The 72,089-nt window shown below is 39.4% G+C and overlaps 1 protein-coding gene across 2 annotated transcripts; it reads right to left on the bottom strand.

The window, feature by feature from the left end:
- Positions 1-40,112: 40,112 nt before the first annotated feature.
- PMP22 (peripheral myelin protein 22) lies at positions 40,113-71,860 on the bottom strand. Of its 2 annotated transcripts, none has more exons than XM_070739737.1 (5): positions 71,559-71,860; positions 68,727-68,827; positions 67,428-67,521; positions 46,187-46,327; positions 40,113-41,860 (listed from the first exon to the last, which is right to left on the bottom strand). In XM_070739737.1, exons 2-5 carry the CDS (start codon positions 68,802-68,804, stop codon positions 41,694-41,696), a joined length of 480 nt encoding a protein of 159 aa, XP_070595838.1. In that variant the 5' UTR covers positions 68,805-68,827; positions 71,559-71,860; the 3' UTR covers positions 40,113-41,693. The 2 variants fall into 2 exon arrangements, with proteins under 2 accessions (XP_070595838.1, XP_070595839.1); XM_070739738.1 differs by lacking the exon at positions 71,559-71,860 and adding an exon at positions 70,282-70,386.
- Between the last annotated feature and the right edge of the window lie 229 nt (positions 71,861-72,089).

Below are 72,089 nucleotides of genomic sequence, written 5' to 3'. Positions count from 1 at the left end.
TGCTTGCATGGGAATTCTCCGCCAGAAGTCCCCGCCCCCTTTTGCTTGCACCTGAGGCAAGGAATACCAGAGCTGCCCCACTTTTCCCTCCAGCCCTCAACTCCCTCTGCTCCCCACAGCCACCCCATCCTACTGCCAAAATCCCCCCGTGCCTGCCGCTTCCTTCGCCCCATATCGCTGCTAAAATCACCCCTCCAAAAGCTTCCTATCTTGCCCTAAATTCCCCCAAATATCACCACTCCAAAAGCTTCCTATCTTGCCCCAAATTCCCCCAAAAATTGTCATTCCAAAAGCTTCTTTCTTGCTCCAAATTCCCCCAAACATTGCCATTCCAAAAGCTTCCTATCTTGCCCCAACCCCCCCAAAAAAATCACCATTCCAAAAGCTTCCTATCTTGCTCCAAATTTCCCCCAAAATCGCCATTCCAAAAGCTTCCTATCTTGCCCCAAATTCCTCCAAAAATCACCCCTCCAAAAGCTTCCTAAGCCACCCCAAATCACTTCCAAAGTGTTCCACACTCACATCTCCTTTCAAAATGCCTCGTTTCTCCTTGCTGCCTTTCTTCACTCCATTTGCCTACATTAGGACCTTGATTTGGGTGGCATAGGAAGTGGCTGGAGGGGCGATTTTTGGGCAAATTTGGGGCAAGATAGGAAGCTTTTGGAATGGTGATTTTTGGGGGAATTTGGGGCAATATAGGAAGCTTTTGGAGGGGTGATTTTTGGGGGAATTTGGGGCAAGATAGGAAGCTTTTGGAATGGTGATTTTGGGGGGAATTTGGGGCAAGATAGGAAGCTTTTGGAAGGGCGATTTTTGGGGGAATTGGGGCAAGATAGGAAGCTTTTGGAATGGTGATTTTTGGGGGAATTTGTGGCAAGATAGGAAGCTTTTGGAATGGCAATTTTTGAGGGAATTTGGGGTGGCGTTAGCCTTCGTTAGGACCTCCATTCCTCGCTTCTCCTCACTGTCCGTCTCCACCCTGTTAGCCTTCACTTTGTCCACCTGCCGCTTTTTCTTTAAGCCTTAAAATTTGGATTTTCCTAATGGGTTTGCATGCACTATTTGCTTTTACATTGATTCCTATGGGAAACAATGTTTCGTCTTACAAACTTTTTACCTTACAAATCTCATCCCAGAACCAATTAAGTTCATAAGACAAGGTATCACTGTATTATGTTAAACATACTAAAATACAGTACTATATTTGTATGACAAATAAAATAAAATAAAATAAATACATTTCCCCAAACCAAGCACCAAATGTATGGAGGATATAAGCTATTAGTCCAGAAGGTCAGAGGTACTCACTCAAGTCCACACAATACTTTCAGGCTTGAGTGTCAGAAAGTTCACAGGAATCAAAAACCAAAACGAAACTACGATGCATCAATATCTCTTTCCAAAGCTCAAATGATAAACTCCCACATAGATCACTCCAACCCTCCCTTTTTATCAAGGTTGCAGCAGTGTCATTAAGTCTTATCAGCTGTGTCCTATAGTTTGTTTCTACGCTTGCACAGCTGCTTTTGCCTTCCCAACATTCTCTGTACCCGAGCATTCGGTATAGGGTTACCTTTTAATTCTTCCCCTTCTGATTCTGAGGAACCTCTGGCTGGAGAACTGGCTGAATCCATTCCCCTCTCTGTCTCTGCTGTCCTTTCTTGCTCCCTGTCTCTCCCTGTCTCTGCTTCGGGTTCATTGTCTGACTCATCCTGCAGACAGATTGGTCTTCTTCAAACAGACGGCTCCCACTGCTCTTCGTCAAAATCAACAGCCACAGGAGCTGGCGTGAAGCCAACCACGACATACTGAAAGCACTATGTTTGGTGCATCTTGAAAGAACATATAAATGTATAAATCTCTAGCATATGTGTGGATATATACCAGCCTATAGAAGAGAAATATTGTACAAAATGGTCTCTCAATAGTGATTTACTAGACTCTTGGAAATCCAGATTATATTCTAACCTAGCCACAGAACTTGGTGGTGGCATTGAGTGAAACTCAATCTCTCAACTAAAATCTTACTTTGAAGTGCAGATAAGGGGAAGAAAAGATTCCTGCAGTCCAGCAGTATTCCTAAATCAAAACATCTCAAACAATGACACATTTTGCATTCAGACAAGTGTTCTACAGCCTGTAATCAGAGTATGCATGATGGAATATTGTGGTAAAGATGCCCGCAGGATATACAGTGGATTTTGTTTTGTTTTGTTTTGTTTTCATTTTGTTTTGTTTTTTAAAAAAACCCACTCTTCACAGACATACGGAGTGTGTAGCTCATTGTAGAGTCAATGGCAGCTTGTCTGACTTGAACTATTTTCTATCACAAAGACATCAGTTAAAACCTAAGATGGGGCTATTCAGTAGGCTGACAGAAGCAAGCCTCTTTTGGTTAGCTATTAAGCTATTAAGGAAATGTAATTTCCTGAGGATTTCCTCTTTCCCCTACTTGGAAAAGTAGGAACATTTTGTCGAATTTGCACAGCATTTTTTCCCCAGTGAAAATGTACCCAATCTAAGTAGATTTCAATGCTACAGATGGGCCCAGTCCAATGCATACATTAAACTTCTTAGAAAGATTGTTCAGCATGTGATATTTTTATGTGTTGCTGACCAATCTCCAGGACTTTTAAATATCTAAATAATTAAAGAAAAAGTACAAGATGTCAATAAGAATTATGTTAGAGTAAAACAATTAAGCATTCATGCATGCATGCATGCATGCATGCATGTATGTATATATGTATGTATGTATGTGTGTGTGTGTGTGCCTATAACATATTTTTGCTGATAATGAAAAGGAAGGGAGACTAGTATAGATCTATTTCAATCTTATTTGCTCTCATCAGCCAGCCATGTGTGTGTGTGTGTGTGTGTGTGTGTGTGTGTGTGTGTGTGTGTAACATATTTTATTCAGCAGACAGACAGACATATATATATATAATCTGTTGTAAAATTAAGCTTTTATTTAGACAAGTGCTTCTGATTAGTTGAGAGGCAAATCAAATGATATGGATTCATGCAATTCTTAAAGGTACAACTGCACAGTTTAAATTTTTTCCTAGATTCCTAAAATGCATTTTTCCAATTCCCTTGTATACAGGCATGAGTTTGTATAGTTAAGAATAATACACCATGCTAATTTTTTATTTAGAATTATACAGAACCCTACTACATACTTCCCAGTATCTTTCCAAATATAATTTAAAGTGTTATTTTTGACAAATATGATTAGCACATAGCTTACTGGAGTTAAAATATTCCACTTAAAAACCCATCCAGAATTTAAGAATTCTGGTTAAACATTTTATACCAATCACCGAAATAGTTGTATATGAAAGAGAACGGTCTTGATGGCTGCTTCTACATTCTAGAACTCCCTGACAAGAATTCATCATATTCTTCTGTTAGTTCATGTTGGGTTCATAAACAGATTATGTCTGAAGATTCAAAACATCCAGTATTATTTGGTTCCAATCTGTTATCAATAGCTGAAAAATCTGAGCTGAAATCTCACTAACAGAGAATTCATTGGTGCTATTTCTATGCACAGATATTACCTTGGAACAGAACATTTCAGATAAAATAATTCATCCTTTCGCTTCAGTGGGTTAACAGGGTTGCAGATATTATCTGTTTAAGAGTCTATTTTTGGTTTAATGACTACAGGAGTCTCCTCCTCAGGTATTAGCTTGCTTTCTATTACACATGGCCTCAGGAGGTACACAATAATAAGATAACACAAATGTCATTCTTTGGGAAAGTGTTCCTATTAAAGATCAAGACCTTTCTTTGAAGAAATTTAAGATATGTAATTCAAAGCCTCCCTCTAGTGGTAAGAAGGGGGAAAGGGAGTTTTATTCTTATTTACACAATTCATATGGTCTAAACTAGTCTCACATAAGCTCCTTATAGACCAGCCCAGTGAAGGGCTACCAAAGTTTTTACTACCACACCGTGGGCGTGGTTTATGCAGGATGCTCTGCATTTTCTTTCAACATCTTTCAATACAAATTGGGTGCTCTGGGTGGAGCTCCTTTTTTCGCTACTTCACTGTCCCCCCCACCCTCGTCCAGGCAGTAGCCCACCTCTAACCCAGCCTATTTCTCTCCCTAGCCTCTTTACCAGTTTCACTCTGCATGTCCCTTCTGCTCTGGTTTATTTTCTCATGTTTGCTAGATATCCTTTTCTCTCTCCATTCACAGCAGAGCTGCTGCTTCCTTTAGCCCCCCCCCCCTTCCAGGCTCCTCCCTCCTAGGGCTCGAAGTATCTTAAAGGAACAGGCTGCAGCAGCTTTGCTGTGAGTGGAGGAAGGAGAGTTTGGATTCTCTCTGCTGCAGCATTTAACTTGGTTTGCTCTGTGTGTATGAGCCCAAGAAAGGGGTGAGAAGCAGCCACATTGAATGCTGTGGCAGAGAAAAACCGAACTTATCTCCCTCCCTTCACAATGGAACTGCTCAGAAGGCAGCCAAAAATGGGTGATGGTGGCTAGAGGCTTCTTGGCAAGAAAGGCGGCTGAGCCTCGCTATGTCCTCCTCCAAGGCACAATGGTCAATGAGTATGGCAGAAGGTAAGCGGTCGGTAAGTGGGCAGTGGCTCTGTGGCAAGGCAGGAACCAGGAAATTTCATTTTCCTTGATCTGGCCGGAAGGGGCAACCAAGTGGCCGGAAGGGGTGAGCAGCAACTTTGTGGGCCTGGACAGAGCCAACTGGTGTGATTTTACCCATTCATTGAACTGATTCAAATCATCCCTACCGGCTCATCTAAGCTGGTCCGAACCTGTTGAATTTCATCCTGGGGTGCGATAAAAGAATTTTAAAAAATGGCCTCCTGTCTATTCTTTTCCTTGCCTTCACAACTCCAGAGAAAATACATTGTAAGACCCACATTAAGTGATAATGGAAATATGGAAGAGGCCCAAGAATAAATATGGTCAGGTTGTTAACATAATTTAAACCAGTGCCTTGTTTCTGAATCAAAATTCAAAAGGCAAGAGTTCATTGTAAGAGAGCTCAGTTTGAAGGGAGAAGAATGATCCCACATTTGCCCATTTTGTTGATTGAGGTTTTATAAACTCCATAAGATTAATTTTAAAACAATTGATTGAAAGAATTCATCAACAATTTAATTTAAAAATAGCAGCATTATCCACAAAGGATTGAACAATGGGAAGGAAAAGAAGCAGGATATATTTTAGCCCAATTTTTCAAAGGTAACACTTAGATATGTGATTCCTATTAGCCAGTGGAAAGTTCACAAGGAGAGAAGCACTGCAGGAATAAGGTGACCAGATGTCCCGTTTTTGGTGGGAAAGTCCTGGTTTTGGGCAATTTGCCCCACCTCCCGTGGCATTTTTTAAAAACGGGACATCTGGTCACCTTACTTTAAAGCCGCTGAGGTCGAGGAAACAGATGGCATGAGGGATTTTTCCCTTTCTCTCCCCCCCACTCCACAAAGAAGATGCCTCTCACCCACCCAGCCCTCCTGCTCCCCACCTCAAAGAAGATACCCCTCAGGAGACTAGTGTACCGGCGGTGCAGCTGCCCCAAGACCTGCCTGCACGCCTCAGCGTCGCTGCCGCCGCCATTCTACAAAACCTGCAGGAGGTGAGGGGCAGCAGGGGAGACATGACGGGGGTGGGGGTTTGTAGGGAGTAGGAGGGAGGAGGTTGCCCCTCCCCCACCAGCCTTGGCTGACCCCCCCATTCCTACTTCCATCTTCCACGCAGTTAGAGGCGGCGTTGGTGAAGGGGTAGGGTGGGGGGCAAGAGGTGAGGGGGAGCAAGGGTAGGGGTACAAAGGGTGGCCAGGTTTGAGAGGTGGCCAGGTTTGAGAGGTTGCCACCCTCCCTCCTGGCCTCAGCTGACCCACCCGCTTCCCTCTTCCCTGCAGCAAATGGCGGCATCAGTGAAGGACAAGCTGACACTCTGCATGGGCGACTCGGGGGCACCGGGCATACTGCTCTCGGTCTGGGCAGTGGGTGTGGTGGGCTTGGATGAGTAGAACTAGATGCGCAGCACGTGCTTCACCAAGTTCCTGGCCAGTGAGCTGGGCCTGGGCACCGACAGGATCCTGATCCGCTTCCACCCATGCACTGCATGTCCAGTCATCCTCCTCCTGCAATGGTGTCCCACTGCACGTCCGTCATCATCCTCCCCCCTCCCAATGGTGTCCTGCTTTAGCTAAATTATAATCTGGTCACTTTATGCTGAAATTATGTATTTTCTGCATGAAAGAAATATTTTACAGCAGTTTGAATGGTATTTCTGATCCAACCTGCCACTGCCCTGTGGAAAACACCTCATCTGCTAGCTGAAGTCCCAAATAAGTATGCCACCCACAAACACTCAAACATGGTCTGTTTTAGTCAGCAAAGCAACTTCTCATAATAACACAAACAGAACAAGACAGACAGAATTCACTCCGTTCAAAACTCCCAGTTGTTAATGTTAGGAATAGCAATCCTTAGTGATATTTCATTGTAGGTCCATATAAGGTAAAAGTTGAAATGTATTACCATATAAGGTAATGTAGAATGTAGAATGTGAACTGCAATGTGATTGGCCAGAGCATTATAATATGCAGATCAACCTTACCATTTGGTTGTTGGTCTTGTTGGTCGTTGGTGGTCATTTTCAGTGGGCTGGTGGCTGGCTAGAGCAGTTTGAGCATGAGTTAGATATTGAATAGAACTGAGATAGTGATACAAAGAAACCTGGATAGGTTTAGTATCTGCTAGAAACCTGGATTGGTTTTGCATCTACTTGGAACCTGCATTGGTTGAATACTACCTGTAAGTAAGCTGAATATAGCTGATATAAAGGTTCTGTAAATAGAAGACTGAAGATATTTTTCACTGAAGAGTAAACTACTGACTTATACAAATGTGTCTTCATTCATTTATCTGGTCCATTAAATTGTCACAGTAATATACCTTCTGGCTATTTTACCGAAAGGTTTTAATAAAGAAGAAATATACTTAATTATACACATAGTAATAGCTACGAGAATTGCCTATGCACAAAATTGGAAATTGAATAGAATACCAACTGAAAGGGAAATTTTAAAGAAAATTATGGATTGTGCAGAGTTGAATAGATTGACTTTAAAACTTAAAGATAAACAAGATTCTGATTATTACAGAATTTGGGGAAAATTTTATCAATGCATGGAGAATTAAAACTTATTGATGCTTTGATGTTTTAATAATAAGATACTGTTGACAAAACTGAGACAAGAAAATTGAGTTTTAAATATTATAACCCAGATGAAGAAGATGATTAATGGTGGTAGCACTAAGTATTGATATAACACACACACAAAAGAAATATTATTGGAATAATTTAGTGTAAACATATTCAAATTTAAAAAGTTACTTAGCTTTTTTTAGTTGTGATATTCAAATTTACTTTATATATAATTTACTTTATTATTATATGATATACATTCTTATTGGAATAACTATTTTATTAGACATATAGAATTATGGTTTATTAGTTCTTTTTGCTGCAATATGAAGAATTATTTTATATATAATTTACTTGGTTTAAAAGATTATAAGAAAATTGTTTTTAGGAATAATGAGCTCAACAGATTTCTAAGATTCAAATAAGAAGTGAATTTGATGACCAGCGATTAATGTAAAGATTATTATAATGTTTTAATATTAGATAGAGAAAAGCTATACTTTAGGAGGTTTTTGAATATATAAGATATGATATGTTTTTACAGTTACTTTGTGAAAGAAAGAGATATAAGAGCCTCCACTGAATGATTACAAAGTAAAAAGAAAAAAATTGTATATGTTTGACAATAAACCAGATTTTGTGTTGGAAACTATGTATTCTTTTTTAACTTTGTGTTGGAGAAAAAATATTTTTTTTAAAAAAAACCCTCTTCTTAAATAGACTAGGAGAGGAGAGTGTCCAATTAGCCTGCAGCTCTACTCTCGAGTAGACCTTCCTGCCTTTCACAGCCCTGTGTACTCTACTCTTGAGTAGGCATCCACCAGAGTAAACCTTTCTGCCTGTCGGCAGTCCTGTATACCCTTCAATTCAAGAAAGGAGTAGCCTCTCCTTTTTCAGCACTGCCAAGAGGTACCGCAGGCTTCCAAAGGCTCTGGCTGCATAGGCTGCTAGGTGGGCCACAACAGGATTGTGTGCTGAATGGTTTATTTGTGGACATAAAATGTTTGATATAGTTTCGGGGGGTGGGGGGGAATAAGATGGGCACTCCAACTTTTTTAAAAAAGAGTCATGCTTGAATCTTGACGAGTAGATGGGTTTTCTGAAGCATGTTAGTTTTGGATGGTCTTCTGTGTAAATACTAGCATCCTGCTGAGTATTTTGTGGATCAGCCAAGATCGGCCAAGTGTTGCCATTTGCTATGCTGTATTTTAAATACATCTTTGTAATTGCACATTTTGTACAAGTACATGAATAACTCAGGGCAATAACTTTTATTATTTTATAAAGAGTAAGTGCTCCTTAGATAGCCAGAATACATGCTTCTTGTTATAATTTCAGATTCTGAACTACCATAAGGCAATAAAAGTTAATCTTTGTATTTTATCTTTATATCCCTAGTCTTTATTCTTAATAAACCATTTTTCCTGTCTGGCCTGTTTTTTCTACTGAAACTGAACTAATTTGTTCTTCACATAAAAGGGGATAACTTTGCTTTTTAATTAAGGTTCTATATGGCTCCCAGACAGGTTCCTTTCAGTCAAAGGAAGCGATGGAGAAGTGAGTCTCAAGGCGGATGCTTTCTCTATGAGATATAAGCGAATCCAATGTGCTTTAATATAATATGTATAACTAGAACTTCTCATTGAGGAAGAAAGAGCTGGGCTTCTTCTTAGTGGCCATTTTAGTTCAAATATACAGTACTTACTTAAAAATTATTGTGGTGTCATAATTCTATAATGTATATAGTCCCAACCTTCTCCAACCATTTGGAAGCAACTGCCTCCAAATATCCACATTATCTCCACCCTACCAGTCTTCCAGAAAGCCATTAAGACCTGGCTTTTCCGGTAGGCTGATTGTAAGAAGAAAATATATTACATAATCTGCATGGGCATAGACATTTTAATTTAAGATTCAAGCATGACTCATTTTTTTAAAAACAAAAAAAAGTTGGAGTGCCCATCTTATTCCTCCCCAAAACTATATCAAACATTTTATATCCACAAATAAACCATTCAGCATACAAATATAATAAACTATAAACTAATAAACTATACTTTTAAAAAAATCAGATGGATTAAAATTGTAGGCGCCTTTCCTAGACTTATCTAGGAAAGGACATAAATATCATAAACTAACTTAATGATAAGAACCTATGGAGTTCATAGTAAATTCTAGAAGTTAGAACTATACACTCCCCCCCCCCCAATAAGCCATCAACTCAATTTTTAAGTTTTGGTACCTACCTTTATTATTGTGTAAGTAACTCAAATACTTATAAACCAAAATCAGCAAAGTTTGGTAGCAATAGGGGTTGTGGATTTTATTGCTAAGTACTTGTATTTCAATACATTGTTAAGATGACTGGCTTGGTGCAGTGTAACACTTGTTTGGCTGTTGTCTTCCGTAGTACCTTGTGGAACTTGGGGTACTGCCCTCTTTGCATTAGGACATCTAGGTTAGATGGCGAGATCTCTAGATTGCAGTCCTTAGTTTGTAGCTTGCAGTCAGAAGTGGAAAGATTGTCCCAGCCACGTGCTATAATGCAGCCATGTGTCCAGCCTCCACTTCCACAGCGCCACCCGAGGAGGAGGGCTGTGTGGACAACTGTCGGTTCAGGAAGATTGCGTGCAGTTGAGCAAAAACATAGTAATTTTGGTCTCTCTTTATCGAATTCCTATACTGTTCTTGCGGATTTAAATAGTAAGGATGTTGGAGATATTAGCAAGGCCCCTCAGGCAGAGAATGAGGGGATATTCAAAGGGGAAGTTGTTGTAAATGTCACCAAACCATCAAGTGCAGTTAGTAGAAATATAAAGAGGACACATTTTCTTGTGGGTGATTCGACTGTTAGAGGTGTTGATTTGGGACAGAGTAAGGACGTGGTGAAGGTGCTGAGGTGTCTCCCAGGGGCCACTGCCAGCAGGGACAGGAGGAGGATTACAAACATTGTCAAGGCTGTGAGTAAAGGTAATAACATTGATGTGGTGGTGCATTTTGGCACAAATGATTTGTCCCAGAGAAATGTCAATGTAGTAAAAAGAGATTTTCAATGTCTAAGTGTGGAGCTGGGTAAAATAGCAGATTCAGTGACTTTCTCAGAGGTGTTACCGGTTTGTGGCCAAGAGGATAAAACAACGTGTATCATAGAGTTTAATGTGTGGTTAAAGCAGTGGTGTAAAGTTGAAGGTTTTGGCTATGTAAGTCATGATGTCAGTAGGTGGTCTAATAGGGAGTTGTTTAAGAGGGATGGTTTGCATCCATCATACAGAGGTACCCAGGTACTCGGTGAGGAATTCAGAACTTTTTTGGACAGGCATTTAAACTAGGTAAAGGGGACAGAGATGTAACTGATGTGGGTGATTTCTGTCCCCGACCAATGAGGATAAAGCAGTTTTTGGAAGCTTATGAAAAGGGAGCTGCAAATAAAATAGATGTAGTTGTTGATGATAAGGGGCAAACTAATAATGAAAATAATGTTCTTCGTGTAATGTGCACGAATGCTCGAAGCTTGAGCAACAAGCTCTGTGAATTAATGGCCATAATATCTAGAGATAATTTGGACCTGGTTGCCATAACTGAGACATGGTTTAAGGATTCTAATGAATGGGAAATATCCATACCAGGATATACACTGTATAGGAAGGATAGAATAGAGAGAAGGGGAGGTGGAGTAGCCATTTATGTTAAAGAAACTCTAAAAACAACACTAATTCAAAATACATGTCAAGATCTAGAGACCCTCTGGATTTGCATGCAAAATAAAGACGGTTCTGTCATTAGAATTGGGGTGATCTATAGGCCTCCAGGGCAATCTGAGGAATATGACAACAAGATGGTGGATGAAATTACCCAAATGGCAGTAAAGGGAGATATTGTGGTTATGGGTGATTTCAACATGCCTGATGTTGACTGGAATATCCCCAGTGCCCTTACATGCAAAAGTAAGAATATAGTAGAGGCCTTTACAGGAGCAGCTCTGGCACAGCTGGTGAAGACACCAACTAGAGGGGAGAATATTCTAGATTTAGTTTTTACGAATGGGAATTGGGTTTCAGATGTCAAGGTGGGAGAAAATTTAGGTTGCAGTGACCATCTATGTTTGTGGTTTGATGTAAAAACTCATTGTGAGCAATCCTATAATGCAACCAAAGTATTGGATTTCAGAAAAACAAATTTTAATGCAATGGGAGAATATTTAGATAATGAATTAAAGGGGAGGGATAAAATGGCAGGAGCGAGCACCCAGTGGACTGTATTTAAAAAGGCCATCTTAAAAGCCACTGGACTGTATGTAAGACAAATAACTAAAGGTAAAAGGAAGAAGAAACCGCTATGGTTTAGCAATGATGTAAGGACTATAGTCAATGAAAAAAAGGTTGCCTATAGGAGGTATAAAGAGTCTGGAAGTATAGCTGATAGGGAGGTGTATAAAATGAGACAGAAGGAGGCGAAACAGATAATATATGCTGCTAAAGCCTCAAAAGAGGAAGAAATTGCCAAATCTCTAAAGAAGGGGGATAAAACCTTCTTCAGATATATTAGTGATAAGAAGAAGAAAAACTGCGGCATCACGAAGCTTAGTACCAGGAAAAATACATGCATTAATGGGAATAAGGAGATCGCTGACCATTTCAATAGCTACTTCTGTTCAGTTTTCTCAAAAGACACCTTACAAAATAATACTATAGAGGGATATAGCATTGCCTCCAACTGTACGGATTCAGCTCCAGTGATCTTAGAAGCCGATGTCTTAGAAGAACTTGAACGATTAAAGATAAATAAGGCAATGGGTCCAGATGGCATCCACCCCAGAGTTCTTAAAGAACTCAGATCTGTCATTGCTACCCCCCTGACTGATTTGTTTAACCAATCCTTGTTAACAGGAGATGTTCCTGAGGATTGGAGAATGGCAAGTGTTGTGCCTATCCACAAGAAGGGCAGTAGAGAAGAAGCTGGTAACTACAGGCCAGTTAGCTTGACATCAGTTGTCGTTAAAATGATGGAGACTCTACTGAAAAAGAGGATAAATCAGCACCTAAAAAACAATAAATTATTGGACCCAAATCAGCATGGCTTTACTGAAGGCAAATCATGTCAGACTAATCTCATTGATTTCTTTGACTATGTCACAAAGGTGTTGGATGAAGGTGGTGCCGTGGATATTGCCTACCTGGACTTCAGCAAAGCCTTTGATACGGTTCCACATAAAGAGCTGATAGATAAATTAGTGAAGATTGGACTTAATCCCTGGATAGTTCAATGGATTTGCAGCTGGCTGAAGCATAGACACCAGAGGGTTGTTGTGAATGGCGAGTATTCTGAGCAGAGTCAGGTTACAAGCGGTGTGCCACAAGGGTCTGTTCTGAGTCCTATTCTTTTTAATATGTTTGTGAGTGACATAGGGGAAGGTCTGGTAGGGAAGGTTTGCCTATTTGCCGATGACTCTAAAGTGTGCAATAGGGTTGATATTCCTGGAGGCGTCGGAAATATGGTAAATGATTTAGCTTTACTAGATAAATGGTCAAAGCAATGGAAACTGCAGTTTAATGTTTCCAAATGTAAAATAATGCACTTGGGGAAAAGGAATCCTCAATCTGACTATTGTATTGGCAGTTCTGTGTTAGCAAATACTTCAAAAGAAAAGGATTTAGGCGTAGTGATTTCTGACAGTCTCAAAATGGGTGAACAGTGCAGTCAGGCAGTAGGGAAAGCAAGTAGGATGCTTGGCTGCATAGCTAGAGGTATAACAAGCAGGAAGAGGGAGATTATGATCCCGCTATATAGAATGCTGGTGAGACCACATTTGGAATACTGTGTTCAGTTCTGGAGACCTCACCTACAAAAAGATATTGACAAAATTGAACGGGTCCAAAGACGGGCTACAAGAATGGTGGAAGGTCTTAAGTATAAAACGTATCAGGAAAGACTTAATGAACTCAATCTGTATAGTCTGGAGGACAGAAGGAAAAGGGGGGACATGATCAAAACATTTAAATATATTAAAGGGTTAAATAAGGTCCAGGAGGGAAGTGTTTTTAATAGGAAAGTGAACACAAGAACAAGGGGACACAATCTGAGGTTAGTTGGGGGAAAGATCAAAAGCAACATGAGAAAATATTATTTTACTGAAAGAGTAGTAGATCCTTGGAACAAACTTCCAGCAGACGTGGTAGATAAATCCACAGTAACTGAATTTAAACATGCCTGGGATAAACATATATCCATCCTAAGATAAAATACAGAAAATAGTATAAGGGCAGACTAGATGGACCATGGGGTCTTTTTCTGCCGTCAGACTTCTATGTTTCTATGTTTCTACTTTGGCCACCTAATGAGAAGGAAGGAGAAGAGCCTACCAAGCCACACCCACAGAACTGGTAGGGAAAGTGTTTGAATTTAACCCCTGCCTGTATCACATTGAGTCTTGTTCTAAGCAGTTGTTGGAGTTAGTTTAAGGAACAAAACCTTGACTGCAGTAGTGGGCTCTAAAACCCTTTACTACCAGTTTGTGCACACACTTGTGCTCACGTGCAACACTTCTGTGCATGTGCAGAAGCATCCAAGGCAGGTGGGCACCAGCCACCAGTGCTATCAGTGCTTAGAATCGGGCTGAACCAGGAGCAACCCACCACTGCTTGATTCCCTTTCCACAATCTCCTCCAGAGGGATGAAAGCTAGCTTGGTGACCCTTGGCCATTCATACTCTTCCACCCAATCCACTTCACAGGGTTGCAGTTGTGGGAGAACATAGGAGAAGGAAAGGAGCATTAAGTATGTCTGACACCTTGAGTTACTTCTAAAGTAATAAAGGTAGGATTTTAAAAATCCAATAAATAAACAAGTATTTTGTTGAGCTGGGTGGAATAATGAAGTGGGGAAAACATGCGGTATCTGGATTCAATAATTATTTTCTTTTGGTGGGGTAATTTTTCCCCCCCTCCAGACAAACTTTTTTCAGCACATTTCAAAATACCTTCATATTACAATATAAGCAGTATTGAATTAGTAAAACAAATTGTAAATAAGTATAATAAATAATTAAAAATAATTATAATCAATAATTATTTTCACTCCTTTACCAGGAATGGGTATAGGAGGCATGGGCATTCTCTTCTATGTAATGAAGTCATTGCCCATCCCTAAGGATATGTAGGGCATCTTTTCCTGATTTTTTTTGTCTGTAGCCCCCAGAATGATCCAGTCAGTTCAAAATAGAAACATAGAAACATAGAAGACTGACGGCAGAAAAAGACCTCATGGTCCATCTAGTCTGCCCTTATACTATTTTTTGTAATTTATCTTAGGATGGATCTATGTTTATCCCAGGCATGTTTAAATTCAGTTACTGTGGATTTACCAACCACGTCTGCTGGAAGTTTGTTCCAAGGATCTACTACTCTTTCAGTGAAATAATATTTTCTCATGTTGCTTTTGATCTTTCCCCCAACTAACTTCAGATCGTGTCCCCTTGTTCTTGTGATTCTTCTCTCACACTACATTAGGTTTTGTTGTGTTCAATTTTTTGAATTATTCTGTCATAGATGGGTGTACAGAGTCATGACTCTGTTTATATAATTTAATTCCAACCTTCTGTTGGGAGGTCATAGGTATAACAGCAAGAACCTTCACATATGGATGAGCCCTGTTTGCATCCAGAGTTAGAAGCTATTTAAATTTTACCCAGCTATTATCAGCTACAGAAATTATTACAGGATCCCAAGGTTTTCCCGTAGTTGGGACGGAGCATAAATAATGCACCTTCCCAAAATCAACACTGACAAAAACCCTTTAAAAACGGCCAATGAAAACTCAGAAAACTCAGTAGGTATGGAAAGCTGATTGATTGCCACTGGATTGATCCTGAATAGGAACACTTGCTGCTGTGACATATTGTTGCAGTGGCATGCATATCCCCTCCAGCCCTTTTAAAAGTTTTAATAAACTGCAATTTTCCTCCTTTGAGGGGGACTGCTTCTGAACTGTCACAGCAGGAATCTTTGCTCCTTTACTGAAATTATATTTAGATCTTGTCATTTTGCAGCCTGCTATAGCAATGCTTAAAACATATTCAAGAATATTCTCAATAGATTTGCTTCCTGACAACAAAATCATTCAGATGTTTTTGTTCAGAAGAAAAGGTTATCAGGCCAACTAGTCTTACTTGGACTGGGAGTCTTTCCTTCTCCATTTGCAATCTGTAAATTGTTTACAATCTTCGGAGAGGGGCGGCATACAAATCTAATAAATAATAATAATAATAATAATAATAATAATAATAATAATAATAATAATAATAATAATAATTATTATTATTATTATTATTATTCCTCACCTTTTCCAGAACTATACTGTTATCAGGTATAGTAGGCTCCAGAATGTGTAGAAACCATAGGAAATATAGTTATTGTGATTTATTGTTTTATGTTTCAACAATAACATCCAAAAATTACATAAATGGATATACCAAAAAGTAAATGTGCCTGTCTCTCTGTGTGCATATGAATAAATATGCCTTGGGCCAGCACAAATAATGGCTCAAAGATTGGTTGACATGAAATAACTATAACCACTTAAAAGTTTGGTGTGGCTGCTGTGAGACCTTCTCAATTTATTCTGACAACTAATAAAAACATTCTAAACATCTGCATTGAATATGGAAATCCAGAGTGGTGTTTACATACCCAGGGATAATGCATTAGAAAAACATTATTATTATAATGTATATATGGTGATTAGGTTTGTCTAAAATATCTTTGTTCTTGTGATTATTTTCCTGACAACACTAATTATCATGTGTAGTTTAATTTTTTCAGGACTTCGTAATAATAAGCCTAGCAAGTAACACAAGGACTGAATCAATGTTTTAAGTTACCTCAATTTACACTCAACAGGAAATATTGACTGAATTCAATATTGTTGGATTATTTTCAAGATTTATACAAGAACTTTCAAACAAAAATATTGATACATTGGCACTGCTTCCAGAAATGATAATATTTCTTCAACATAATATGTTCCCAACTTCTGTCAAAGCACCCCAGAAAGGTTTTAGTTTATGAAGCACAATTTTTGCAGAGTGTGGTGTGACAATGGCTTATCTTCACAGAATGCTTGATAGTTTGCTGAAATAAGATGAAACAATGTTTCCCATAGGAATCAATGGAAAAGCGATTAATGCATGCAAGCCCAAAACTCACCCCTTTTGCCAGCCGAAGCGCCCGTTTTTGCGCTGCTGGGATTTCCCTAGGCTCCCCTCCATGGGAAACCCCACCTCTGGAATCCCAGCAGCACAAAAATGGGTGCTTCACTGGCAACGGAAGTCCGGAGGTGGGGTTTCCCAGCGAGGGGAGCCTCAACGAAATTGCAGCATTGCAAAAACATGGAAGTCCTTGAAACCCCACCTCCAGACCTCCGTGTTTTTGTGATGTTGCGATTTTGCTGAGGCTCCCCTCACTGGGAAACCCCACCTCCGGACTTCCGTTGCTAGTGAAGCGCCTGTTTTTGTACTGCTAGTATTCCCCTGCAGCATCGCAAAAACACAGAAGTCTGGAGGTGGTGTTTCCCATAGAGGGGAGCTTCAGGGGAATCCCAGCAGTGCAAAAACGGGTGCTTCACTGGCAACAGAAGTTCGGAGGTGGAGCATCCCAGTGGTGGCGACTTGGGTTTGTAAGGTGAAAATAGTTTGGAAGAAGAAGCAAAAAAATCTTAAACCCCGGGTTTGTATCTAGAAAAGGTTGTATGACGAGGTATCACTGTATATAAAGCATCTGGATTTATTTAGTACCAAGTTAGAATTTATGACTGTTGCTTAGACAGTGTTGAGTTGTTGATCTGGTTTTTTGAATATTCAAGAAGGTTGTAGCACCCAACTGAACATGTTTTTCTTTTCTAATAATATGAATTAATTTTCTTGACTGAAAGTTTTCAAAAATAATTCTTTAAATTTGAGTACCTCAACCTCCATTGTATGTTTGATTGTACTACATAGCTAGTTTAGTCTTGGGAGATTTTTATTAATAATTTCAGACATAAACACTCTAGAAAATGTCCAGAGATACTTTACTAAACGAGCCCTCCACTCCTCCACTCGCAAAAGAATACCCTACGCATCTCAACTTACAATCCTAGGTTTGTAAGCTTAAAACTATGTCATCTTAAAATAATTTGCAACAAAGTTTTTCCTGTCAACGACTACTTCAACTTCAAGCACAACAACACACGAGCACACAACGGATACAAACTTAAAGTAAACCACTCTAAACTCAACTGCAGGAAATATGACTTTAGTAACCGGGTAGTTGATGCATGGAATTCACTACCAGACTCTGTAGTATCATCACCTAACTCCCAAAACTTTACCCTTAGATTATCCACTGTTGACCTCTCCCGATTCCTAAGAGGTCAGTAAGGGGGGGTGCATAAGTGCACCAGAGTGCCTTCCATCCACTGTCCTAATGTTTCTCTTTTACAAGTACAGTATCATGTATATAAATATTATGTCTTTGTATACCACCAATACGTATGTGACACAACAAATAAATAAATAAAATAAATTAATATAAATATATCCTAAATAGTGCTATAAAACTGGTACCAAAACTGTTTGAAACTGGCTTTTATAAAGTACTGTATAGTTACTGTAACTTCAGCAAGCAATGGTAAAGTAACATGTTTCAATTATTTAAACTCTGTTGCAAATGTAGATATAACAGGATCATAATTATGTTTTTAAATTAGGATCAATTCTTTTAAAAATCTCCTGCTATACCTGTATATCTAAATCCATCTTGAAGTTCAACATATTGGAACTGTTTCTGTGATTTTTTAGCTGATATTAGCATAGCAGAAAGATTCAGAGAAATTAACTTCTCTGACCCTATTATTTCATCACATTCTTATACTTCAAACTGCAGCTGAAATATATCTCTGCTCACGTTTTTAAGAAAATAAAGTACTGTAATCTATAAAGAAATTACATGGTGACTGAAGACTGTTCCCATTTCTCTTAATATTTTACACTGCTCTTTTCCTTCTGTATATAAGCAGACATTCTTGTTTGATACGGCTTACACTACTGTAGTTTACAATGTACCTCCTATCAGCATCTAGGGATGTCAAAAGTCATTTCCCCTGGCTCTTCAAAATCTTGGATATTGCTTGTACATACATGTGGCAGCTGTCTAGATCGTGACAGAGGGCCTCACTGTGACCCTTTACACTTGTGCTGTATTTTATCCAGGGAAAAACAGAGCTTGCCACTGGAAGGGAACTTTGCTTAAATTGGCATTACTGTACATTGGGGCTGCAATTGTTAAAAAAAACACCTATTAATTAGCATTTTGAAGATCTGTTCCCCTTTTTGTGATAATGGTGGTGATGAGGACAATCTCTGTACCTAAAGAAAGTAATTCTTTTTGTATTTTTCCTGATGAAATCAGACATCTTAAAGACTCAGCTGGAACATATTGAGTTTTTTACCGATGAGCTATTAGTTAATAAAATACATTATCAAAATTACTCATCTCTACATATGTACAAATATTTAAGAGCATTTTTCTACTATGCCATTTAATTAACAGCTATTTAGAAATCCATTTTTCATATCACTTTTAATTATTTCTATACAAAACACAATCATTTAGAAAGCTCATAACCTTCAATCTAGTTCTTACATTTCTAATTAATGTCTGTATATTAACCAACAGAACATCATGTAAAAAGTGACTGATAACAATAACTTCATTAACAGTCCTCTTGTGGAAATTGGCCCTACATCATTCAATTAACACATTAATAATTAAAATAACATTTCAGGATGAAATGTTCTTCCGTGCAAAACCCTCAGATAACTGAATTATGGGCATATTAATTCATAACTGACTTTCTTAATGGGTCTCGGCCTTTGCTTAACACCTAGCACATTAATATGGCCTGAACTGATTTTCCCATCTATTACACATATGGTCATTCCTTCTAATTTTAAAATTATAAAGGTTTCTAAAAGATTTCAGAATGCAACTTTTTAAAATTGCTGTCTTTTTCTTCTTCCTCTGAAAGATCTGGAGCCATTTCTCTTCCTTTGTTAACATTTTGAAGTAGACCAGACTATGAAACTAAAGTCAAGTAGACTATGTTTATTACAAAATTATAGTAAAAGAAAAAAAAATATTGCAAGCTGGAATCTGCTTCCCTTCTCCATCTCTTTATGTTCCTGAGAACTAAAGAAGATGTTATCTGATGCTTTCTCAGGTTACAGTTCTGTCCAGGACTTGGGTTTCTTTTATCTGATTGCTGTCCTGATAGCAACTCTTCCCTTTGTTCTTCAGGGTCATTAAGTTAAACCTAAATTTGGTGTTTTAAAACTTTGATAAGATGGGAGTGGAATATTTGGTTGGAGCGACTAACTGATAAAAAAGGAATGGAGTTTATGAAAAATTGATTTTACTCTACAATTGCCCAGTATATTTGTTTTGCCTTATTCAAATAGATAGGTAACCCTATTGAGGAAAGCCCACAAGAAGACCATCATAGGATCCCCAGGTTAAGAGGGTGCTTGGCATGGTCTGCAGGAATTATAGGCCATTTTTTCAGATTCATTTATTTCCTTCAGGGTTAATCTGTTGGGACATGCATGGTGAACAGTTGGGGAACAAATAACCTTTCTTAAAAGGAACTTTATAGCAACTTCTCCTTGCAAGGTAAAAATGCCTGGGGGCATGGCTTACTTTTTAGCTGGGATGGGTGCTAGAAAATAGAGTTAACCCTAAGATATAGAAGCCTTTGAAGAATATGCAGCTCTCTCAATGTTACACTTGCTTCTTGGCTAGAGTCTTAAAGTAACATAGGCAGAAAGCAAGCAGTCAACAGGAAAGACCAAAGACAAGATAAGATCTTTCTAGTTACCCCCTATGTAAAAAATGGATGGAATTAGAGGAAATTGGGGAAATTTTAGAAATGTCATTGCAATAAAGAGTTTTAGCTTTAACCAAACAAATATAGGATATACATTAGATTTAGAATGTAACATTAGCTAAAACAGTATCAGAAAGGTAAACAAACATCTGATGCTGATGCAGGTGCAAACAAACATTTCACATGCAGACGAACTGCACAGCCTGATACAAAACCTACTATAGATAATGGGACAAACCCTCAGAACATTGCCCTGGAAATGTTGCTATTATGATACAGATGACAAATGTTTGAAAGTTTATACACTTATTAGAAAGATGTGAGTTACCAAGTGTAAATGACCCAATGCTGATACATTCTGAGATATGATCTAAGGAATACATATGCCTACCTCTCGGAGCGAGCCTGCGCAGTTTGCTGTGAGGCTTGTGTAATTGTATGGGGCAATCTTGTGTTTTTGTGCAAGATCGCCCCTTTTTCCTTTTTTGTAACCCTGATGGAGCCGGTGCTGTTGGCTCTATCGGCAAATTTGGCAGCGGGCAAGCCTGCTTGCCTTCAATAATATTAGTCTTCTCATCATTCCTATCACCCATATCCTCCTACTTATGCTTGTATGGCTGTAACATTGCTTGTGTCCTTATGATTTATATTAATATTGATTGTTTCCTGATTGCTTATTTTTACCCTGTGACAATCATTAAGTGTTGTACCTCATGATGTTTGACAAATTTATCTTTTCTTTTATATAGACTGAGAGCATTTGCACCAATGACAAATTCCTTATTTGTCCAATTATACTTGGTCAATAAAAATTCTATATTCCATTCCATTCCATTCCATTCTAATTAGGGGGAGATTCTTAGAGGTTTTCTAATGAAAGAGATGGTAACCTATTTTCTTTCAAATTTCTTGGTGGATAACAGTAAAATTCTGGGGAAATCCCATTGCCAATGAAATGAAACTAAGGCTAGAGTTAGGGTTAGGGCAGTGCTTCTCAAATAGTGAGGCGGGGGCCCCTGGGGGGTACCAACACCAGGGGAGCATATGACCCCAGGGAATATGCTACTTTTACCTCAGGGAGTAGGGTGTTTTTTTTTGCATCTAACAATACACATAGCACAGAGTAGGAGATATGAAGTGTAGATGACAAACCCTTAAGAGACACCATGGAAAAATATTTAACAGGGAAGAAAAGAAAGAGAGATGCAGATAATGAGATAAACATAAGTCTCCAAAAAGCTAAGACAAGGAAATATGATGAAGCGTATATAGCACTTGGCTTCACTGGGAGATGAGGGAAGATCAGTACGTTTACTGTGTCTAAAAATGTTGGCAAGGAACAGCATGAAGCCAAATAAATTAAGGTGTCACTTAAACACATTACACCCCAATCATGCTGATAAGCCGCTTGAGTTTTTTCAGCGAAAACGTGCCAAATATTGCAAACAACTATCCTGGCGGAGAGCTGGTCTGTGTGTGTGTGTGAAATGTTTACTTCTTTCGGGGGGGGGGGGCACATAACAGAAAATAATTGAGAAGCTCTGGATTAGGGTTAGGTCTTCTTGGAAACAGGGTCAATAACTGATGTCAGAGATAGATTCTTAAAGGTTCATGAAGGGAAGGGACAATGGCAGATTTTCGTTTGGACTTCTTTGTGAACCACAGTAATTATCCCATTGCCAATGAATGAAAATAGAGTTAGGGTTAGGTTGGTGTGAAATTGACTATGTAAGGTTGTATATATGCTCATATGTGTATTGGGGTATTTTGCCTCTAAAGATTTTTTTTTCACATTTTGTGTGTGTATATGTGTGTGCACGCTCACACATGTGCGCACACATGAACACACACATATTTTTTACTATATTCTTATTTTTAATTTCTTATTTTTCAACTTTTTTCTTTTAGTTTGCATCAATTTTTTATCTTTGTAGCTGTAGTTTTTAATAAAACTCCACAGAATCAATACAATTCTGGAGACGTATTCTCTGTAATTGCTAAACCTTGCCTTCTTACTGCTGGACAAGAGAGAGTAGGTGTTCTCATGGAATTTCTGGCTTCTGTGGATCCATATCAGAGGTAGAGATTCTTCTGTTAAATCTGAAATTGATCCACACCTTTAATGTAATCTGATACCATTCAGTTTTATTATTTATCCATCTAAGATGGCCTGTCTTGCCTCCAGCCTGGCCTATGCTCACTAGGCTACATTCACAGGGCAGCAAGCTAAGCTTTAATTAAGAGGTAAAATTATTAAAGCCACAAATTATTATAGCCCGAGGATGCTCCAGGCCTGGTGATACCAAACAGATGGTCCAGGGCAAGCAGGAGCCCTTTAATAAAGCATTGTTTGCAATTCATGAGCATTAATTATGTCCACTCCTCTCATTTTCCAGTGTTATGGTTGTCAGGCCTGGCATTGTATTGCAAGAAAGCATGATGAATGAGGCAAACCCCATCTGGTTCAGGACAGAGGCTTTGTGAAGCAAAAATTAAAAGTACTGTATTGTCTTTCATAAAATGTAGTGATTGGAATGTTTCAGCCTGTAGATTTCCCCCCTTTCTTCTCTACCTACCTCTCCTCTCCTCTCCTTTTCTTTCCTTTCTGTTCCTTTACATTCCGTTCCTTTACTTTACTTTACTTCCCTCCTCCCTTCTCCTTTCCCTTCCTTTCCTTTCCCTTCCCTTCCCTTCCTTTCCTTTCCTTTCCTTTCCTTTCTCCTCTTTTCCTTTCCTCTCCTTTTCTTTTTCTATAACCAAAAATTATCTGGAATTCCACTTGTTTTCCTCTAATGATTTTTTTTGTTACATTTATATTCTGCTGCTGTTCATCAATGTGTGGATATGGGACAAATGAAACTTCTAAAACAAAATTCTAAGAACATATGATTAGTGTCAAGATCTCCTCTAGAACCTTGGCAACTTGAAGATTTCTGGGAGTTGAAGTCCAAATATCTTCAAGTTGCCAAGGTTGGGAAACACTGCTCTAGAACACTCAATGAAATAATTGGTTTTCAGCATCTCCCTGAATGTAGTTAGAGAGGGGGTATGATACTATAACAAATAAAACATTTTTAATGAGGTTACTCATTCATCTGGAAGTAAAGATTTAAGGAAAAAAAACTATTAATGGAGTAGTTGCATTTTAAATATATTTTAAACCAGGCTACATTCAAAAATAAGGCAAAATTTAAAGGAATGTAACTGTTCCTGCTCTAGGGTCTGTTTAAATTGCTAAACAACAACCAAATGGAATATGTGTAGCAGGGGCGAATTCCTAATGCATTGCTACTGGTGCACTGTGTGCGCAGCTTCAGTTAGCTTGCATGCATGAGCATGCATCCCAGCGTGTTTTTGCTTATGCACATGTGCAGGGGGGAAAATCTCTTGAGGGACACGCTACTGGTGCACTGTCCTTTATCGTATTGGTAGCAACTCACTACCGGTATGTAGCCTGACTTAGATATAGTTATAGACACTACAAATAGAATTGTCGGCTATCAATAAAATTAACTGCCTTGGAAATGGCCCTGGGTTGGGCCGAGAGGCAAATAAGGAGCTGTGATGTTCCTTCAATACACCAGGGTGATTCGACACAAAAATATGTAACCCTTCCCTGGTGCAGAGCTGAAGGGATTGGATACTGTAGCCTAGAGGATAATTCTCTACCTTACAAGGCAAAGGTTGCAAGTTCAAGTCCCAGTGGGTATGGCTAGCTGATGAGGCTAAAATAAGGCCGAAATAGATCTATCCTAGTCTTCCTTAATTTTCAAATTCAGCAAAAAAAGCAGCACAGTTAAAAGTAGCTTCCATTTAATGACCTTGGGTACAGGTAGTCCTCAACTTCCTATCATAGTTGAGCCCAACATTTCTGCTGATGAGACATTTGTTAAGTGAGTTTTGTCCCATTTCATGGTCTTTCCTGCCACCGTGGTTAAGTAAACCATTGCAGTTGTTGAGTTAGTTACACAGCTGTTCAGTGAATCCAGCTTCCCCATTGATTTTGCTCATCAGGAAAAAAAAATCACAAAGAGTAATCACATGACCATGGGACAGTGCAGCCGTCATAAATATGAGTCAGCTGCCTGGCATCTGAATTTTGCTCACATTACCATGGAGATACTCACGTTACCATGGGGATATTTTTCACAAAGTGTGAAAAACATTCATGTCACTTTTTTTCAATGTGTTGTAACTTTGAATGGTCATTAAATGAATTGTTGTAAATTGAGGACTACCTGTATATATACATTAGTTGTAGCCCTTGGCAGTCAATATCACTTGCATAGCACCTAAGGAGCACTCCATTTGGACCCCCAGTAAGCTCCAGAATTGCTGTGGGCTTGCTCTGCTGAAGTTTTTGGCTGTCCTGAAAAACTAGTGTCAAGAAGATGCCTCCAGCAAGCAGCAACCAAATCCTGGCTCCTCATTATTATAAGTAGTGCTGGAGCTCTTTCCTCCTCTTGCTGAGGGACGCAAGTCATCAACCAGTTCTGTGACAGACATTTGCAAGAGGACACTCAGCTCCATCAGCTGCTTTCTGATTCCCATTCAGCCCCTTTTCTGAGGCATTCCCAGGTGACTGATTTGCACACAAAAACCCAACAAGCATCTGGCCTTTTGGGGAAACTATAACCTATAGAACATCCGCGATCAACTGCTGAATTCATTTATAGGAAATCCCTTGCTTCTCCCACCTGCTCCTCCGTGACTGTCTGTGGGTCAGGTGCAGCTCCAGGCCTGCCCCCATGCAGTCAGAGAACCAGAGTATGAGGCACAGGTCAAGTAAGGACTTGAGGGTCTCTCATTAAAGGGGGGAAGGGCAAACAGCAACAACAAAAAATTAGACACAGCATAGCCATTCATTATCTCGCTTCATTCTCAGATCCATTAAACAGTCCCTTTTCCACAGCAAGGGAATAGGTGACAGGGGATGCTGTTTTGCTAGGGCAGATGGGATCACGGCCAAATCACACCCCAGGTGCTTCACGGTGCATTAATGGCGAAGCCAAAAACAAGAAAGTGGGATGGCAATTCCTCAAAGGACAGGACTGAGACCCAGCAGGAGGCCCCGAAGTTCATCTGTATCACAGAGACTAATTTAGTTCAATTTACTTCAAAGGCCTCCTTGAGTCAGTCAGGGAATTGTCCCCTTCTTTTCTGTTTGGTGAAGTCCATGGGCGGGTAAGAACAAGAAACCCCTGAAGAAAACCCTTCTGAAGTGAAAGCAAAGAACCATTAGGACAAAAGCTGGACTGAAAGAGCAGCATGGCATTTAACTGTGGTGGCTCCTATAATGCATGTTTAAAGGCTACACTCAATTGGAAGGGGGTTTAATTAATGCATATTTATTTTATTTATTGATTTTTTCCAATACACAATGAGGGTTTTAGTGGGTATACACATAGTAAAATACATGATGAAGGTTATAGAGGATATACTCATGGTAAAATAAAGAAAGAATAGAAGAGAAGATATAGGAATAGAACATATCAATTAAAGAATAGAAGAAGAGATATAGGAATAGAGGAAAGGTATAGGAGATATAGGAGAGCAATAGGACAGGGGATGGAAGGCACTCTTGTGCACTTGTACTCGCCCCTTACTGACCTCTTAGGAATCTGGATAGGTCAACCGTAGATAATCTAAGGGTAAAGTGTTGGGGGTTTGGGGATGACACTATGGAGTCCGGTAATGAGTTCCACGCTTCGACAACTCGGTTACTGAAGTCATATTTTTTTACAGTCAAGTTTGGAGCGGTTAATATTAAGTTTAAATCTGTTGTGTGCTCTTGTGTTGTTGTGGTTGAAGCTGAAGTAGTCACCGACAGACAGGACATTGCAGCATATGATCTTGTGGGCAATACTTAGATCTTGTTTAAGGCGTCTTAGTTCTAAGCTTTCTAGGCCCAGGATTGAAAGTCTAGTCTCGTAGGGTATTCTATTTCGAGTGGAGGAGTGAAGGGCTCTTCTGGTGAAGTCTCTTTGGACATTTTCCAGGGTGTTGATGTCTGAGATGCGATATGGGTTCCAAACAGATGAGCTGTATTCGAGGATGGGTCTGGTGAAAGTTTTGTAAGTTCTGGTAAGTAGTGTGAGAAACATATGCTTACATATACACATACACATACAAACACACACACACACACACACACACAAACACACACGGCCAATTCATTTTGAATAAATATGTATTATACCTCCAAGCTGCTGCATTGGGATAACCAATGGTTGTGCCATCTATTTGGTACACCGAGGTAAATAAACATCTATGATGAATAGATGATCAAAAATATGTTGTTACTTTATTTTACAATTTCAGTTGCTTCTGCAGCTGGGCCAGCACTGAATACATTATAATGGGGTTTCCACAATTTTAAAAAAAGTATGCTTTAAATAAAGCTTAATATTTCTTTTGCTATATTGTGAATCAGTATATGCCAGATTCATTCTAGACTTTGCAAAAACATATTCAATTCATATGTTTCCTGGGGAGATTTTGCATGTGATTATATCCTACATAGCCTTGATTTCATCACAGCCACATATCTATAAATATTTTTTTTTTTAAAAAAAAGGATTTTCATAGACATAAGGTTCTTACAAAAGGTTCGACAATGCAGATCCATTAACAGTTTACAAACAATATTGAGTGAGAACAGTGGCATGATTTCAAATCCTATTAAATTTCTGCAGGATTTTCTTCCTCCTTTGACTCTTTCTTAAGATTAAAAAAAGTGTTGTTTGATGGATGAAGCTGGGGAAATGAGGGTGGTTCTAACTGGCAATATAGCAAGGATATAACAATATAGATGGGATCCATACATTCCAAATGGCTGTGTTATCCTTTAGAGGTTATTTTTCTAGATGTGCTATAATTAAGTCCCTTTTTTTTTTAGGTACAGGGTTTTTCTTCTTCCTTCCACCTTTCCTCTTGTCACCTACTTCCTTGAAATTTCAAAATCAGGTTGTTGCAGATAAGAAAGGGAGGGGAAGAATTAGGAAGAGACAAAAGAAGCTACAGATAACAAGTGACACTGATGGATGTAAAATGAGAAACCTGAGATCAAAGTCAAGAGAGCTATGTGACCTCCTGCTGGTGGAACACAACACCTAAAACTGGATGGCTTCTGTCTCTGCAAGGGGATGGAATTTGCTGCCCTACATTTCCCAAAAGTCCCTAGCCAGCAATGCCAAAGATTAGAGCAATGACTATTTTTCAAAATAGCATTATGTTGCTATTCAACCTTCTGTGCAAAACTTACATTTACCATTAAATGACTAGTTAGGATTTGACATACAATAACCCCTCTTTGCAGCCACTTTGCTGGTGCATCAACAGGCATGCCCAAGGAAATTAATCCCCCTCTATTCCTCTCATATATTTGCATATCCCAAAAAAGAGTTCAGCACAAGGGGGGGGGGGGGTCTCCCGGTTCGGACCAGAGCGCCCAAACCGTTGGCAACCTGATTTTGATGTAATTTTGGCATCACAGATCTGGTTCTGTCTATGCTGGTCTGTGCTCACCGCCATCTTTTATCCTGAATTTTTGGTGGAGTTTCCTATATCTGGATGGCTTCTCCTCATTCTGTGCTGTAAAAAAAGCCCTCCTGCCCCCAGTTTAATACCAACCTTTATTTCTTTGCCCAAATCAGAGCTGATTAGCTCATCAGATGTCTTTCAGGCTGAATCCACCTTCGGAGCATGCATGGAAATAAAATCACGCGAAATGTCGTGATGTGAACTGGAGGTGAAGGTAAATGGAACCTACCCCTTAGGGCAGCATAGAAATCTAATTCATTGCTGTGTCCCAAAGTCTTGTGATTCCTTTTTGCAACCTTCTGACAAAGTCAAAGTCAAAGTTCACTTAGCAACCAGGTTACTAACTGATCAACGGCAGCAATTCAGTTAACAACTGTGGCAAGAAGGGGCAAAACCTAGTTAACAAATGTCTCATTTAGTGACAGAAATGCTGGGCTCCAATGGGGTCATAAGTTGTAAGCATGCAGGTAGTTCTTGACTTAGAACCATTCATTTATCCACCCTTCAAAGTTACAACAGTGCTGAAAAAAAAGGGACTTACGACTGGTCCTTGCACTTACAGGTCCTTGCCACAGAGTCACAAAATTAAAATTAGGGTGCTTGGCAACCAGCATTATAGCTGCAGCATCCTGGGTCCACGTGATCACCATTTGCAAAATTCCCAACCTGCTTCTGACAAGCAAAAAGAAATCAGTGGAGGAAAGTGGATTCACTTAACAACTTCAGTTACTTGATTATGAACCCACTCCCCACCCACCCCAAAAGGAACCTAAAATTGGGCACGATTTATAGAACTACAGCTTCGCAATAAAAATTATGGACTATTTGCGATGCTGCGATTTCACTGAGGCTTCCCTCGCTGGGAAACCCCACCTCTGGACTTCCGTTGCCAGCGAAGCGCCCGTTTTTGCAATGCTGGGATTCCCCTGCAGCATTGCAAAAACGCAGAAGTCTGGAGGTGGGGTTTCCCATGGAGGGGAGCCTCTGGGGAATCCCTCGTGTGAAAATGGGCACTTCGTCTGGCAAAAGGGGTGAATTTTGGGCTTGCACACATTAATCGCTTTTCCATTGATTTCTATGGGAAACATTGTTTCGTATTATTAACTTTTCACCTTACGAACCTCGTCCTGGAACCAATTAAGTTCATAAGACAAGGTATCACTGTATTCTATAAATTAGGTATCCTTACCAAATGGGTTTTTGATTGGGAAAAAAAACATGTATTCTTAAGTAGCAATTTAAAAAATTCCATGCACAGAATAGTTTGAATGTGCTTGATGTAAAATTCTGCTTGGTTGTTTCCATTCATATCTCTCTCTCTCTCTCTCTCTCTCTCTCTCTCTCTCTCTCTCTCTCTCTCTCTCTCTCTCTCTCTCCCTCCCTCCCTCCCTCCCTCCCTCCCTCCCCCCTATCTCACACACACTCTCAAAATGAAGGCTGTGTATAGCTGTTTATTCCACTTAGTTTCATCTCTCTTTCTCTTTGTGTATGCACTATTTACTTCAGGATGTGGGGTTATCTTATGTAGATTGGTCTTTTGTTTAGATAATTGTAGCATGAGATACTTGACTGACAAAATGGAGGATTACTGAAACATCTTTTTTCTGGCTTGGCCCAGGCCTGCTAATTTTTTTAAAACAAAAAACCTCGCAGCTTCCCTAGAACTATGCTTTCTAGATAAGCTTGTAAAAATCTATGTAAATCTGTTTTTATCTTCTAAAATAAATGTATAGAACATTCAGTAGAGTCAAGAAGAATTCCAGTCTCTCGGGATCTGCAAATCTCTTAAATTTATTTATTATTTATTTTATGTATTAGATTTGTATGCCGCCCTTCTCCTCAGAAGTGCTGCTGCTTGATAGGAGGCATAAGCCCTAGTACCAAATAGCATAGAAATTATTACTGAGAAATAAAAAGCTTACTCCCCCAAAATCATATTATAGGTATTGTTCCAACGTTAATGAAAATTGTAGCAGAACCCATTCAGAAATTCGGTTCTGTCTCATTCTTCCTGGTTTTCTTTCATTTTAATTCCTGCTTTCATTGTATATAGGTGGATCTTCTAAAATTCCAATTTAAAGGGCCAAGAGGCAAAGCATTTGCATGGTTGTAATCTTCCTAATGTTTCTTAGATTGTAGCTGATTTTCAGTAGCAATTGACTCCGTAAATGCCAGTATAAAAGTTTATGCCACATTAAAATAACAAGAGTAGGGAGGAAAATTCTACTAAAAGAAAGCAATAGAAACCTAATTGTTATGGTCCCTTTTATTTGTCTAATAAAAACCTGGGCATGCTTGAATCAACAGTGAAGAAACTTTTGAGGTAGAATACACAGTAAAGATTATTGACGTGATTAATATGCTGCCAAGGAGAAGTTTCAGACATTTAGAAAATTAGAAGAAAAACATTAACATCACCACATGTTTATTATAGGACAAGCAGTGTTGGGCTTATTGAGATCTCCGCAGGCTCTTACCCTTAGTTTTTCAAGGCCCATAAAGACACAATCGCTTAGTCATCATTTATAGGGTGGAAATATGAGATGGCATAATTTCTATTTCCTCCAATGCAATTTTGAAGCCAAATGCACTGTCAGCTTTATTTGCACCAACCTTAGAGATTATGCCTCTGAGTTTGTCAAAATGTACCTCATTTACCACTGAATGAAGAAAATTGCAGTGAACACACTCAAAGCCTAGTCCTCAGTTTTCAGCATTGCATGTTAAGCCTGGTTCTCTTTTTTTAAAACAATAAGATACACGTAAATGCAGGTAACATCCAGATTAATAGCAGTAGTGATACCACTTAGACATTCTAAACATGCTTTCCCAGGAGGCAATTGGACTTTCTTGTTTTTTTCTTTTGAAGATGTTTCACTTCTCATCCAAAAAGCTTCTGCAGCTCTGGCAAGATAGTAGAGAATATGTACCCCACACCATTCAAAGGGTGCTCATCCCAAATTGTATAGCTAAAAATCTGTAGACGTTCTCAGTCATCCAGACTGAGCACCTTTGGGACAACCATGACCTCGATGACTGAGAATATCTACAGACATTTAGACTTATATACCACTTCACAGTGCTTCACATCCTTCTCTAAGCAGTTTATGTGTCAACATATTTTCCCCAACAATCTGGGTCCTCAGAAAGATGGAAGGCTGAGTCAACCTTGAGAGGTTCAGAATCAAACTCCTGGTGTGAGCAGTGATTTAGCCAGCAATACCGCATTTTAACCATTGTGCTACCACAGTAGCTTTCAGATAAGTCCTTTTTGCATGTTAAAAATCTCAAGCAAGATCTTGTCATTCCTCTTTCTATGATGACAGCAAGAAAGCCTATGCACGCATACTTCAAAATATGTAGTCCTTTCACACAAACTAAATCATTGATAATACAGCTTATGAATACAGTTTTTCATGCTCATCACATGGATATCAAGGACAGAAAATTCTATGAAAGGTTGGAAGGTAATGAGGTGGCACCGCAACTATTCTCTCTTAGATGTCCCTTTGCTATGACATTATGAAGGAAGAGGCACATATACCCATTTCCTCTCTTCATGTGCATAGACTGGTTCTTACTTCATGTGCATAGACTGGTTATTCTCTCCTCATGTGCATAGACTGGTTCTTCACTAAATGTGAATTTTGCTTTCTTCTTATCTTTGTGAAATGCTGTCTAATGTCTTCTTTGGCCTTTAAACTACAGTACTGTATTTTCCATTAAGTTTATAATGATCTTGGGTCAATAACCAGTGGGAAAAAGGTAGGTTATAATGGTACTGCCAAGAACGCTCTCTTTTCTCATTTTAGTAGGAGGGGATGGAACCATCAATCTATCTTGCCAAATAACAAGTATTATGTTGATCAGCATGATTAATTAAAATAGTAGTACAGCTAGTGCCCAACTTACAACAGTTCATTTAGTGACCTTTCAAAGATACAATAGTGTTGAAAAAAAGGTGTCTATGTCCATTGTTCAGACTTACAATCATTACAGCATCCCCGTAGTCATGTGATCAAAATTCAGACCTTTGGCAACTGGTTCATATTTATCAACGTTGCTATGTCCCAAGGTTATGTGATCCTCTTTTGAGAGCTTCTGACAAGCAAAGTCAAGTGGGAAGCCAGGTTCATTTAACAGCCATGTTACTAACTTAACAACTATAGTCATTCACTTAACAGTTGTGGCAAAAAAGATTGTAAAGGGGGGCAAAACCCACTTAACCAATGTCTCACTTAGCAACAGATAATTTGGGCTCAATTGTGGTCATAAGTTGAGGACTAACATCTCAAGAAGATGCATGTGGTTCCAATAGTCCATTCACTATCGTATCTTGGGATTTCTGATTAGAAATTATTTCGAGGTTTGATTACTGCAATGCCCTCTACATGGGCTACCTTTAAAGAATGTTTGAAGACTGCAGTTAGTGCAAAATGCAGCCGCGCAAGCTGCATTGGCTACTGATTGGTCTCCAAACGCAATTTAAAATGTTGACCATGACCTATAAAGCCCTATAGGCCTAGGACCAGGTTACTTACAGCAGTGATTTTCAAATTTTTTTTGAGCTGCGACACAGTTTTTACATTTACAAAATCCTAGGGCACACCACCAACCAAAATGACACAAAATGACACTCTAAGACACTCTCTTCTATTTTTCCATCCCTGTCTCCTCCTCCCCTTGTGTGTGTGTGTGTGTGTGTGTGTGTACACACTCTTGAACCATTTCCAAAACAGGTGAGGGTTGGGTTTTTTTTCTCTCTTATTTTTTGGGTGCTTTTTATCATATGCTTTAAATCAAGAGTCACTTGATGTAAGTCTCTCACTCTCTTTCTTTCTCTCTCTTGCTTTCTTTCTCTCTCTCTCTCTCTCTTGCTTTCTCTCTCTCTCACTCACTCTTTCTCTCTTTCTTTCTTTCTTTCTTTCTCTTTCTCTCTCCCCCCTCTTTTTCTCTCTCTCTATCTTGCTCTCTCTCTTTCTTGCTCTCTCTTTCTCTCTCGTACACCACACTGGCAACAGTGGCATCGGGCAGTAGCACAGGGCTGTGGCAGGGCGGTCGGCTGCGAATGGGAGCTCCAGGGTGGGGGCACCGACAGTGGTGGCTGGACATGTTGCTGGATGCCATACATGATGGCGCTGTGCTGGGTATGGGTGTGGGGCTGGCACCTTCGTCCTGGCCCAGCCAGTGGGCCAATGCCAACCCTGCAGTGCCAGCATGTACTGCGTCCAGCAACACGTCCAGCTGCCACCATCAGTACCTCCACCCTGGAGCTCCCGCTTGCAGCCGACCGCCCTGTTGCCGCCCCACAGCTACTGCCCAATGCTGCTGTTGCCGGCATGGTGTATGCTGTTGCCGACCACTTGCAGCCACCACCCCAGGCTACTGCCCGGTGTCCCTGCTGCTGGTGCCCTCCCACTCCTGCTGCCGGCGCTCTCCCGCCAGGTGCCAAAGCTTGCCTGCCACCGCCAGGGAAGTTCCGGCCGGGCGGGGTGCTGCAGTTGCTGGAAAACTTGGAAGGTGTGAAGAAGGAAGCTCAGCTTCCGGTCTCGCAACTTTTTTGCTCTTTGTGCCCTCAGCAAAAAGTTGTGAGACCAGAACCTGAGCACACTTGACCATGTCTCATAGCACACTAGTGTGCCGTAGCACACTGGTTGAAAATCACTGACTTACAGGACTGTCTTCTGTCTCATGTATCGCAGCAACCAGTCAGATCCCACAGAGTTGGCCTTCCCCAGGTCCTGTCAGCTAAACAGTGCCGTCTGGCAGGACCTAGGGATAGAGCTTTCTTTGTGGCAGCTCCAGCCCTTGGGAATCAATTCCCCCCAGAGATTTGTTCCACCCTCTCCCCACACTCCTGGCCTTTCGTAAGGTTTTAAAAACACACTTTTGCTGCCAGGCTTGGGGCCATTGAGTATTAGCATCTTGCTCCAGCCACATGTATGATTGTAGTGGAATGAATGTGGATTATTTTTTCTTTTAAAAAATGGGGGGTTTAGATTAGATTTAGACTAGTTTTAACATTTGGGTTTCCTACATGTTCTTTTTTTTATTTATTCCTGTTTTGTAAGCCGCCCTGAGTCTAAGGAGAAGGGCGGCCTAAAAATCCAAATAACAATAAACTTACGGTTAAAAATATTGTATGTTGTAACTAAAAGTTTGGATCTAAAAATTATTAGATCCAAGATCAAAACACTTGAGTGTGATGAGGAAAACCGAGCAAAGAATTCCAAGTTACACCATCTGTGTACCTTGGAAAAACATTTGATAAATATGAAGAAATTAATGGACAATTTTCAGATGTACAAGTGCAGATATAGTATATTTATGAAAAAACGTTTGTTAAAAGGAGCAAAGGAGCAGAAAAGGTGGTGTATAAAATATTTTCCTGCTTTATTATGCAGGTGTGGGAGTTGGACATGGGACAAAAAACCAACAACATAAATATTCAACAAGAGTATATTATTTAAGAAGTGTGTACGGTCAAACAGCATGCAATAGGATGAAGCATGAATCTTTGCTCAAGGACTATGCATTGAATATAAACTTGAGTGTATGGTGTGAAAGAAGTACTTTGAGGTAATTGTGTTCAAAGTAGAACTGAATCATAGATCATGTGTTTCTATGTATCAGAGCCTTCGCCTTTATCCGTTCAGTCTTTGAGAATTTCTGCCAGTAAGAATAGACCAAGCTTGCTCTCCAGAGGTTATAAGATTTTTGACTTCCAGAATTTCCAACCAAAATGGCTGTGATATTACTAAAAACTATAAGTTTTCCCTGTCCAGTTGATTCCAACTGTTGGAGTGATGACCATCTCCATGTCAGCATTCCAAGTTATATACCCAAAGGGTTGACACTCCCATTTTTTAGATGAGGGAGCGAGCATTATCTAAAGACATTTCCATGATCCTGTGGCCAGCATTATGCCAAATTGCACCTTTCCACCAAAGTGATACCTATTTACTCTCATTTGCATGCTTGTGAACTGCTATGTGGGTAGGAGCTGAGGCAATTAACTGGATCTTGCCCTGTCACACAGCTTCTAACCTGGGCTGTCAACTTTCCAGCTGACAGCATCTTTAACTGCTGAAGTCATCTGATATAACTGAGGTGAAGTGTAATGCATGTGAAGAATAGCCCCAGAGAATACCAGATTGGGGAAGATGTCTACTGAGGTGAATAAAGACAAATTCCTAAATTTAAACTAATTGAGTTCACATACCAGATTAAGCTGTGATTTGTTTGACCATAGTTTGCTGAATAAAACACAGGGGTCTATATTTAATGACACACTAAGTCAAAGCTAAATCTTAATTCAGCGTATCAACAGAACTCATTACCAGACTCAGTAGTGTCAACCCCTAACCCCCAACATTTCTCCCTTAGACTCTCCATGATTGACCTCTCCAGGTTCCTAAGAGGTCAGTAAGGGGCGTACATAAGTGCATAAGTAAGGGGCGTACATAAGTGTGCCTTTCGTCCCCTGTCCAATTGTCTCTCATTTATCTCATATATCTTTTTTTCCTTTCATATATCTTCTCCTCTATTTTATATCTTTTCTTCTATCCTTTTCTTTATATATATTACTACATGTCTATTCTCTTCAATATGTATTGTGTATTGGATAAATAAATAAATAAATAAATAAACAAACAAACAAACAAATAAATAAATATAAACTAACTTAAATCTAGTTTTTGCAAATTCTAAGCTATTCTGAAACTCATTGGCTTCTAAGTGGTATGACTGAAATATATGTGGTCAAGAGCACCCCCTATTGGTTAGATAGCATTTGTTGTTTACCTTTAATCCACAGCACTAATTTTGAAACAATTGTGGCATTTTCAAATTTGATCCACTGTGACTATGCTCAGTTAAATCTTTTTACTCAAAAGCTCGAGAAACCTCCCGAATCAGAATTATAAATGAAAGCTAAATCTATTATGTATTTGTATTTAACAAGTACAAAACTTAAGTTTTTAAAGGATTATTTTGCATAGATTTATGGTGCAATGTACATGAAATAGTTAAAGAGGTATTCTGTATCTCTTTATGTATTGCTTAAGTTTTTAATGTCTTGCTAGGACTTTCATTTACAGATACTTTTCTGTGGCTGCTACAGAGTCAGTTACAAAGATCTGTGGAGATTTTAAAGATTCAACAAGTTCTGACACTTATTCAAAATTTATTTCTATACAGAAACAATTAATTGTATTTGTATAGAAATGTGGTCACAAAGACCAATCATACATAGATTGGCTGGCTCCAATGCTAATAAATGTTTGTTCTCTTTGTAGCTGTTATCAGCATTTTAAATGGGAATCTCCCAATAAACTAAAAACAGCATCTTAATTATCTTGAGTTGTTGTTCCTGGTACCACCTTAATACAAAATGGAGCACATTGATTTTCCTCCAGAAGAATGAAATAAGCTTTATTCTATCTAATCAAAAATCCTATTAATGCAATGTGTCCCCTGCTGGACAATCAGATGTCTCTAGGAAGCTCACAAGCAGGATAGAAATCAACAGCCATTTACAATAAGTACAAGGGTTGCCCAGAAGGTAATGCACCACATTTTTTTTTTCCTCAGCCTACAGTAATGGTACAAATGCGAAACTTTAGATTTACATTATGTGAATTGTCAGGAGTGCATGTGTAAATTTTGTGTTTCTTCAGATAAATTGCATAGCTGCAGCAGTGTTTCGAAATGGTGTCTGTAAGTGATGTATGTTACAAGCAGCATGTCATTGAATTTCTAACTGAGGAGAAAGAAACTGTTGGGAACATTCACAAAAATTTATGGAGAATCTGCAGTTGACACAAATATGGTTAGTCACTGGGTACAGAGGGTGAGGCTGTCTTAGTGGACAACCAGCTAAATATTAGCCAGCAGTGTGCAGCAGCAGCCCAAAAAGCCAATGCAATCCTAAATTGCATTAAGAGGGATACAAACAAGATCAAGTTAGGTATTAATACCATTCTATAAAACCTTAGTAAAACCACGCCTGGAGTAATGCATCCAGTTTTGGTCACCACAGTAGAAAAAAGACATTGACACTCTAGAGAAAGTGCAAAGGAAAGCAACCAGGATGATTAGGGTACTGGAGACTAAAACATATGTAGAACGATTACAGGAACTGGGCATGGCTAGACTAGTGAAGAAAAGGACGAGGGGAAACATGATAGCAGTGTTCCAGTACTCGAGGGGCTGGCACAGAGAAGAAGGGGTCAGACTGTTTTCCAAAGTACCTGAAGGCCAGACAAGAAATAATGGATGGAAACTGATCAAGGAGAGATTCAACTTAGAAATAAGGAGGAACTTTCGTACAGTGAGAACAATCAACCAATGGAACAGATTTGACTTCAGAAGTTGTGGGAGCTTCATCGCTTGAGACTTTCAACAAGAGACTGGATTGCCATTTGTCAGAAATGGTATAGGGTCTCCTGCTTGAGCAAGGGTGGGTGGGTTGGTCTAGAACTAAATGGTCTATAAGGTCCCTTCCAACTTTATTAATCTGTTAAATGTAGTTTAGGGAATTTGGAATCCCTTTGAAATGCACATTTTCTCAAGAACAAGAGTGGTAGTGCCACATTTCTCCCCAAGAGGGCAGACATTCATTACATTTTAGCTTGCTACTAAGAAATCAAATGATCATTACTAAGCTATCATTAAAAAAGTTAGTGTATATGTATGTTGTATGTGAGAACTATTCAAAATAATTTTTAAAGTTCAACAAAATGTGAAGTGAATAAAAGCTCGTCCTGAGGAAATTCATTTCTGAATCAAGGTGGTGTCAGTATTATGGTAAAGATGGCTTGATTTCTGATAAATTTGCAGTTAATTTTTCAGTGATATTCCAGAAAAACCTTCCCATGCCAGAGAAGAACTCTGTATCTTTCAAGGCAGAGCTCAGACTGAAGAATAATTATAATTTCAGGAATAAAAATCAAGCAACAAATTCTAATATATTGAGTGTTACGCATCTCAAATACATTTTGAATGCCATAAGGACTGCAAGATTCAAACTGGTGTGATAACATTGCCAGAAAGGTGTATATGCTTCCGAGTATGTAGCATTCAGAAGTACAAGCTGGCTTTCATTTATAGGACATAGGTGAGTTTAGAAAGACTTGCAGGTACTAAATAAATGCCCACTTTTATTCTCGTCTTACCTTACTTTTCTGTTGAGCCATACCTCTTGTCAGTACCATGTATGCTACTACGTTGAGTTACAATACATATAAACTATGAATGTATGTTTATATGATATATCTTTACGTGCCTGTTGGCCATAAGGGGGAGCCAACGGAGTTCCTGTTCGGAGGAGTATTTTCTGATAGTTACTGTATGTCTTAGAACTGTGTGCAGATGTTAACTGGTTTGTATTTGATATTGAGATTGTATTTGTGATTAGAAGTGTAGAGATTATTCTACTTTGTATCTGTATAATATATATAAATAGATTTTCACGGGTACAGGTATGACGGTCTTGGTATATTCGGGTTTCTTCCCGTGTAGGATTTGGAAATTTCTGGCGACGTTCGTTGAAACGTCGCCAGAAATTTCCAAATCCTACACGGGAAGAAACCCGAATATACCAAGACTGTCATATATATATACCGTATGTATATTCTGTAGTAGTTTATTTGCCTGAACAATTTCATTGCTGTCACTACTCACACCTCTGTCTTAAAAGTTGTTTTGGGGATATATTTTTCCCTAAACAATCTATCACTTCTGAATTTTAATTGCCTTAAGGTCATCATAGGCTGATTTCTTTTCATCTTGAGCTTCCCACATAGCCTAGGGGGGAAAAGGCTCTGAATCCTAGTTTCAGATAGGGATTCAGCAGGTTCTGACCAATTTTGGAGAACCAGTAGTGTAAATACCATCTCTTGCTGGCCCTGCCCCCATATATTTTCTGTCTCCCGAGCAGGGGTGAAATCCAGCAGGTTCTGGAGAAGTGGAAATTTTGAGTACTTCGGAGAACCAGCAAATACTGGTTGGAATTGAGAGTTTGTAATACCTTTCCTGTGCCATGCCCATCAAGCCACGCCCACAGAACCGGTAGTAAAAATTTCATCACTGCTCCCGAATCCCAGCTGATAAGGAGGAAATGAGGATTTTTCAGTAACTTTCCCTTGCCACACCCACAGAACCGGTAGTAAAAAATGTTGAATCCCACCACTGGTTTTCAGACATATGTGCTGTTCTATCTGAAGTCCTGAGAGTTGGATGGTGTCTCCCAAATCTTTTTAATAGGAACAAGCTGCTAAAATCTACCCAGGGAAGGTGACTGGTTTTAATACTTTTGTCAGCCTTTTCTGAAATGATTTGTGAAAATGCAAGAGATCCCTTTCCCTCAGTTCTTCCACTCCACTTCTCCTGGGAAAGGGAGAATGGACAGAGGTGATCACTAGGAGCCCTTGTGGTTATCTAAGGAAGTTCAGAACCTTTCATAAAACTTGCAGCTCCTAATCTACACCAATTGAGAAGACTGTCAGTATGGTCTTCACATGAGCCAGTATATTCATAATGTACTACAAACACTACCAGTGCCTTTTAGGAAGCAAGAAACTCAGCTAATCCAGTCAGGGAAATGCTTAAGGTGAAGATGTGGCTTGCCAATGTAGGCTTGCTCTCCATCTATAAGCACCCCATACAACAGCTGCATTAATGGTGTCAGTAAGTCTGTGGCAATCTTGCATCAGAAGTTTCACAATATCTAAAATCCCCTTGAATTTGTAAATTAAAAGGAATGCCCTTAAAATTAACAGAGTAGCTTTACCGAGTGCAGAGATATATAGATAGGGATTCCGTTAACCAAGCCATGCCATTCTCCGGTTAATGGTTATCCTAAATTGGGATTAAAGGGCTTGGTAGTCCATCAAATACTGAGGGCATCTTTCATAGTGTGGAAGATAATGAATTTGTCAATATACATTTGAGGCACTGGCATTCACAGAATTTTGGATTGAAAATCATACTACTTCTGCTAAAATTTAAAGTAGGTTCTTTCATTGTACATGAAATAATGCTTTTATAGCATCTTCTAACATCAATGAATAATGATGAAGTCTCTTCTCAATATTAAGCACAATGGTGGTTGGGTTGGTTTGGGCTATTTGATGGGAATCCAGACAATTGTGATTTATTTTGTAAAGTATTATGAAATAAAATTGTGACTTAATGGAGTATGCAAATCTCTTTATACAGCCCATCAATAAAATCAGAAATTGCACCTAATATATTTCTATATACCAATCCATATCCATTAGGATTGGCTTAATGTTGGTTTACTAAATGAAGCACAAATTCATTTGTTTCCAACATCTATTAATTAAAGCTAAGCAAACCACATCATATCTTATAGCACATTGTGTGTAGGTCACTGGTTTGTCAGTTGCCCAACATAAAGGCTAATTCAGAACAATTGATTGAGATGCAATATAAGCCAAAGCACTTGAGTTATTCTGGCTTTTATTTTGTTGCTTCTTAGTCCACACAGCTGGTATAAAATCAGAAAAGCAAAAGAGAAATAATTGCATAATAAAGCCTGGAGTCTTAGCATTAGACGGCACTTTTACTGCTCTGGGCGGTCACCTGTACAGTTCATTCCCAGACATCTCTGGAAGCACAGAAAAAGGTTACAGAGCAGCTTTTTTTGGGGAGCGGGAGCGGATTCTGCAAGCTCTACAGGTTGCTTACTTCCCTTCTGCCCATGAAGGGAACAAGAAAAAAAATCCTTGGTTATAAGTGCTTTATTAAAAAAATAGTAATAATAATAATAATGGATAGCGACTTCCCTACATACAAAAGCAGTTATAGGTTGTATATATTACACATAATTATTTATCATTCCTATTCCTTGGCTTTTCTCAAAATGATTACCCCAATTTCCAGTGAGCAACGGTTAAATGGCTTAGCGATATAAGGAATGGTAAATAGATAGCACCATTTCACGTATTTGGTATTTGATTTCAGAGGTTCTAGGGAAAGGGATGAGGGTGGAGCTTAGAAAGCGTAATTCAACTTTTTCACTTTAGCTTATTCTCCAGGGAACAGAGGAAAGTATTTTCTGAAGATCAGCTGGCATAGCTGAAGGAGAACAGTAAAAAACCAGAGATGTTTGAGAACATCATCCCGCCCGTAGTGTTCCTTTCAACTAACTCAGCTTCCGTGCTAGCCTTGGCTGATCTAAGATATGGAGAGATTTCCTTCCTTCCCAAGACTGAGACCTAATTCAGGTTCTTTGCATCACCTCTGTCCTACAAGGAACTTGGGTGATCATACCTGGTGGCTTTAGGTGGTGGTAACAATGGCAAAGAGCTTTGAGTTGCATCACTAAGGCATTGTACCTCATTCAATCCTCCACAACTTGGTTAACATCCCAAGCAGTTGAGAAGCTGGGCTCACCCACCCTTAACACACCATCTGCTTACAGGTAGAAGTTCCTCGCCTTTCTGTGTAGCGTTTGGTCTCCATCATTTGGTTAAAACGGCCATAATGCAGGCATGGGCTAAGGCAGGTGCCAGGGTACCGTCCATACTTAGCTGGAGGGGCCAGATGGAGGGTTCCCAAACCTTGGCTTGAGGCTGACAGTGGAAAGCTTTGGAGGAGGGATCCGCTTGCTTCCACAGCATAAAGATAGGGAGGGAATAAGCGGCACTCTCATTACATTGTTAGGGGTTAAGAGTTCTTAGGCACTTTTTTTTTTAGGCTTTGGACATGGTGGCAGGTCAACAAACAAAAGCAAACAGTACTCTGTACATATATGTAAAAAGTGTTATAAATAGGCTTTTTAAACCATAGATACTATATACATCTCCAATGAATACAGTAATCCTTCTTTCAGCTCTCTCTCTCTCTTCCTTTTTTCCCCTTAATATCTTTGTGGGTTCTGAAGGGGCAAGGGTGTTGGATGGGGTTGGTGGTTTGTGAGGGGGAGGGGAAAAGTGTTTGGGGGTTTTTTTTTTTTCATTTTCTATTTTGCCAACACCTCTTGTCCTGAGGGCTCTAAGTCTCGGTGACCTCCCTTGACATTTCACTCCCGTTTCCTCAAGATGACATAGATCACACCGCTAAGGATAGCCAGCGGGAAAGCCACCCAGGACAGAATGTAGGCAAAGCCGAAGGAGACGTTGTCTAGGGGGGGATGCCAGTCTGTGTGCCTCACAGTGAAGATGGCTGCAGCACTCATCACGCACAGGCCTAATGCAGAAAAGAGAAAGAGAGAGAGAGAGGGAGAGAGAGAACATGAGCAACCAATCAAATCCATGACTAAGAGACCAAAGAACAAGAAATAAGATGCTTTGGTTTAGGAAACTCCCTCCTCCCCTCAATTCCAACCCTCTGACTTCAAGAAATGGTACGAAATTGGCAGCCATGGGTTTAAGGCAGGGGTGGGTTCCAACTTACCTTGCTGCTAGTTCGCTCCCTTCCGTGCTGCATGGAAGCGCCCGCCACGCATGCCCATGCACAGTAACAAAAAATCCAATTTAAAAGTAAAAAATAAAAAAAATAAAAACCGAAAAAAGAGATGGCGACCACATGCACAGTGCCAGAACTCTGCTTCTGCGCATGCTCAGAAGGAAAAAAACATTTTTTTAAAAAATGGTGGCACCCACAGACCAGCACCAACCAATCCGGTTCAGTGACATCATTGTGATGTCACCAGCAGGTCACTATCGGTTCAGGTAAACCAGTCTGAACCAGAGGAACCCACCCCTGGATTAAGGCAATATTATCTCTTGCATTAAAAGCCCTCTTTTCAAAACATCCACTTTTTCTTTAGGGCCAGCCCAATTGTCCCAGTAGTTACAGAAGACTTAGTGGTGTAATCTAGAAGATACTCTGTACTATTCAGTTGGAAAAAAATCCCCTTCATTTGCTCAACAGATAGACAGGTGCTCTTTTTACATTCAGGTTGTTACCTTTAAGTAGAGACTCCAATCTGGTTGGAGCTCTGCTCTGCAATCCCCAGCACAGTTGTTAATCCTATCTTGTCCTAATCAGAAAAGCCAAGCCTGACTTTTCTATTTTTCCATCCTGTTGCCTCCAGTAGCTAAGCTCCTGAGATCAACATTTAAGCTGCTCAAATTAGGCCCCTGTGTAGTAATGCCACTAAGGTCAGCTTTTTTGTATTGCCAGCTCAGCAACACCAGCTCGATGGGCTTTTCCCCCCTTTCGCTTTTTCTGAAAGCCCAGCATCAGAGTTTGCCAGGACTACACAATGCCCCTTCTATTCATGATCCAGAACAAGGCTTTTCCGTTGATCTCTGCAATTCCACAACCTGCTCTATGGGCCACCAGTTATTTCTGTTCCTACAATGTGCCTCAAGACCACCTACACCTCAATGCAGTTATATTTGAGCCCTTCTTTCCCTCCACACTGCCCCCTTTGTTTGCAGAAAAATGCAAGAGTAGGAAGGTGTTGAATTCATGAACTGCTGATGTAGCTCCCGTTCTCTGGGCCAGCAAGTAGACACCCACAACCAGAGCCCACATTCTGCAAGCAAAACCTATTGTCTCTCTGCTTGGGTGGAATGGAATAAAACAGAGCAATGGACATTTTATAAATCATCTACAGTCTTTAGAGAAGAGAGGCAGAGATTGTTGGTGGAAAGGGCAGCAGAGAGAGGATCTATAACTTTAAGCAGAAATACTCAATCTCAGTTTTGGACTGTGTTGAGGGGAGAGGAAAGGTGTTTCACTGGGCAGGTGGGTGTGTTATACTTCCTTGTTTGCAAGAGGAAGTCAAAAGTTGGGATTATTTTCCCATAGTTCTCCTAGGAGCATATTCAACAAAAAGGCTGTGGGCCTCTACTCCAGATCCATAGTTATACTGAAATAAATCCTCTCTTATTTCTCTGTTCCTGCAAAATTGGAAGCATATATTGACAGATGCCTTCCATTTTTATCAATATGTGGTTCTTTCCACTTGCTTTTCCCTTGCTCTTCCAACTGGGGCCCTTCTGATATCACAAATTTGCTTCTCCCATTCTGAATATCCTTGTATGGAAGCAATCAAATAAGGATCCTGGAGCTGTGCATATATTTATGCATAGGTTATGATCTGAGCTGAGGAACCATCAAATAAAAGTCAAAAGACTTTTTAATATTTGTTTTTGGTCTAAAACTTCCACCTTATTGGTTGCAAAATTAACAAGAGGGATTCCTTTAATCACATTTCTGCCAATATTTCCTACCTGGGTTATTAAATTGCTTATGCATAAATTGGATGTTTGAAAAGAAGAGAATTAACACTACTTATAATATCAGGTGATCCAAACTCAAAATTTAATACAAGCAGTCCCCAGTTAAGAACCAATCCTTCTCCTAACTCTTTCACTCAAATCTGTGCAAGTCATAATTCATACTTACAAATGATCTGCCTTTTATTAAAAATGGTGGACAATGTGTCTTTCCATCAGCTGACAAACAACTGAAGCCACATAATGCTTTCAGGAACCATTGGACACTGCTGAAAATAGGCTGTATGTTAAAAACTCAAAATTTCAAGCCAACTGTTGGCTTGAGGAATACCATCTGCCATAATAATATGCAGCCTGTTTATTTCTAGACGGTGTCCTTAAGTTGGACAATATTACCTCAGGAACTGCCCATGTTTGGATTCCAAATGGGGAATGCCATTAGGCTATGGTGGCTGAAGTTCCTTGTGGGTGTTTGGCATGTTTGTGTTGTTCTCTGACTCTGCCCTGTTGTTACTATTATATGCTCTTTCTTGCTATTTTACTGTGTTTTATTTTATTTTTTTATTCCATGAGCTGCTCAGCGATGGAATTTGGTGGTTTTCAAAGTCAAATCATGCTCATAATTTGACACGGTTATCTCAATCACATAATCCCTTACCAAAATCCAAGACGCTGTTGTCTCCTGATGCTTAATAGCATCAAGGCTTTTTTATTTTTGCATAAAGGTCACATAATTTTACACATAGTAATAACAGAAGCAAATGTTCTAAAAAGTCAGGTGCTTAGTTCTGATTTTATCTCCGTCCCCATTCTTCCATCAGACAATTTATACATACATATATGTTCTCCAAATTATCTGAATCCACTTTGATTCTTCTGGGAAGTATATGGAGCAAAATCAGACTACTCTCTCTCAACATTCTGTTCCTTTTTGCACAGGGGTTGAATTATACAGCAACAACCCCGCCCCCAATCACCCATTGTACCATTGCTCTTCCTAGGCTGAGTCACGGAACAAAAGGTTGTTTGGGGGCAGCAGCTTTTCCAAATAAAATAGTAGATGGCTTGAAACCAGTGCTGCCTCACTGACACCACCCGGGGATGCTTTTCAGATATTCCACCCAAGAGAAACTGAGTTTTATTCCCTCACATTAATCCTGCCTATGAAATTGCAAATAGGAAAAACATGGGTGAGGGCCAGTGTTAATCCTACTACAAAGAAACGTGAACATTCTATAAGTCCAGCAATGATTGCAAGGTACAGATGGAATATTCTATATTTATATCTTAATACTCTATGGTGAAACATTTTCAAAGGATATTAAACTACATTTTTGAGAGGGACAGCATAATGGTTCCTGGTATTAAAAGACAAGGAAAGAAATAGCTATTTCAAGATTTTTTTTCCCTTAAAACCTAGCTTTGACTGGTAATTTATTTCTATTTTTAATTGGCCAGTAAATACACTGTACATAAAATTCCATAGCTGAACATTGTTCTGAATACTGGCAAGTCTGTTGGTTTGATTTCTATTTTAAATAGTTATCAAATTAATTCATTTGAATATCCATTCAAACAGAGACACTGGGATTTTCTTAGTTGGTTTTATGCAAATGTTTTGGCAAGGGTGCAAATAGAGGCAGGAGAAATAAAAATCTGTAAGATAACAGTAACTCCAAGCACATATTTAATTTCATGGATTTACAAACTCTGAAAACCTATTATTATAAGTTACGGAGATGGGATGAGGCACTTATAATGGAGCAAAAACCACTGTTTTCTTTCACAATACAAAATACTGAAGAAGATGATACAAGAAAAACTTGTCTCTTGTTCTTATTGTTGTTATCCCACATCAATTCACTGCAGAATTATTTCTTCAGAGAGAGTTATGGATTTAAATTTATCACACTGGTCCAGTAGAGAGGCGTTTAGGTCTAACTTTACACCTAACTGCCATATATCAGCACCAAAATATTCAAATAGAAATGCTAAAGGAGAATATGAACTGTTGAATCTCCAGGTCTATTATTTATATCCAATTAGCATCTGAAGTTGAAATCTTATGGAAGAAATCCTCTTGAATTAAGTGCACATTTCAAAGTGGATGCACAAGGATATTTTGTTAGCAAGCTATTGAAATTGATTCAAGATGATGGATGGGATTTTCATCCACATAATGCAACCTATCTGGAGAACACCAAATTGTAAGAGGCTGTAAGAGATTCCCGCTTGAGTGGAGTCATCTGTTTTCTATTATTAGCCATGGCTTTCTTCCCTTTGCAAGCTTTTCAAAGTACATGTTTTTGTCCCTTCTACTTACCAGCAAGGATCTGGAAAATACCAGTAAGGTAGAAACGTCCACCTTTAGTGAGTGTGAAGAGCTGGCAGAAGAACAGGAATAACGACTTAACACTGAAGATGATAGAAAGTATCATCAAAGCTTGGACAGACTGCAGCCATTCTGGAAAGGAAAAGAGGAAAGAAAGATTAGGACAATATTGACCAGATTTTATTTCAACTGGTGTATACACGCAGAAAATTACAGCAACCTTTCCAGCTTTTCTACAATTCAACTAACCATAAAAATAAATTAAGATTACCTGCTTTCTTCCAAATCTTTGGAATTTATTTTTAGACCCATTTCTTAGTTTTTAGTTTGCTTTGTTTAGATAAGCAATGATCTGGAAATATAGCATTTGTTTGAAAAACTATAGACATCTGATTAAAAAGATAAGAGTTTGCAAAGCTCAGCTATACAAGACATATTATTAAGTGAGTACTTTTCAGTTCTAGTTAGAATGGACAGGAGAAATGGGGATTATTGTGTTGCATTTCAATACCCCCGCAAGATTCTTGTCTGAGGAAGATGGGGTTTGGGGCATAAGTCTCTCCATATGAAAAAGACACATCACATGGGCCACATCACTGATGAAATGCTATTAAGAAGTACTGTCCCAAACTATAACAGTGGGAAAACAAAGATATGCAGGAAGGATGCAGAAGGCTATCATCAAGGCTGGGATGGCAAACTTTGGAAACAACCAAATCAGTTCTAGTTAATACTCCTGTCCTCTTTTTGACCTTTACAGGAGGCACTGGATATTTCTACCCAAAGGACAATAAATCTACACTATAAACTCACTCAAAACCACCCTGGATACTTGAGTCAGAGGCTATTTGAGAGACTCGTGGGTGGCTAAGCGGCTTTGCCAAACAAACACTACAAAATGCCACAACTGTGCTGTTTTGATGCAGGAATATTTTTAAAAAGTCTTTATGTAAAGCAGAGTTTACTCTGACTGGTCTAAAAAGGGAGAATAGAATTAGCTCAACTCCATGGATCACTTCTACCTATTTAAAGCTATGTGGAAATTAGCAGTTCCCACAAAAGGATCCCTTTTGCACAAGCTACATTTTTTATGAAATCTTTCTTGCTTTTATTCATAAGATAAAACAAAAAAAAGGGGGGGAAATAACTAAAGGAATAAAATAAAGCAGTACAATAACCCTTTTAGCTCTTACTATTAAGCCCAGAACATTTTGAAAAGGGCAAAACAATTATATGGATGCAAGCACATTCTCTGTAATAAACCCCATCAGGAACTTTCAATTTCTCCCCCCATACATATGCAAAAAATGAAGCAGAAAAAAGACCCTTTAAAAATAAGATGAATCTTCTCATAGTTGAAGAGCATATGGCAGGCACATACTTATTTAATTCTACATAGAGCATCCAGAATTTCTTTTTTTTAGTCCAGACTTTTGTGTTCAAACTTGGCAACTTTAAAATGTGTGAATTTCTGTTCCTAAAATTCCCCAGCAAATCCATACATGTTAAAATTGCCAAGTTTAGAAAACATTGGACTAATCCCAGTAGATTTCCATACTTTATGCACTTCAACTTTTTTTTGGTTTGATTGCTTTTTAACAAGACAAAGATTTGATACAATTTTATCTAATGCTGTATCAGTCAGTCAACCTACTGCAAATGTCATGCCTTGTACTTGTGTCATGATACACAAAGGACAAACTTAATACATGCATAGATATAACATGTCATTATTTTGACACCATTCAGGTTTTATCCAGAATTTTTGACATGTGGACACCAAAAGGTTCACTATTATTTTTCTAAAACAAAAATCTATGCCCCTAGGACCTACTTTGACCCAGTCATGTATAATGCATTTTTCATACATAGTCATTCACAAAAATAAACTGCAAAAAATACATTGTGGTAGACATATGCTTGACCTGTTTTACATTTGTGCCCTCTTGGCTAGTTAAGGCTGACTGGGAGGAGTCATTTCTTGGATGACCTCTGGTCAGAGTAGGATAGTAGTAGTTCATCCATCCTTACTCTTCTTGACATATCAGCAACCTTTCATACCATCAATCTTGGTGATCCAATGGTTTGGAGTGAAATATCATCAATATATCAATACCCAGCTTTATAGCTCCACCATGGGCTTGAATGATGTTGTGGATGTTCTGTCCAGATAGGATGCAATGACTTTGGATCTTTAGGCATTCTGATGATAAGGTTCTTCTACCTCTGATCCTGAATGGGATAGCACTGTCCCAGATGGACAAGGTGCACAATTTGGGGGTCCTCCTGGACTCATGGCTTCTGCTAGAAGAGAAGGTGGCAGCGATGACTAGGAGGGCCTTTGCATACCTCCAGGTTGTGCATCAGTTGCACCCATTCCTAATTTTGCTCACAATTATTCAGGGCCTCCTGACGCCTTTTTCTGTATTAGAGTAACACAGTCTACATTGGACTGCCCTGAAAACTTTTGGAAGTTTCAAATTGGTGCAAATGTAGCTGCACTGGGTTATAAATTTGACACATGTAAAACCACTACTTTGCGAGCTGCATTACTTGCCACCATGTTCCTGGGTGCAATTCAGAATGCTGGTTAAAGCTTCTGATAGCTTGGAAGCAGATTACCCAAGAAACCATCTTCTCCCAGTTTTCTACCTGTCCAATTTAGTCCATCAGATTGGGCAAATTACAAATCCCATCAGCTAAGAGATGTCACCTGCAGGGACTAGGAGATAAGCCAGGGTGGCACAGCATGTAGAGTGCTGTACTGCAGGCCACTGAAGCTGACTGTAGATTTGTAGGTCAGCGGTTCAAATCTCATTACCGGCTCAAGATTGAGTCAGCCTTCCATCCTTCTGAGGTGGGTAAAATGAGGACCCGGATTGTGGGGGCAATATGCTGGCTCTGTTAAAAAGTGCTATTGCTAACATGTTGTAAGCCACCCTGAGTCTAAGGAGAAGGGCGGCATTAAAAAATTGAATGAATTAATGAATAAATAAACAAACAAACAAACAAACAAACAAACAAACAAACTTTCTTTGCTGAACTCCCTCTGGAACTTCTCTTTTCAGAAATAAGAGTAACTCTGACCCTAATGAAGTCCCAGTTTTGAGCTCAGATCAAGTATTTTAAGGGTCCTGTTTATTTGGATATATCAACATTTATGGCAGTAGTTATACTCAGCAACCATATATAAATATATGATGATATATCCAATTCTGAATTGTTCTAATTGTTTTATTGTTCATTTTTATGTTATATTACACTCACCAGTTGAGATGGGTAACTATAGAAATTAAATAAATAAAAAGTATGTATTATCCCTACAGCATAGCATCTGTCACAAGCTAGATTTATTTTACTGGCATTAATACATTAGCATGTAGTTCGTTGATTATTCTGGTTATAAATGGCTAACATATTCTAACTATGGTTATATCTGAATAGAATTTTGTTATTTAAACTGGCTATTTTTAATTATTTGTAAAATATCTTTGTATGTCCAATTATCTCTACAACTTCTTTTTTAAAGGGCTGCCCATTCTTCTTGTGCTCTTCAATTAAAACTTTTGTTTACAGGCTAAAAATAAACATTTTACATGGCCTTGCATATTCTCATTTGACATTTAGAAATATTAAAATGAAAAGCAGAGAGACGTCCATATTGTAGATCAGTTTTGAATAAGAACAAATTTTTTGTTAGTGATGCTTTTCCTCTTATTTCCAAAATCCACCAACATTCCTATCCTATCATGTCTGACAGATTAACTCTAGTAATTAGTTTAAAAACCCAGTTTTCCTGAAAGTTGGCCCATACAGACTCAGAGGATCATGATGATCAAAATTATAGAGATTATGTTGCTTAAGAAATTCAGCTCAATCTCCTATTCCCCCTGCCAAATAAGTAAAGACCAGCTGTATTTTTGGTGTCCAGATTAAATCTCAATTCCCACACATATCATGAGATTCAGTATATCTCATGAATCAAGATACTTCAGCAGGATGTCCACCAGAGTATCCTGCCTATTAGAGTTTATGTTGTAACCAATGAAAGCAAATTTAAAATGTGACTAAAAGGTAAACTATAAAGATGAAGAATGCTCTAAGCAGCTTTCATATAAGGAATTTGGAAGTAGCGTTTTTTCGTTTCCATGTCCAGTTTCTCTTCTTGCACAATAGGATCTCAAATATTGCATTGGGTATCTCTTTGGGGAAAAATAAAATATTTTCTTTATGGGTGGCCCTTGGTTATAGGCTGATGTGAGGTGAATGTATCTGTGTGAGAGTGTTCCGGGACTGGGATATTCCTTCAGAAGATTAAAAAAGTTTTGAAATGCAACACCAGGAGAAAGCTATGAAAAATGTTACATTTCATGGTATGTGAATTATTTTTCCATGATATTATCCCACATAACCAGAGAGAAAGGGATACGTGCAGCTAATGCAACAGTATGGGTGGGAAGAATTTATAGGCTATACCTGCAACCAACAGCTTTTAGTTGTCTGCAGACTTATACAACTTTTCCCATCTTAGAACTGCAAGTGAATCCCACAGGAGACAAACTAAGCAGAAAGGTTTTGCTATTGAGTTACATAAATTAAGTTTAAGTTTAAGTTTAATCAGATTTGTATGCCGCCCCTCTCCGCAGACTCGGGGCGGCTCAAGAATTGCACCTATTTTAAAGGGAAAACTGAATGGTATGCATTGAGAGACGCATTCCACTAGATGCCAAACACTTGAAAGGGTTTTAATACCTTTTCTAAAATAACACATTGCTGTTGTGGGTAAATGAGGGTACATGGTGTACTTGTTACTTCAGGCCCTTCAGCAAATGAGCTCCTAAGAATGTAATTCTTACCAATTAAGAGTTGTTAAAATGTCACTGGAGTAATACATAAAGAAAACAATTTTCTTATCTGTTGCTACATTAAACTGAGTCTTGTGTCTAGTTTGGCCAGTGATCATTTCTATGCCAGCTAGAGTTTTGGGGTCTTTCAGCAGTTTCCCATCTTTATTGTATAGTTGTTAAGAAATAAAATTATAACATACTGCATGCCAATTATATACATTGATATAGGTGTTCCCCTCCATTCTTGTTATGGGGGGGAGGAACAAATCTGTTAGAATTAGCAGCTTTCAAATTAGCATTCTCTAAATATGGACTTTTAGTCAAATGCTTAGAAGATATGATGGTTGGTAATTCAACACATCTGGAAATTACCAGATACAAAAAATGGCCAGTTTGAGTCACTGTGGGCTTGGATAGAGTACTGACCTCTTGCTGAGCAAGTCTCTTCTGTGAGGTAGTCACCATGGAGGTGCCACTAAGAGGGACTGAATGTCCATGAAACTCCGAGGCCAGAATGGTTGTCACCATAGTCCCCAGTGATCTGGCTGCGAATCTAGCCGCTGTCAATGAAGCGTCTGTCATATTTGGGCTGCTGTTGACATCTTGTCGAGCTCAGCCCACCATTGTTGAAGACTTTTCCTGCCACTGTTGTTGCCATATCAAGGATGATCTGCTGCCCAGATGGCCCAGGTGGTAGATTGATGTGTGTGTCGCAAGGTATGCTCGGCTCAGTGGTCTTCCAGCTCTACAGATTCCGCTGGGTCCCCTGGTAGCTGCATGCAGAGCAACAACCAACCGGGGCATCAACCAATAGAAGTTGGAGAATCTTCAAAAAGTGACATTGTATAGCCACTTCTCCACTACAGATAGATTGGGTCCTGATCCAATGGTAGGCCATTGATGGGCAATGAGATCCACAAACATTTTGGGGGAAGGAATTACTTCCAGTGGTGTGGGTTGGTCTAGAAATAGTGAATTTGTCATGTCATGAGGCTGGTGGACTCTGCAGTCAACGGGGGCAGGGCCAAACCCTCTGCGATTTGGGCCTTGTAAAGCAGTGGGTGGAACAGATGAATTGAAAATAGGCCAACATAAGCCGGTTGCTCCAGTTGCACTTCTTCATCTTCAGAAAGTTCCAAGTTTGTTGTGGCTTCCTCTGGAGTCCTCAGAAGTGGTTCTTCATCCTCTTCATCATCCTCCACATCCTCCCCCTCCTTCCCCTCCAGAAGTGTTGCTGTCCCTCGTAGGGATGCAACAATTGCTGGGTCTATTTGTGATTGCAATTGCCCTTTGCGGTGACTGACGGCAGCTTGGTACCAGTTCTCCTGTTGCCGGACTTGTTCAATACCCAGTGTGATACCTTGCTGGATGACTTCTGCCAGAGCCCTCATGTCCTCAGGAAGGATGGGGTTCCCCTCTTGAACTGCCCTTGGGGCTGTTGCTGTAGGTGCCTTTCTCTTAGGGGTTTGTTTCACTCCTGGTTTTGTTGTTGTCACCTCTGTTAAGGGTATGAAATCTGTCCCAGGACCCCACAACTGGGAATCTGAGTTAGGGTCTATAATTTCTAAACCAGCATAGTCTGTTATTTCTGATTGAGTGAGGAAAGCTGTGTTTTTATGCTTGGCTGCTGCTTTTCTACAAATTTTGTCTAGAACTTCGTGACATTGTTTTTCAGCCACCTTCATTGCCCTGGTGTCTTTTGATGGATGCTTTTTGGAAGAGGACTTATGGGCCTGATCTGTTGTGGTAGAATCTTGAGTTTCTTGTGAGCTCCTAGGTCTTTCCATCTCCCCACTGGGAGCAGTAGGGCTTGCTAGCTCCATTAAAGCACAATTAGTTATAATGGCTATCTAGGCAATAGAATACTCAGAAATAAATGACTGTACTTGGGTGTTTCTTGCCGTTCCCCAGGGGCTTCGCAACTTGAACTCTTATTTTGTTGGTGGGCTTTGTCTTATGTGCTGTGCCCTAGGAGCATGACCTTTTCCTCCTTATTCATTGGTGTCGCGCCCCAGGGGTGTGGCACGCTTTCAGCCTGGGAGCGTGAAATTCCACTGGGGTGACTGGCAGCTGTAATGAGCCCAATATAAACTCTGCCCCTTCTGGAGAATTTTCCCTCTAAATCAGTCTTGCTCCACTGGTCTGGATGTAATTTATTGGAATATAAACCGCCCCCTACCCCCACCGTTAATTATAAAATTACTGTCACTGAAGACCGCCAGCTTTCTGATATAGACCCCAAAGGTAGAAAAATATGGTTGTCTGAACTTTGTGGCTGAACCGGGGTGGTGGTGGTGTAGGAAGGCGGCAGGAAGCCGGAAGCCGGTTATGGAGATAACTGTGGCTACACAAGTATTTATTTATTTTATTTTTGCTTTTAGTGTTCACTAGCTACAATTCAAACTGAGCCAAGGATGTCTCAGGCTGCCAAACTGACTCAGAAAGCAAAAGGGAAGCCTCAGTAATTAGGCCCGACAGTTTGCATGTTGTTCCTGTTGTTGCCTGGCTAACCAATGGAAAATCTATAAAGCAGGACAGCCATTTGTTTGCATGGTATGATGACTGGCATTTGAAAACAAACACTTTCCTTTTTAGTGAACTTACCTATAACTTTTTTTAAACTTGTGAAACATCTTTTTTTCAGGTGTGTATCACACCCCTTACTTCTCTAAAGGTACCATAGAAATGATCTATCCCCCTTGTGATTGCCTAAAGCATGTAACTTTTTACAGCATAGACACTTTCTTTCTTTCTTTCTTTCTTTCTTTCTTTCTTTCTTTCTTTCTTTCTTTATTGCGGGGGAGGCCATTTTAATGTCTCTTTTCCACTTCTAACGTAAACAGTTAAAATAAAGTTATCAAAATGTAAGAAAGAAAATTATAGGAAAGTGAAAATATCTAATATCGAGAAATAATTAGAGATTTGCCAAGTAAAGGCAGAAGGCTGACCTTGTCTGGACTCCCAAGCAAAGCAAGGCTTGGTTATGACTTGAATGGGAATTTCAGGGCTAGAGTGGGAAGTAGGAAAAACTAGGAAAAAGAACCTCCTGAAAGGAGGCAATGAGCAAACCACATTTATGCTTCTGCGTAAAGTCATGTACATTCACATAAGGCGTTAAGCCTAATTCATGGGTTCATTAGTTACTTTCTATATTAAGAGGGAAGGAAGGAGACAGAGAAAACAGATCAGATCATACATGATATTTATACCATCTTCTTCAGCTTCCAAAATGCATATTATGGCCTTCTGAATATCTTGTACACTGATCCAAAATCATCAGATAAAAGGTCAGACAAACCACCATGTGCAACCTACAGTCTGTGAAAAGCATTCCACCTCCCCCGTTGAATTTTTTTTAAAAAAAAAATAGTGTCTTTGCCTACAAATATTTTAAGGTTGGGGGTGTGGAAATTCAGTACAGTGATACCTCTATTTAAGAACTTAATTTGTTCCATGACCAGGTTCTTAAGTAGAAAGTAAGTAGAAGCAATGTAAAAGCAAATAATGCATGCAAACCCATTAAGAAAGAAATAAAAGCTCTGCATTTGGGTGGGAGGAGGAGGAAGAAGAGGAGGAGGAGGAGGACAGTCGCTGCCGAAGGAAGTAGTGAGAGGAATAAAAAAAATCCAAATCTTTAAGGCTTAAGAAAAAAAAGAGGAACTCTGAGGCGGCGAGGAGGAGCACGTGCCTCCCATGCACCTGGCGCGAAGCTGCCTCCCATACACTGCACCAGAGAGAGAAACCCAGGTGGGAGAGACAGGGGAACCTCACGCTCCTTTGACCGAAAGATGGCTGCTGCTGCTGCTACCTGCTTCCTCTTCCTTCCCATGCTGAAGAGCTCCCCTCTTCTCTCGCTCGCTCACTTTGTAACTGGTGCCTTTCCTTCACTGTGGTAACTCCTCAGTTTGGCTGAAGCCCCCTTTTCCCTTTCCGTGCCCAGACGCTCTGGGAGGCAACCTCACGCCGTGTGTGGGGGAGGCAGCACGAGTGAGTCTCCACAGTGGTTTATTCCCTCTCCAAGCATCCAGAGAAAGGAAAACACTCAGTTCACTCTGGGCTGCCCAGAGTGAAGTGAGTGTTTCTTTTCTCTGGATGCTGGCAGAGCTTTATTCCCTCTCAAAGGACCAAGAGAAAGGAAAACGCTTTATTCGCTCTGGACGGCCAAAGCCTCCTTAAGCACCACCAAAAGGCTCCTCTGTCAGCCCAGAAAAAGCTCAAGATGGCCGGGATTAAAGGGGAAACTGGCGAGGTCTTCGTGCTGCTCTCAAATTTCCTGGGAAATTTTTCCGGGCTCGGGTTATTAAGTAGAAAATGGTTCTTACGGAGAGGCAAAAAAAATCTTGAACACCCGGTTCTTATCTAGAAAAGTTCTTAAGTAGAGGCATTCTTAAGAAGAGGTACCACTGTACTTTGTAAAGGTTGTCAGCAGTGACTTCAACCCCAAGTTGAACCAAGCACTATAGAAAGCTTAAAAATGTGAAGAGTTGAAACAATTTGATATGAAGAAATAAGCCGAAATATCCACCAACTGAGAGAAATGGGTCAATTACAGAAAGCGCTTGGTTATAGGTATTGCAACTCAGGGTGGTGAAATAGTTTCCTGAATCGAAAGGTGAAATTCCTTTCCAGTATTGCATGTTTAAATGAAATAAATGCAACAGGTGCCAAACTTAACAATATTATATTCTTGATAAATTAGCATGCCTTTCACCCTTCTCTACTCATGCCACAGAGGTGAATGAGAGTGGATGCTGAACAATGTAAATATAGACGTTGCTTGTTTAGATCCACACTTTCAGCATAAGGGTTTTTGCTCCTTCAATTTTATGAGTTACAAAGAAAGAAAAACAGGATTCTTTCTCAACACTTGCACAATGAAACAGAAGTGCTATCTTCTTGTTCCATTTATCAGCATGGAATACCAGGCTCTAAACTGTCACCCATGTTGAAGACATTAATTGCAGGAAAGTACAAAGCCAGTTTTTTTCATAAGAGAGGCAGAAAAAAAGTTTGACAAAGAATGCAGTTTGATGTTTTTCCCTGTTGACTATGCTACAGTGTATACTTATGAATGCAAATAATTTTAGCTTACAAAATTCAATAAGAGAGATACTGCTGCCACAGATCTGCATGGTCCACTCCTTAATCAATTCTCTGCTATAGCAGCCTTTCCAAATGTGGTGCTTCCTAAAATCTTGGTCTGTAGCTCCCATCCTCCCCCCACAGCCCCATGAGATTTAGATTTAGAAATGCTACCTCCAAAGAAATGACAAATATTCCAAGAAAAGGGGGATCTGGAGGAAAAAATTGGCATTTCGACATCTTCCTCAAATGTCTCTCTAACCGTTCCTTAAGAAACTGCAAAATCGCTCACTGAAGTCTTGTAGTTGCAATAGTCCTTTTTGAAGATTCTAATATTGTATTTATTTTCTGTACTTTTTAAGAAGGAGCAATACAAAACATACAAGCAACCAATGATAATAACTTATTTTATAAGCCTGGCAATTTTATTTTATTATTTTTGTTCCTGACCTGCAAAATTTAAGGAAACTGAAACTTTTTGTGATTTGTATCTCCCAACATGGGGGGAAACTCTACTCAGTTTTTTGTTTGGGATGGCTTTATTTAAAATGTTTTCAGATTCCCTCTTAAGGTAGATATTTTTTCAAAGGAAATAATGCTAAAACAGAAGCAGAATAAAAGCAGGTGACAATAATTTAAAAGCCATTCTAGCTCTTAAAGAAGAAAAAACCCAACACCACAAAGCCAGTTATGTCAAAAGGATGCATGGAGATTAAGTAGATCCAGAGAAGTCACTAAAAACTGTAATGGCCGCATTTAAAATACCTAAAAAAAATGTTAAACAAAACCCTGCCACTTAATTATTGTAATTATGCAATTACTGTATATTTATCTATTGAAAAACCACCTATGGAACATTTTTAGAACCCTTGCAACGTGACAAAGTCTAAAGATTTGATACATACAGGAGGGTGCCATTGGACACATTGGACAGTGATGGAATAAGGAAAAACACTAGTTAATGCAGATACAGCTAAGGAAAATTTAAGTCTGCTTCATTCAAGATAAAGACAATATCATGGTTATAGTGCAAAAAGATAAACCACATGATTGCTAGGTACAAGAATGACATGGCAATAAACCTAATCAGGGGCAGGTTCCTATTAACGTTTCCTATTGGTGCGCATTGTGATGTTGCACATGGATGCACCCCCAGCGCAATTTTGCTTCCGCGCATATGCAGAATGATTTTACTTCTGTGCATGCTCAGAGAGCCAAAAAAAATCGCTGAAAATTAGGGGGGGCGGGAGATGGCATGCACAGACCGGCAAAGACAGTACTGGAGCAATTGCACCAAAATTGTGTAATCAGGGGCCACTACTAGAGCGGCATACCAGATCGCACTGGTAGGAACCCACCTCTACCAAATCTGCCCTTGCTGGATATTAAGCATATTCATCCTGACTCTAGTGTGCTTCCAGGTGCAATTCAATGTTCTGGATGTCACCTTTAAAGATTTTCTTGCTTGGAAATAGTCTAGCTGAGGGGCTCTTTCCCCAGTTGTTTCTATTCAGAAAGGATGGATGTACTCTGGGTCCTGCTGGACACTGAAGACTTCATTTCTTCATGAATTTGAGTCACCATCCTTTAAAATTGCCTGGGCCTGTGACCATCATCTCATTGGAAACAATAAGTTGCTCTGGTATACCATAATAAGATCTTTGCCAAAACTTGATGAATATATGTAAATACAACTTATGTAATAGTAAATAAGCACCATTAGATTTGTACTGCAGGCAGGTCACAAAATGTCCAACATTTTATTTTAATGGGTTTTTTTTCTGTGTGAGTTTAATTGTTTGTACAGTGGTACCTCATCTTACGAACGTCTCTTCTAACGAACTTTTCGAGATACGAACCCGATGTTTAAGATTTTTTTGCCTCTTCTTCCGAACTATGTTCACCTTACAAACCCAAGCCGCTGCTGCTGGGATGAAGGAGTTTCTTTTTTTCCCCTTTTTTGAAGAAAGAAAAGGGAGGGGTGGCTTGGAGGGGGAAAGACTTTGCATTAACAAAAGTAGGAGAACAGTGTGCTTGCAGAGGCACTGAAAGGGTGTCTTTTGAAGAAAGAAAAGGGAGGGGCAGCTTGGAGGGGGAAAGAGTTTGCAGAGAACAGCATGCTTGCAGAGGCACTGAAAGGGTGTCTTTTGAAGAAAGAAAAGGGAGGGGCGGCTTGGAGGGGGAAAGAGTTTGCAGAGAACAGCGTGCTTGCAGAGGCACTGAAAGGGTGTCTTTTGAAGAAAGAAAAGGGAGGGGCAGCTTGGAGGGGGAAAGACTTTGCATTAACAAAAATAGGAGAACAGCATGCTTGCAGACGCACTGAAAGGGTGTCTTTTGAAGAAAGAAAAGGGAGGGGCGCCCCCCTTGCCTTTCTTCCTTCCCACTCACCCTTTAGCCTAGCCTTGCTTCTTCTACCCTCCCCCTTTAGCTGTTCCTCCCTGCCCTCTGTTCGCCTCCCTTCTAAAGTTTGGGATTTTCATGAAGGATTTGCACGCATTATTTGCTTTTACATTGATTCTTATGGGAAACATTGTTTCGTCTTACGAACTTTTCACCTTACGAACCTCCTCCTGGAACCAAATAAGTTTGTATCATGAGGTACCACTGTATTTTGTGTGTTTAAATAAAGTTTACTTTTATATAAAAAAGGAAACAATAAGTTGCTCAATTTACTTGAGCTTTAGTTGAACAGTTTTTATTTCATTCTCCCTTAATCATAAACATCTAAACAGGTAGTTCCCCCACACATACACACACACCCATTTCTTCCCTGCAAAACTCCAGCTAAGCAGAGGAAGACAGGGCAACCTGAATTGAATTCTAGAGCTCTTCTTGCAGCAGTAAGCTGTTGAATTGCAATAGGTAGCATTTTCTATTGCAATTCAACAGGTCATTGCTGCACAGAGAAAGATCCTAAATCTCCACCAGCATCATCAGTACTGCAGCAGAGCTTCTTATGAATATGGAAAAAAATGAATGACCGGTTTACATATTAGTAGGGCACTCCAGTGAACAGACTGAGCCAAGAACAAGTAATGTGAATATAGATTAATATGTAAAGAACAAGACAATATCTTTTTATATGCTGACCAGAGGTACTGCAAGTGGGACAGCCTATAAATTTGATTTACAAACAAGTAAACTAAGAAATATGCAGCATTATAAATAGTTGCCTCTCCAATGATTTCTGTACTAGGAAAAGCCTCACCATCTCAATTTTTGCATATATTATTCCTACTACATGCACAGAAGCAATGAGAAAATTGAAAACTTCCAAGATCTTTTAGAAATAGGATTTTACATTTCCAAAGATCAGAACCTACAGTGGGGAAAAAAGTATTTACTCAAACACCAATTGTGCAAGTTCTCCCACTTAAAAAGATGAGAGAGGCCTGTAATTGACATCATAGCTAGACCTCAATTATAAGAGACAACGTGAGAAAACACATCCAGAAAATTACAGTTTGATTTTTAACCAATTTATTTGCAAATTATGGTGGAAAATAAGTATTTAGTCAATAACAAATGTTCATCTCAATACTTAGATATATATATTTCCCCCACCAGCTACAAAAGGTGAGAGTGGGAAGCACCATTTTGTGGTGGTTCTCCTTTCTCTAGTTGGTGTTGGTAGGTTGGTTATCACCTTTAAATCCCTACATGGCACAGGATAACCCTACATGGTTATTTGCAGGACTTCATTTCTGCTTGTCCCTTATCTGGATCAGATAAAATAGGCACTTCTCTTTCCTGGAATTCTGCCACTTTGTGGGACTTTGGAAGCATGCCTTTTCCTTGGTTGCTCCTATCCTGTGAAACATCTTCCCAAGATATTCAGAAGTCCCTCAATTTTAGCCTTTTGGAAGGCCATAAAGACCTGGCTGTTTACCAAAACATTAAGCTGGGCAGGGCAGAGCAAGATGGGACAGGATGAATTGAATGAGCATAATTGGAGCATGCTACAAGATATCCTAAGGGGATGATGGGAAGCACAAGGTTTTGGTGTGAGCATTTTACCATTTTATTCTTTTATAATTACTGTACTGGTTTTGTAGTTGTTATGAGTTTCTCAGAGTTGTTAAAAATGGGCAGCCAAATAAATCTTTTAAATAAATAAATAAGACACATCATCTGAAAAATTGCCTTGACCATGAACTCATTATTCCAGGCATCCTTTGACTTTATGCTACTACTTTCAATGGTGTTGCTTCAACAGAGAAACTAATCAGTAATCCTTTGATATACAAGTGGGACATCATCCTAAATTCCTCAGATAAGTCTTAATGAAGAATGTCTGGCAAGGCAATCTGAAACTATGATGAGTGCAACATTTGAACTGATAATTATAATAAATGTATTTATTTATTTTTCAGCCATCTCGTTTCTCAGGCAACTCTTGGGTGGTTATTCTGACCCAAATCATGAAACAGACTCCTTGTCCTAAAATACCTTTTTTATTTGGATAATTTCTAGCATTCACATCCAGCAAAGTCCCAGCAAACAGTCTTTCAAGGATGAATTGCAACCACAGACATGATCAATCCTTGGATAGTTGCCAGGCTGATAGTTTCCATATGCCAGGCTGTACAAGGAAATACTTGGCAAGGAATCTCCCAAATAAGCAAATCTTCCCACTAATAATCCTTCAAACACCACTCCCATTTTGCTCCTATTTATTTCCAATGGAAGGGGCCATTCAGTATCCACTTGTGCCTTTACTCCCGAGTTGACCTCTGTTCTTTAATTGTTCCCTTCTCCTGAGAGCTCTATGCATGCACACATCGAAAACAGGCTCTAACTTTTCTTCAGTCCCACTTATTTCAGATTCCAAAGGTAGCTAATAACTGTTGGATAGACCTGTCCCATCTCTGCCTCCGATGCAAAGCATTCATCAGAGCCTTCCCCAAACTCCAGGATTGGCCTATGTTCCTCCCCAATTTCCTCACTGTCAGAGTCTGCCATCAGCTCTGCTGGCCAGCCACAACAGTTGCAAATAATTGACCACTTAAACTGAAAAATGAATTTCAGTGGTAAAAATGTACCAAAATCAAAGAGAATGTTCTAGACAAGATGATACTGCTAGGTGATATTGTTTTTTTTAAATGAATGCAAAAGTTGTATGGGTTTTTTTTCTGATGTAAAAATGGATGCCAATAAATAAATAAATAAACATATATAAATACTACTATAGTGTCTGATTATTCAGGAAATAATCAAATCTTTGACACTTACTGAACAAAATATTTCAGCAGATGGCAACATCTAGCAGATTTTAAGGGACTGTAAGAGCTGTAGCTAGATATCTTGAAAGAATTCAACTTTATTGAGACTTTTCTTTAAACACTGAGCACATAGTATAATATGAATATTTGAATGAGATTTAGTTTATATTACATATACTGCTTTAACAAATTTTATCTGGGGACTTTTTTTCACTTTACATACCCTTAAATTTAGATATTGTTATGTTAAATTCTTTCACCATCTTTGAGAGCCATCATTTCTAAAAAGGATGGCCACACAATCAAACACTCCATTTGTACCAAAAAAGAGAAACAAATAGCATTATTTAAGAGGAAAAATGGTGACTTATGCTAGATAAATGTAAAGCAGGTACTAATCATAGACTCTGCTACATGGTTAGTAATTCAAGCAGGCATATATCTGAAAAGTTATTAATAATTCTAGAGCTAGCTTGCTGTAGTAAAGACACAAAAGATTTAAAAAGCTAGAAAATGGAACACCAATCTAGTCCTGACATAGTCTCAAAGCCTGGAAGATTTGGGGCTAGTCATTCTCTTTTAGCACTGAGTAGGAGGCAACACAATAAACCAATTCTGAAAAATCTTGCCAAGAAAACTGCAGAGCCTAATCCAAGCAGTCACCAGAATACTGACTGCTTGGAGTACATGCATTCATGCACTCACCCACATCATTCTACTAAGCTCCTGAGCAAACCTTGCCAATGAAGGAAAGATGTAGTTTGGGTAACTATAGTGACATATTTCCTGCACCTTGCAGTGATATTATTCAGGTGGTATTAATATTTACAGTACACAATTCCACTGTATGAATTTACAAGTTAGGGTCAGGGTTAAATTTTTAAAAAAATAAATTAAAGGTTTTTTTTAAAGATATTCATTTCCTTTTTTGCCACTGCAAACACAAACAAGGCTTTAAAAGGTTTGATTTGTCTCACATAGCAATAAATAAAATTAAAAATTAGCATTTTATGTGAAAAGCAGATAAGACAATCAAAGATACGGTCCTTAGTTTTTCAGAAAAAAACTGAGTGACCAGGTCTACTGCACAAAGGCTTACAGGGAAGAAACCAAAAGAAATTTCAAAGTTTCAAAACTAAACTGCATACATGGGTATAGCCATTGGACAGTTTCTCTTCAAAAACTAGAAGCAAGCTTCTGCAATTGAGGACATCTAAAGGGTTAATCATGCCATTTATTTGCAATGCATAAAATATTTCTTTACAGATCCATGGATGAAATAGAAATCTTCAAGTAGGAATATCTGACGATATTACCTGCTGTAAGTTAGGAACATAATTTGTATTCAGAATAAGAATAACGAGGCCTATAACAAAGAAGGTACGAATGGACTGCCTTAGCATGTATTTGCCTAGATGTAGAAAATATGTTGCTCAGCTTTATCTCCCAAACCAATAGGGAAAGATGTTCAGCAACATATGGAACCACATAAGTTTCCCATTCTTTGGTATGTAAGATTTCTCAGTGAGTGTACTGCAAGGAGGCACAAGAGCAAAAAGAAGGAGTTGTAAGAACATGGGATTGCATATGGTTCCCCTTTTTCTTGTCTTAATCCATTCTATCCCCAGAGGTATCCAAAATAAAAATGCAAATGTTTCCTGGTTGTCTCTTGGGACATATCCTGCACATTTGCAAAATGTTGAATTCTCCCTTGTGTAGGCTTTCTGTTACTAAGATCAAAACATTCCTTCATCTTTCTCAGCTGTGCAAACAATATTACCTCTTCCCCTCCCAATTTGGAGGGCTCGCTATATATAAATAGGTTGGAGGGTTCATTTAATATACCCTAAATATGTTTTATTTGAAATTAAAAGGGGCCCACTACACCAATGACTTCAAAATCCATAGCCCTGCATACATTTAAGCTGCACAAAAATGAATGTAATGAAATGCTGATTTTAAACTTTCAGATTTAGCATATAAAACCACTACATTTTTACACAGATGTGTCCAGGTACTGTACTTGCATACTTATCTTGTACTATTAGGGGATAAGAGAGTATCATTTTTATTCACTCCAGGAGAAGCACTGATTACTGCTGCTTTCAAGTGAACATTGCAGCTGAACTGGGAACATTACAGAATATCCCAACCTCACCAAACAAAAGATTGACTATGGAATAAATAATTTTAGAATATGTAGAAACACAAACTTGCCAGTTGTCTGCAACTCATTAAATCAGGCTGTCTGAATGAGTTGGAAACTGATTCTGTGTTTGTAGGCCTGCATATTCTGAACCACTGAGTCGAAAGCATTAGACAGCATATCACCTATTTTTGTACCTGTGTGGGCCTGCAATTAAAAACATAGACAGACCAAAATAATCCACCAATTCAATGTGCTCATGCTGACATTCACTACTATAAAACCAAGGGTTTAAAAAGAGATGTTGCCCTTCACAATGGGACTCAGTTAATGGGTACATTAAAAAATGTTGTTCCAGCAGCTTTTAACACAAAGAACTTGCCCCAATTCTGGTCACCTTCCAGAAACTTCTCAAATTGAGCTTTTCTGCAGGGAATTTGAGGGCTGATGCCAGATGCTTTATGATTGTCTATTTTTATTGCTGGTTTTATTTTCTCATTTTCATTGTTACTGTCATTTTTCTTTTGTACTGTGAAGAAATGAGTCTATATATAATTGCAACAGGATATAGTAATGTGGTATAAAAACAAACAAAAATAGGCTATAGAAACTTGAGTTTTGCCCTACTGGATCATTGTTAAATACTAAATTATCATCTTACACAGCAGCTTTCTCCATTGCTGCATCCTTGTGATGTATTAGATCAGCTGTTCTCAGAATAAGCAGCCAACAAGATCAATGTCCATATTGTAGTAGCACTATTGAACTGAAGTCCAATACAAGCTGGGGGAGGCTATTAAACATGAACGTTACTTGGCTGCAAGATGATACAGTTATCTCATGAGAATTATCACAATTCCAGAACACTTTATACTAAGAGTTGTCTGAATTCTCCTATATATGAGGATTCATGTCCAAGCTTTTTGAACTCCTTTCTTGGATTTATCATATTATTTATCATAATTCTAGTTCAGTTCAGTAAGTGGGCAAAAGACATGGGGAAATTAAAATAGAAGCAAAAGGTGGACCACCACTATTTTGCCTTCAATTTTACCTTTCATAGTCCAGCTGTTTTTAATATCCAATATTAAGTGGGTTTTTAATGTCTAGTATCATATTAAAGAGATTCTAGGCTAGTCACCTGAGATAAAAGTTCTAATACATTTCAGCTCCTATAATTTAAATCTAAAGTCACATGATCCCTTATAATTGCTCTGATTGCCTAGGGTAGAACCTATCAGATGTCCCCAGATGTTGTTAAAATGTACTAAAAGTAACCAAAGATGTAGCAGTTTCCTTTATTCTTGCTCGCATGACTTGGAGTTTCAGTAACAGTAAAAATGATAAGCACAGGATACATTCAAAATAATTAATTCATTTCCAAATATTTTCACAGGCTGTGTTTTAAAATGTATGTAAAGAAAGTTTCTGCATCTTCAAAGGAAGGAAACCTTATGGTTTCATTCCAGTGTACTGTTGCAATTCAGTATTTCTTTTGAACTGAGAACAAACTAGCATAGATCAAGCTACTTATAATTCACCTCCCTGAATATTGTCCCAGAGGGATTATTTTAAAAAAAACAGTTGCAAAAAAATGTTAATCTACACTTGGTGATTGGAATAGAGGAGAATTGTCACTTTTTCTTTTTATCATAAAAAGTCTATTTATCCAATGTGGGAGATTAGAAGTATTTATTTCCCTTCCTCTTGGGGTTGTGTAATTGAGAAGACAGCTTTTCTAATTAAAAAAAAGAACATGTGTTCCTCCAACTCCTCCCGCCCAATGGTGGTAACTTCGGCTGCAACTACTCTGAATAAATGAAAAATAAAAAGCATTTACCAAAGCAAAAATTCAGGGATCCAAATAACTCAGTCATATCAAATTTGTAAAAAGAGATTCTGATGCACCTTGAGAGGAAACTGAAAGAATACTCTTAATTGAGAAATACTGAAACATTATTGCCAACAATATCCAAGAACTGAGTGGGGAGGTGGCCTAGAAACATTGTACAAAAACTGACACTGGGTTGAATATATTGCTGTTGGGGGAATAACCACCTACAGCCAATGAATTATCTGTGGACAGCAAATTAAAAAGGATTCAGATTGGAGTACTTAAATATGAGCCAGCAATATGCAGCAGCACATTGTTACTTGGAATTGCTTAAATATGAGCCAGCAATATGCAGCAGCAGCCAAAAAAGCTAATACAATCCTTGGTTACATAAACAGAGGCACAGAATCAAAATCAAATGATGTATTATCGCTTTACAAAGCCTTAGTAAGACCACATCTGGAATCCTGCATCTAGTTTTGGTCACCACATTACAAAAAATATGTTGAGACTTTGGACAAAATGCAAAAAAGAGTAATAAAGATGAGCAAAGGCCTGGAAACAAAAACATATGAAGAACTGTTGCAGGATTTGGGTTTGGTCAGCCTAGAGAAAAGAAGGACTAAGGGGGGACATGATATCAGTATTCCAGCATTTGAGAGTTGTCACAAAAAAGAGGTCAATTTATTTTTCAAAGCACTAGAGGGTAGGACAAGAAACAATGGATGGAAGGTAAGCAAGAAGAGAAGCAACCTGGGATTAAGGGAAAACTTCCTAACAGTGAGAATTATTGACCAGTAACAACTTGCCTTCCAAAGTTGTAGGTGCTTCATCACTGGAGGTTTTAAAGAAGAGACTAGACAGTCACTTGCGTTCAGATTAAGATCTCCTGCTTGAACAGGCATTGGACTAGAAGACATCAAAGGTCCCTTCCAAAAAGTTACAACATTCAAAGTTTGTTGGCCAAAACCACATGTCTACTTAATTCAGTGGTCCACAATGCCCTTTCAAATACTCTTAGTAAAAACATGACAGGGTCTTATTGAAAATAAGCCATGTTCTTGATTGGGAAGCAAAATGAGACCACCCAAACAAGACAAAAATCAAAGGACTTTCTAGCTACATGAATGATGAATTTTCAAAATAAAAGGCAACTAAATGGCCTGACAAGGACCTATAATCAAAACAACAGAGGCTCATGACAGAATAAGGGAATCCATGATTTGCAACAACAGATATTAACAAACTATATACAGGGATTTAAACAAAGATTTAATCAAACGGTCAAAGGACAACCTGGAAGAAAACTCATGTATTTCAAAATTTCCCTTTATGCAGGCCCAGTTTTATAATTATTACACATGCCTATACAGTAATACATCTTATCTATTTATTCAAAAGTCCTAATTTCTGCAGTGGAATTTACCTTTAAATAAGAATAAATAAGCAGCCTTAGTAACTCTAATGTTTAATCATGTGTATAACACCACTGCCTATGGAGTATCTCTGCCTATAAACATCTATTCATAGATTAAAAACCATTGTTTGGCATAACATAAGGTAATATGTAGGCTGGGTTTATATACAGGTATTATAATATCGGTTCATTGTTGCATATTCCAAATGTTATTAAAGAAATATCCAATTTTGTGGCTAGATTAAGGAAGCAGGACAGAGTCAATATTCTACACAGAGGTATTAAGAATCAACTATTACTAGATTAACCACTCACTTCGTGCAGAATGGTTTATTTGATGGACAAACTAAGCACAAACAAGGAGCACCCATTTTCTTAATAGACATCTGACAATCAATTTAGTACAGAACAGGAAGAAACAATGCAAATTATATATTCATTCAGAAATGGAGCTAAGTATTATTGAGTCAGGGTTGTGTAAAAGTCAGGCAAGAAGTTGGGGAAATAGAGTATACATTCAAGCAGCACAAAGTTGGCAGTGAAAGAAGTGGGGATATATTGTGAAATCCTATTGTGTAAACTACTTCCAGGATTAGCAGGTCAAAGGGAATATTGGAGCAGGGGGGAAAAGAGACCAAAGAGATGCATTTTAAAAGAAAGCCACGCCCATAAAAAAAATCTCACCATTTGCGGATGATGCTGAGCAACGAAATGGAGACACAGAAACGGTGCAGTTCAGCCAAAGGTCTGCCCTGTGTCCGTTCCCAACGAGCCATTGCTGAAAAAAAAAAGAGTGGTTTATCAGGGATGAACAGTTTGGAAAGGGGTGGAATTTAAATGTTATCTTAGTTAAGTTAGTCAAGATCACTTAAGGAATGAAAGCAATTAAAAGGCCATCTGAAGATCCATGCATCAACAAAGGCTTCTTTCCAACAGTGAGTGTAGAAATACATATCCCTCTTTACATTGGCTAAGAGGAGAAAGACTTTAATTTGTGCTTTGATTCCTTTGACTGTTACAAAGAGCCTTCCAAAGAAAGGCAAAAAAACTAAATAAAAATCTCATTCTTTTAAAATCTTTGCCAAATGTCATGGAAGGAAATGTTATTTAGTTCAACCTTCTTTTTCCAATGACAGAGCACAGAGAATGGTTCTGGAGCAGAATAACAATAAAACACATGGCAGCTAGTACCATCAGCTATCTTGGAGAACTGGCAATCTGAAGTGTAGAAAATATACAGTTCCTCCAGATGTTGGCTCAACAACTACCACATCAGCCATGGAAACTGGAATTGCTGGAACTTGTCATTCAGTAACATTTAGAAGGCCAATAGTTCCCATTCCTTTAAAAAAAATATTGTGGCTCTTAGCCACTTTCAATAGTCTGGAAATTTTTCTGCAGTTACTCAGTAAGAGGAAATTTTTCCTCAACCATTCCCAGTGCAGAGATCGACTCACATTTAATAGGCCTTTATGCTTAAATTTTTGGTTTCTATTTTATTTAGCTAACAGATTTCCCCGAAAGGCTAATACACTGCTCAAAAAAATAAAGGGAACACTTAACGCAATATAACTCCAAGTAAATCAAAATTCTGTGAAATCAAACTGTCCGCTTAGGAAGCAACACTGATTGACAATCCATTTCATTTTGTTGTCAGCACATTCAACTATGTACAGAACAAAGTATTCAATGAGAATATTTCATTCATTCAGATCTAGGATGTGTTATTTGAGTGTTCCCTTTATTTTTTTGAGCAGCATATATTCTCTGATACATATAAATACTATAGTTAGTATAACAAAAGCGATGAGAATACTGGTATGTTTGCATTATAATTTCACATTAAATTTTAAAAGAATACATAGATAGGTTTAAAACTATTTTAATAGATGGAGCTGATATATTTCATAAGGAAGCAATGAATTAATTGCACAATGGAGCACTAGATGCAGGAAATAAAAACAGGCAGGATAGTCTACTTACACTGACAATTGTAGAAACGAAGAGAAGAACAAGCACCGAGATATGGAGCACAATGATTCCCAACAACAAAAGGAGCATTTTGGCAAAAGTTTTCAGTATATCTGGAAAGGGGGAAAAACCTTTTAAGCAGAGGTTAGGCAAACCTAAATTTAATAAATGAACAGCAGAGGGTGCCTCTGAGACAGAATATAGCAATGTTTTAAGGCTTGGCTTATGATCACTTAAAGAAATTCACCAAATGTGTTTTTGTTTTATGCAGAATGATGCTATGAATATGCGTGAAAGTGGGAGTGTTTCCAACATCTTAACTAGGAACTTTAAGTATAAGACATAATTTGGTATGTCTGAATGTGACTGTTTGGAGAAGTAAAGACTATGATTTGAAATCATTCCAATTTTAGGAACTTTTACTGCAACCACATAGTAACTAACAGTTGAAGAAACTGCAAAAAAAAAAGAAAAAAGATTGCCACATTCTCTACCAAACAATCCATAACATATATGTCTTGAATAACATTCCTTCCCTGAATCTGATTCATTTTTCTTTCCTCCAGATTTGGAAAAGTTATGGTGATGCCTGGGGCACTGAATCTAAATGCCCATAGCATTCCTCAAAGTTTCCCTCCAGCAACTTGAATGGTTAAACCTTTGAAAAGTAGGAAAACAGTGCCATGCTTGGACTGGACCTCAGAGACTGGCTGAGGTAGTTTGGGAGGCGGAGAATGGAAACAGTTATACCACAAAGTCACCATTCTCTTTTGAATCATTGGCATCTGCAAAACCGGTAAACCGCCAATCCCTCAAGTTCACAGTCCAGCTACAGATAATAAAATAAACCGTGGGGAAGAAAATTTTTCAACCTTATATTGGACAAAATACAATGAGAGAAGAAAAAACCTTGAAAGTTTTTTTTTAAAAAACCACTGAGTGGGGTGTTGTCAAGGCAGCAAGAAAATTGGGGAGGGGGGGGGGCTTGAGAAATTGGCAAATTTAATCTGGGTGGGAAAAACCTCTTCATGTATTTATTACAAACTAGGGGGGAAAGGAAACCGTCATCACACCACCATAAACACACACACACCACTTCAGTCTACCAATGGACGGCAGGGAGGAACTAAATTCCAGGCAGCGGGAAATGGGGGTGGGCGGGTGGAATGATTTACGTGCTAAAATATCTCGACCCGTTTCTAATTATATCAGGGCCGGAATGATTTAGAAGGGGCTACTTTTCAAACGGGAATCGAAGCTTTCTATTAAGATCTGAAAACTCCCGAGAACCAAACTTGTCTGCCGCGGTCCGATCTAACTGGAGAGGGTCTCTCTCTCCTGCCCCTGCCAATGAATGCGCCGCTTAGCCCGTTTAAGATGCAGGGAGGGAGGGAGAAATAATAATAGCTGACGTGGATTTGCCATATTCGTACCATAAAAGTGCCAGGAGTCTTCGGAACAAGGAGGGCGATTTACAACAGACACCACCACCACCACCCATTGAGTTTGCGTGACAATTCCCCGTCCCGCCAGAATGATTGAGTTGGAAATGAAGCGGCCTACTTACTCCACTCTGCCATTCGTTTTAATTTCTGTTGGGGTTTTTTTACCCCCTGCCGCTCGCTCCCTACAACCGAGTCCGAGAAAGCGGCTGCCCGCGTTTTTCTCGCCGTAGACGAGGGGCGGGAACTCAAAAAAACCCGTGTCACCCTTCAAGAGGAACAACGCCCCAATCGCGGCGGGGCGCCTAGCGGGCTGTGCAATGTGTAGCACACCAACGGCCAAGCAAACCGGCAGGGCTGGCAGTGCCTCAGCTATAAATACCTTCCCCGAGGAGAAGGGGGATGAGATACCGGGGTCATCTTTACTACAGCGCCTACAACCGAGTGGAAGAGAACGACCTTTCCCGCAAAACTTGTCTTATCCTCGCAACTCCCAACAAAATTCCTTTTTTATGTCCCGCGCCTCATCGGGGCAGGAGCCACTTTGCTAGGTAGTCCCGGCAAACTCCCTTTTTTTTCCAGGTGAATCGCCCTGAAAGCGATTCTCCCTCGCCCTCCTTCATCCTTTGCATTCCCTTATCCTCGCCGCCGAGAGAAATCTGGAGGGAATCCTAAGAACCGAAGGGTGCGCCAAGACGCTTCTCTGAGCTTGGTGGGGTGTTATTTCGGAGCACAGAGGTGGCAAGCATGGTAGAGAGGGCACCCCATACCGCGTTTACCAGCAGCTTCAGTAGCCTGTAGTGAGCTTACTTCACACGCACGCAGAGCGCTAAATGGGGCACAGTACTCCCTTAACAACTCCAGAGAGAAACCTTAAGGTTACTTCCCGCGTCCCACAGGTGATAGCCGTCGGTCGCGTATTGTCAACGATGCCTCCCACCACCTCCGAAGCTTTCAAACTGCTCTCTTCCCCTCCCATGTTTTGGGCTTCCCCTGGCCCAGAACCTGGAGGTCTGCGAGCGGGGCGCCTCCCTCGCAAACTCCCCTACTAAATTTTCCGCCTGCGACTAATTTCCTCACGCAGAGCTTTTTTTTTCTTTTTTCGAAACCTTTCGAAACAGCGCTGGTACCGTATTAGAAACGGGGCGGGACTAACCCATTGATAACTGTCCAGCGAGTTTTTGTGCTGCCCCCCCCCATCCCAAATAAACGAAGCGGTCGACCCTTGCGCTACTGATCTCAATTTAAAAGAAACTAAAAACAATCCCGTGGGATGCCCCCGAAAAACCTCGGAAACCCCCCCCCCCCCCAAGGTCTCCCGAGAGGCGAACCTATAGAAAAGTTTACCCAAGACTGGAGTGAAGATAATAATAACTCTCGTCCTCTCCGCGGGTTGACTTACCAAGGCTGAAAAACCGCGCGCTTCCTTTTTAGCAGTATTCCCTAAAAACAAAGAGTACCCGGTGGTTTAAACTCCAGGAACCGAGTTCCGCCTAGCCAAAGCTGTCGCAAACCACTCCGGTGTATATCAGCGAATGGGACAAGCCCCGGCTGTTTGCAATCCCTTTACTACTAGCGCGGATCTCGTGCTTTACTCGGGTTTATTCGGCCCCCGTTCCAACGCCCAGATATGTCATGGTGGCCTGAGAGAGAACACCCTGAACTATTTAAAGGGGCAGCGCCTCTCTCTCTTTATCCCCCAGCAAGGAACACAGCAAGCACGCATAACTTAACCGGCGCAGGGTGGGGTGGGGGGAACGAAGCATTACTCCGCGAGGGTGTGGCTTTTTTGGACCCCCCCCCCAAAGGCACGTGAACCACCAAAAGCGACAAAGGGGTCAGTTAGTTCGTAATATCCCTGGCAGCTGTCACTTCAATAACAGCGCAGGGAGCAAGACCATGTAGTGCACTATCTATGAGGATTCAGTAGGAT

The sequence above is a fragment of the Erythrolamprus reginae genome, chromosome 2 (assembly GCF_031021105.1).
Source record: "Erythrolamprus reginae isolate rEryReg1 chromosome 2, rEryReg1.hap1, whole genome shotgun sequence".
NCBI lineage: Eukaryota > Metazoa > Chordata > Lepidosauria > Squamata > Dipsadidae > Erythrolamprus > Erythrolamprus reginae.
This window is presented reverse-complemented; position numbering and strand designations above follow the sequence as displayed.

Coding starts and splice junctions, on each gene's coding strand:
- PMP22 (XM_070739738.1), bottom strand. Junction 67,522..68,726: donor TCGTTTCTACAATTGTCAGT/GTAAGTAGACTA, acceptor TTTTTTTTTCAG/CAATGGCTCGTTGGGAACGG. Junction 41,861..46,186: donor TATTTTCCAGATCCTTGCTG/GTAAGTAGAAGG, acceptor TTTCTGCATTAG/GCCTGTGCGTGATGAGTGCT.